At 46.4% G+C, this 72,089-nt stretch overlaps 1 protein-coding gene across 1 annotated transcript; it reads left to right on the top strand.

The window, feature by feature from the left end:
* Positions 1-39,641: 39,641 nt before the first annotated feature.
* Positions 39,642-40,605, top strand: LOC109758284 (heavy metal-associated isoprenylated plant protein 23). Its single transcript, XM_020317136.4, has 2 exons — positions 39,642-40,034; positions 40,115-40,605. Exons 1-2 carry the CDS (start codon positions 39,872-39,874, stop codon positions 40,396-40,398), a joined length of 447 nt encoding a protein of 148 aa, XP_020172725.1. The 5' UTR covers positions 39,642-39,871; the 3' UTR covers positions 40,399-40,605.
* The last annotated feature ends 31,484 nt before the right edge of the window (positions 40,606-72,089 follow it).

Genomic DNA, 72,089 nt, shown 5'->3' with positions numbered 1-72,089 from the left:
ACGCCTGCTTATTCACATAGACATGTATGGTTAGTCTCCTACGGAAGTTATTTGCTCCTCTGTCCGGCTTTTCTTTCTGAACACCGGACAGAGTCTCAGGGGCTACTATCTATACCGTGAAATTCTTCTCAAATTGCATTGCTCACCTCAAAGGCTGTTAGAAGGCTGGTGCAGGCTTTGGTCAGTCCGCTCTTAACGGACTGAACCCTCTCAACCACCGTACCCAGAAGCATACGGTGTTCCTCAATAATGGAAGCGCCTCGTAGCGATTCCAGCAGATTATCCGGTGCCTCTGGATGGACAGAGGTCACCGGTGGAATAGGCGCACCTCCTCCTTTCGAACGAGGTTGCTTGCCTGATTCCGGAGCCATGTAGGTCTCTGGAACGGTATTCAGCTGGGGGCCGGATTGGATATGACCCCCATCGCCAGTCTCCATGGGGATTTTCTCCCCCCATGTGTCCGCCGGCCGAGGGATCACCCTCAGGCGCCACTCGGACGACCTCCTGAACCTCTCCCTGGCATGGGAAGGTCCTTTGGGACAGCACCTCGGTGTCGCCCTTGGCCTTGGGAGAGTAAGCCGCCGCCGGCGACTCGCTGGCCATCGCCTTTGAATCCAGTGAACCCCCCGATGAGGATCGCTCGGAGCCGTCATGGGCCGGGCTGCAGTGCATGATTTAACATGTTAAAACCATGGAATAAAGGAGTTTGATATATGTGTGCGTCTTTGAGTACTTATGATTCGGCCAGGGGCTTATCCCTGGGGCGCCACTCGAAGCTGCTATCACTGTCCCCCCTGGGGTTATCCGCGAGGGAAACTTTCCCCTTCTTGGACGCCTCTACCTCCAGCTACGAGGAGGCCATCCTTTTCTTCCTTCCCCCAAGGGGGAAGAGTTGCTTTCTTCCTCCTCCTCCTCCTTGTCGTCGGTGGCAGGTGGAGAGTGGGTTTCGGCGTCTTCGGATGTCATGCCCGAAGTGCCCTTATGGCGGAGGCCACCTCTGGTCCCCTTGGCCTTCTTCTTGGCCTTCTTCTCCGGCACCTGATAGGGCGCCGGAACCAGCATCTTTGTTAGAAGCGGGATGGCTGGGTTTTCAGGCAGTGGAGCCGGACACTGAATCCGCTCCGCCTTCCTTGTCCAGCCCTGAAAGAACAAATAGGGAGGCTTAGATATCTTCCTTGAGTATACCAGTAAAGGGGCCACCTTGAAATACGAAAAACTTACCGGACTGGCGGGATGGGCCAGGTTGTGCCCACGGTCCTCGGTCGTCTTCGGCCACGACTCATTGGACTTGAAAAGCACCTTCCAGATGTCTTCGTGCGTAGTGCCGAAGAACTGTAGCAAGATCTGGTGCTTAGCCGGATCGAACTCCCACAAATGGGAAGTCCGTCTTTGGCATGGAAGGATCCGGCGAACTAGAATCACCTGGATCACATGGACAAGCTTGATGTTCTTGTCTACCATGCTCCAGATGCGCGTCTGGAGCGCTGTCAGCTCGTCCCACGAAGACCAGTCCAGGCCCTTCTCTAGCCAGGAGGTCAGCCGCATCGGAGCTCCGGAGTAGAATTCGGGAGTCACGGCCCAGGTGGCTTTGCGAGGCTCTGTGACGTAGAACCACTGTTGTTGCCACCCTTTGACGGTCTCCACGAAGGTACCTTTGGGCCATGTGACGTTGGGCATCTTGCTCACCATGGCGCCTCCGCACTCTGCATGCTGGCCACCCACCACCTTCGGCTTCACATTGAAGATCTTTAGCCACAATCCGAAGTGGGGTGGGATGCTGAGGAAGGCCTCGCACACGACAATGAATGTCGAGATGTTGAGGAAGGAGTTGGGGGCCAGATCGTGGAAATCCACCCCGTAGTAGAACATGAGTCCGCGGACAAATGGGTGAAGAGGGAATCCCAATCCGCGGACGAAGTGGGGGATGAGTACCACCCTCTCATGGGGCTCCGGGGTGGGGATGATCTGCCCCTGGGCTGGAAGCCGGTGGGCGATTTTCGGGGCTATGTACCCGACCTCCCGGAGCTTGGTGATGTCCTTCTCCTTGACGGAGGACACCATCCACTTGCCCTGCGATCCAGATCTGGACATGGCTGGAGTGCTTTCTTGAGGCGGAAAGGATGAGAACTTGGGCGCTGGAGCTCGAGAATGGGTAGGCAGAGAGAGAAGGCGTGGGTGGAAAAGGGTGAACCCTTATCTCCTTATAAAGGCAGCAAAAATCAAGCGCCTCCCCACTCGCCTTAAAACTCGTTTATTCCCCAAGGGCTGTATAGAGGGCACGGTTGGATTACCCACCCCCGTATTGATGAGAATCCCGCAATTAGGGGACACGATCTCTGCTTTGACAAGACATGCCAATAAAACCGCATCTTGAAATATGGAGCGGGAGGCTAAAAACGGTTCGAAATAATGACTGGGCAGGGACGTGATGTCACGCTATGAAAAGTTGTCAGCAGATTGGACTTGTGAAATATTATACTCTCTGCGGTTGTGTGTGGTACTTGTTTTGCAGAGCCGGACACGTTTTCGGTGTATTCGGAAAAGGAACCCGCCTTGCAATGCCGAAGACAATCTGCGCGCCGGACACCTCATCATTGAAGCCTGGTTCGGGGGCTACTGAGGGACTCCTGGATTAAGGGGTCCTCGGGCGTCCGACCTATTGGACATGGGCCGGACTGATGGGCCATGAAGATACAAGACAGAAGACTCTCTCTCGTGTCCAGATAAGACTCTCCTTGCGCGGATGGCAAGCTTGGTGTTCGGATATGAAGATTCTTTGTCTATAACCGACTTTGCACAACCCTATTCCCCTCCGGTGTCTATATAAACCGGAGGGGTTAGTCCATAGATGCACTGATAATCACAATCATACATGCTAGACTTTTGGGGTTTTAGCCATTACGATCTCGTGGTAGATCAACTCTTGTAATACTCATATTCATCAAGATCAATCAAGCAGGAAGTAGGGTATTACCTCCATAGAGAGGGCCCGAACCTAGGTAAACATCGTGTCCCTTGTCTCCTGTTACCATCGACCTTAGACGCACAGCTCGGGACCCCCAACCCGAGATGCGCCGGTTTTGACACCGACACCCATACCTGCAGGAAGCCCGTTCGTCTACAAATCTTTTCCTCTCCATGTGTGAAAACAATATGCCTGCTTTACTCTCCTTCTCCCTCCGACGGTCCCACCACTCCACCCCGTGTGGAAAAAATCTGCATGCATGACTCTCCTCCCCCCGCTCTCGTCCAATATGTTGTGACCAGCAATAATTCCACCCCTTCCCTCCCCCGTAATTTACTCCAACAAATATTCCCACGTAGCTGTTATGTTAATCACGCAACATATCTTACGGGACGCTGCTTCAGTTACTTAACTGCGCGTGCATTGGGTCGCTGACATATGGGCCCAACAGGGGTCTAGCCCACATGTCAGTGATGCAACTGGACCTGCAGTTATGTCAGTGCAGTTCAGTCCATATCTTACGAACGTGTGCCATTGCTCGCTATAAATACTGCCCCTCCCACGACATTCAGAAGAACGCTCACATTCATCGCTATCTCCTCCCCCTCCCTCTCACGTCGACCACCATGGCATCGCCCCTCCCAAGCCCTAGGCGCAGCTCGCTGCACCGCGCGGACGGTCACGTGTCGCCGTTCCATTCCTCGCTGCCACTAGTCGAGGAGGACGCGTCGGCATTCCGCTCCTCGCCGCGATGCGTCGAGGTGGACGCGTCGGTGTTCCCAATCTCGCCAGCACGCGCGTCGGAGGACGCGTCGGCTCCCCGCTACGAGGAGAACGCCGCGCTGCCCGCCGAGCCCCCCAGCCTTGAGGAGCTTTGGAAAGAAATGGATGTCGCCTTGTGGGAGGCTTTGCCTCCGGCAGAGCGCGCCAAAATAGAGGCGGAGAAAAAGGTTGGGGAAGAGAAGCGCGCCGCAGGACAAGCTGCCTGGCAGGCCTATGTCGCGTTCGAGAGAGTTAGGCAATTGGCTCTTTGGAAGAAGGCGCGTGCGAGGGCCGTGAGGGTGGCGGAGGACGCCCGTGCCAAAGCGTTGAGTGCAATCGGGCCCAAGCGCCTCATCTACGCTTGGCGGTACGTGGACCGGGTGCACGCTTCCAGCGAGCAGGAGTACCTGTTGGCGCCGGATCACCACACCGGTGAGATCGCGCTCGCTCGCCAGAAGCCGCCAATCAGCACCTCACGAGTTGCAAGGCTGATGAAGAGGCGTTGTGTCGGCGCGCTGGGAAACGGCCGCGCACCAGGGCACTCGTGGCACGCCGCAAGCGCTCCTGGGAGCGACGTGGCTTTTAGTACGAGTATAATTTAGTTTCGTAAGGTGATCTCATTAGTTTTGGGACGCAAATGATAAATCCCGAACGTTTAGGAATTATTAGCGTCCTTAATTAAGTATGTAAAAGGGAAAGTTTGGAAACCTTGTGTATCCCTATGCATTTTGTAAGTATGTGCATATAGCACAAACTTTACTACTCCTATATACTTCGCACTACACGTCTCTCTCTATATATTCTTGCAGACAATGCTACTCCCTCCGTCCAGGTGAATAAGTCATCTTTGGTTGTGCACTGTGACCAAGAAGGAGGGAAGACTTATACACCTAGGCGGAGGGAGTACTACTATTACTTATGTACGTGCAAATGCACATTTAAACATTACGATGCGGTTTTTGTAAAAGTAGAAAAACAACACTAGTCAAGCTTGTGAAACGATTCAATGCAAAACAAATGCAAAAATGCTCGTTTGATTGTTTACTTTTAGCTTCCTTCTCTGTGGTATTTCTTTGTCGTACTTTGTACGGAGTATCTCACTGGTCGGAAAGGCATGCAAATTCCCAAACCGCTTCCTGCACCCTGTATCGAATTTTTTGCCTAACAAGTTGTGTCGTGCAATTGGAATTCCAACTTGAGTACTACTACTAGTAGGAGTACCAGGGGCCATCTCTTTTAGGCTTCTAGATTAGAAATCCCATAACTACTACCTCCGTCCTGGTTTATTAGTCCCCATTGTAATCTGTGTCAAATTCTGATCATAAATTTAACTAATGAAATGTTAGTGCATGTCACATGCACTAACATTTTATCAGTTAAATCTTTTGTCAAAATTCAGCACAAATTACAATGGTGACGAATAAATCAGGACGGAGGTACTAGTAGTAGTTTAGAGGCCCAAATAAATGAGTGAGGTGCCTTAGGGGGTGTTTGTTTCCAGGGACTTTTTGGTGTAGGGACTAGAAAAGTCCCTCTTAGAGACTTTTTAACCAAACAGGAGGGACTACTAGGGACTAAAAGTTGATTTTTGGTACTAAATGAAGAAGGCTCTCAAGGAGAGACTTTTTTGGTACTTTTTGAGACTTTTCTAACAATGCCCCTCCCTGCACCCATTGCCCCGCCGGCCCATGGTGTTGTTTGGTTGTTATTTTTCTGTATACTAGGGGTAGCATGGTCATTTAATAACCTCCAGGGAGGGACTAGGGACTTTTTAGTCCCTGGAAACAAAAAGGGAGGGACTTTTTAGGGACTAGGGACTTTTTAGTTGGGACTATAAAAAGTCCTAGGACTTATGAACCAAACAGGGCCTTAATGTTACTCTCCACTATGACTAGTCTTATGGGGAAAGCCGGGGAAGAGACGACTTATTTTTTAAGCCGCCAAAAGAACTGGCCCTAGGAGTAGTAGCTAGGGATACTAGGAGTAGTAGCTAGGGATCGAGTGTGCGAGATGAACCGGAGAAAGTAAATGCAGAGAGATGAAATGCAAAAAAGACGGAGGGATGTGATGGTTGCTTGTCCGTTTATTTTACCAGGCCACTTATTACTGGGAGTGGATAGGTTTTGTGATATGACGGCTTTACTGCTGTGCCACGAGCGGGGTGAGACTCGCGTGCAGCACCGCCCTCTACACTAGTACTACATCGGTCGTGGTTTATTAGTCGCCCATTGAATTTGACTGAAGATTTAACTAACAAAATGTTAGTGCATGTCAACAAAAACTATACGGTTGGATTCGTATTTGAACATAGTTTTCAATGATATAATTTTAGGTGACATGCATCAGCATTTATCGTACTATATATAATGTTAGTTCAATTTTTGGTCGTATTAATCTATAGTAAGGTGCCCGTGCGTTGCACGGAACAGTGAAATGCATTGATCGGGGACTTGTTTATTATGACAAAGGATGTGGGGGTCCTCGCATGTGTAACGGGTATCAATAGGTTTCTTCGGATATTATTTCATCTCTAGAGCTCACAAACATCCGGGTGAAATAGATAAAAAAAAGTATCTTTTGCAAACAAAAGCGTTCAACTGTTCAACCTGCATCCAAAACTTGTGAAGAAATAACACTTATTGTGCTTTGCAAGAAATGATCTTTAAGAATTAGTTTTTGAGTATCGATTGTTATACATGTTGGCTACAGATGACATGGCACTTTCTTAAGGCAATAGTTGCCTATACTATTAAGTATTAACCATGCCCTTATACACCTAGACTGAGGGATTAAATCAGGATTACTTGGAAGGGAGCAGAGGAGATGTAAGAAATGGTTCATCATAAGTATTTCACCAGTATTGTAGTAAAAATTTCATACATGGAAGATTCTAGACTAAACCATAAATGGATACACTTTTATTCATGTGCGATACTCTAATAGAGCAAGATCATGCATGGAAGACTCCACATGCTTAGACAGCGGATTACATTGAGCAAAGACTAATGATCAACATTTAACTTGGTAATGCATATGTCGAGGTGAACCTCCTTGGAGTCCCCGTGCACCATGTTGGGGGCCAAATCATACCATGCGTCTTCCATGTCCACATCGGCGGGAAGGTCCCAGCTCGACACAGTCCTAGTCAGCTTGATGTAGCCAGTGTCGCCGCCCACGTAACTCTGAGGGGTAGTAACAGTGAGCATGCACCCATACATCGGCCTCGTGTCAGCGTCAGCGTCAGCGGCGTCGCCCCTGACACACACTACAGAGATGGGACGGCGGCCTGCGCGGGCCTCGCCGGTGCCCACGATCAAGAGGAAGATGCTGCCATCCTCCTCCGAGACTAGCAGGCGGCGGTGATCCTCCAGTGACTCCGGCACAGTGAACAGTTAGCATGTCTCGTACTTGATGTTCTCCGCCAAGGACCAGTAGTGATCACCGCACGCCTGCGTGAGGTGATGCACGATGTCCGCCGGCTAGCCCCAAAACGGCATCGGGCACTCATAGAAGTAGACGAAGGGCTCCTTGGAGGCATCGACCAGGCCGCCCATGAAATGGGAGTGGTTGTAGGGGATGCTCCGCCGGTTGAATATATGAGCAAGTTACTATGAGATTTAGTCCGAATAAGCACAAAATAAATCATGACGGCTATAACAAAGATTAAACTAATCATGTGGACTAGCATAGTAGATGAAATGATCGAATCTTGGACACAGACTAGAAACATGAATTCTACCACGATTTCGAACAAGAAGGACAGAAACACATACGATGCAACAGGAGCAGTACCGTTGGCGTTGAGGTTGTCGCCCATGTCGTTGAGGAAGAGGTTGCTGTAACGCCCCGGACGTAACTTTCCATATTTGTAACTCCAACTCTTGCCATTTTAGGCTATGTGTTATGATATTCCATTCGTGGTCGGGTTTTGTCTTTCGTTTTGCATTTTTTTCATGTCATGCATCTCATATCATGTCATCATGTGCATCTCATTTGCATACGAGTTCGTCTCACGCATCCGAGCATTTTCCCCGTTGTCCGTTTTGCAATCCGACACTCCCACACGCACCGGCGCACCCCTCTTGTCTCTTTTCGTGAGCGGGTGTTAAACGTTCTCGGAATGGACCGACTCTTGCCAAGTGGCCTTGGTACACCACCGGTAGACCACCTGTCAAGTTTCGTTCCATTTGGAGGTCGTTTGATGCTCCAACGGTTAACCGGGTAACCGCAAAGGCATTTGGTGTGTTGCAGCCCAACACCCCTCCAAAACAGCCCAATAACCCACCTAAGTCACTTTCATGCTCTCCGTCGTTCGATCCCGATCGTGTGGGTGAAAACCGCACTCCATTTGGAGCCTCCTAGCTCCCTCTACCTATAAATATGTGCACCCTTCTCCAAATCCGGGTCCCGAAACCCTAGCCCGCTCCCTCTCCGCCGCCGGACACGTCCGGTCCGGCCGGACAAATCGCTGCCGCCCAGAGCCAATCGGGACGCGCCACGTGGCTCCCTGCCGCACCCCGCCAACGAAGCCCGCCGGGCCCGAGGCCGGCCCCCGCGGCCCACGTCTCTGCCGCCCGCGCCCCGCCTCCGCTCCTCCACGCCCGCGACCGCCGCCGCCGCGCCCTTCGCGCCGGCCCGCGTCTCCGCCGCCCGACGTCCCGTCGCCGGCCACCGCCGCCTTCTCCCCACCGCGCCTCCACGTCGCGCCGCCAGGCCTCCCCCTCGCCGGATCCGGTTTCCCCCGACCCCGGCGACCTCCCCGAGCGCTTCTCCGGCCGCCGCGCGCTCCAACTCCGGTGAGCCGCCGCTGCCTCGGTTCGCGTGCAGAACCCTAGATCTGAGAGGTTGACCCCGAAAATTCCTCAGTCCCGTTTTGCTCATATTATGTGGCTCAGTTCATCGCATCATATCTCCTTGCATGCTGCTCCGTTTCATGCGTGTGATATATCGAAATGTTCATCATGAGATGCTCTTAATTTTGTTCCATTGTACCATGCTCGTTTGAGTTCATCTTGATGCCCAAATCTCTGATGCAAGAGTGCTATATGTTGTTTACTGCTGTTACTTATCAGAACTTGATGTTTTGTTATTTTTGTTGTATTTGATGTGTGCATCTTATGGGCATAAGCTCTACAGGTGTTTTGATCTATGCCATGCCATCTTTACAGAGGTGTATGCCATATATTTTTTGTGATCTATGTGGTGACTAGCACAAGCATGCAAACTAGGCTTCGTGATGTTTCTGTTTCCAGGGACAGGATTTTGCCGTCTTTTCCTGCTGTTACTTTGATGCCATGTATCCATGTGGCTACAGTGAGATCCATGATTATTTTGAAATATTTTAGTAAGGATGCTTTGAACATATGGTTATGCTCTATCCATCCATGCCTCTGTTTGAAATTATGAAGTGCCTAACATGTCTTAATCTTGCTCTACTTTTGCTATAAAATATTTCTAGCAGAACGTTAACATGATATTCAATATTGCCAAGGTTGTTGTAGTTGATCCATACATGCTATGAACTTGCTCTTGCCATGGTTAGCTTCTTGAACATGTCGTCTTGCTGTAGGTATGCTTGTTTTGTCATGCATTGCTTGGTGACGAGTGAATCGAGCTCGCAAAGATGCCTTCATAATTCTGTTAATGCGATGCTCTGTTTTCTGCTAAGTCTGAAACCTGTTAACGAAACTTGCTATACATGGGTGCCATCATATCTTCTGATCCTTTTTGGCTCATGGTCAGTAAGGGACTTTTGTTCTATGTTTAGTAGATTCAAGCCATGCCTTGTTTTGCTATGATAAGTTCGTGTAGCATGTGTTTTGCTTACTCTGAACATTGCTACATGATGTTGTTTATGCCATATCCAGTAGATTTTCACAAAGTCTGTGACGCTGATATCTTTTGCACTTTTGTCATGCTTGTTTGAACATGTTATTTTGTGATCTAGCCATAGCTCAGTGTTCATCTTTTGTCAAGCATCTCTTGTAGATCACTGCCATATGCTTTGTTGCTATTTTCGGGTGCTGTAGCATAGTTACTTGATGTATTCTAAATGCTATCATGCTGTTAATCGCAGATTTGTGTCATTCTTGTTTTGCTTGCCATTTGCAAACCGTGCATCCGTTTCCGGTGATCTTTATATCGATTTCGACCGAAATCATCTCATCTTTCCAGTGCCATACTTGGTTTGCCAAGTTGATGCCTTGTTCATCCTTTTTTTCCGGAGCACGCATATGCATCGCATATCACATCTCGCATATCATGCATATATTGCATCATGTTGCTTGTGCATTGCACCGTGATTGATTGTGGTTCCATTGCTTGTGTTCTTGCTTTGGGTACAGCCGGGGGACGAGTTCATGAACGAAGAACCTGTTGAGTACGCTTACGAGGATCAAGCTTTCGACAACTCTGAGAACCTTGCAGGCAAGATGACCATACCCTCGAAATCACTTCTATCTTTCCTTTGCTAGTTGTTCTCTCTATTGCTATGCTGCGCTACCTACCATTTGCTATATCATGCCTCCCATATTGCCATGTCAAGCCTCTAACCATCCTTTCCTAGCAAACCGTTGTTTGGCTAAGTTACCGCTTTTGCTCAGCCCTTCTTATAGCATTGCTAGTTGCAGGTAAAGTTGAAGTTGGTTCCATGTTGGAACATGAATATTTTTGGCATATCACAATATCTCTTATTTAATTAATGCATCTATATATTTGGTAAAGGGTGGAAGGCTCGGCCTTATGCCTGGTGTTTTGTTCCACTCTTGCCGCCCTAGTTTCCGTCATACCGGTGTTATGTTCCTTGATTTTGCGTTCCTTACGCGATTGGATGATTTATGGGACCCCCTTGACAGTTCGCCTTGAATAAAACTCCTCCAGCAAGGCCCAACCTTGGTTTTACATTTGCCTACCTAAGTCTTTTTCCCTTGGGTTTTCGCGAGCCCGAGGGTCATCTTTATTTAACCCCCCCCCCCCCGGGCTAGTGCTCCTTCGAGTGTTGGTCCGAACCGAGCATCCTGTGGAGCCACCTCGGGGAAACTCGAGGCCTGGTTTTACTCGTAGCTTGACTTATCCGGTGTGCCCTGAGAACGAGATATGTGCAGCTCCTATCAGGATTTGTCGGCACATCGGGTGGCTTTGCTGGTCTTGTTTTACCATTGTCGAAATGTCTTGTAAACTGGGATTCCGAGGCTGATCGGGGCTTCCCGGGAGAAGGTTTATCCTTCATGGACCGTGAGAGCTTATAATGGGCTAAGTTGGGACACCCCTGCAAGGTATTATCTTTTGAAAGCCGTGCCCGCGATTACGAGGCAGATGGGAATTCGTTAATGTCCGATTGTAGAGAACTTGACACTTGACTTAATTAAAATACATCAACCGTGTGTGTAACCGTGATGGTCTCTTTTCGGCGGAGTCCGGGAAGTGAACACGGTTTGAGTTATGCATGAACGTAAGTAGTTTCAGGATCACTTCTTGATCATTTCTAGCTTCGCGACCGTTGCGTTGCTTCTCTTCTCGCTCTCTTTTGCGTATGTTAGCCACCATATATGCTTAGTGCTTGCTGCAGCTCCACCTCATTACCCCATCCTTTCCTATAAGCTTAAATAGTCTTGATCTCGCGGGTGTGAGATTGCTGAGTCCTCGTGACTCACAGATTCTACCAAAACAGTTGCAGGTGCCGACGATACCAGTGCAGGTGACGCAACCAAGTTCAAGTGGGAGTTCGACAAGGAACGTGGTCGTTACTATGTTTCGTTTCCTGATGATCAGTAGTGGAGCCCAGTTGGGACGATCGGGGATCTAGCATTTGGGGTTATCTTATTTTCATTTGGATTTGACCGTAGTCGGTCTATGTGTGGATTTTGGATGATGTATTAATTAATTTATGTATTGTGTGAAGTGGCGATTGTAAGCCAACTCTCGTTATCCCATTCTTGTTTATTACATGGGATTGTGTGAAGATGACCCTTCTTGCGACAATACCTACAATGCGGTTATGCCTCTAAGTCGTGCCTCGACACGTGGGAGATATAGCCGCATCGTGGGCGTTACAAGTTGGTAATCAGAGCCATCCCCGACTTAGGAGCCCCCTGCTTGAACGAATCGCTGGCGTTGTTGAGTCTAGAACAAAAATGTTTTGAGTCTTAGGATTATATATATCGGAGAGTAGGATCCTTTTACTCCTCAGTCCTTTCGTCGCTCTGGTGAGGCCTCCTGACGTAGAAGTTTTGACTCTTCTCTCCTCAAATTTCACTAAAAAAAATTAGGATCACACGGGTATCATGGAATCGTTCCGATGGTTTTGTGACAAGAACATTGTTCTTGGTGCCTCCTGACATTTTGGGGTTGTGGCAGTGTCTCGGGGAGTTGAGCTCCGAGGTGTTGTCGTCACAATTTTATCGTTGCAGTTCTGGAATACCTGAGTTTCGCCGACATCGAAAATCTCTTTTATGCAGTTATTGGTGAGATCACCTCGACGCCACCCAGTACTGGGGCGGGAGTTCGGGAGTATTGCCATAACTTGTATAACGGATGCTTTTCGAAGGTTGAGGTACACGATTTTCGAAGGTTTCATGGTTATGTGTTGACGGATGGATACAGATGGATCTAGGGATTGCTAGTTTGGGTGATATATTTTGTGTCCCCTGTATCCCCAACACCAGATTGCATAACCAAAAAGTTTCGGGAGTTTATAGGTGGGATTCAAGTAGCTCTTAGCATTTCTCCCCGCAGATATTTTGTTTGTCATTGGGTAATCCTTACCACTTATTTGTTCCAGTCGTACCTTGTTATTTTATTCATCAACCCTTTTTCAAGTGGCTTCTCACCTTATGGAAGTGTGATGATTTACTATGGAATTCATTCGTTCATCCTCGTTCGAATGTTTATTGTGAAGACTATATGTTGCAATTTCTATCCGTTGATTCAACTTGTCTATCTGTCTATCAAGATGCTAACGGATGTCACCCTCTTCAGGATGGCTCCGCCAACGCGTCAGAATCCGGAACGCAATGATGGGAGTCAGGCGAACCCTCCGCCACCACCTCCGCCTCCGGAGGCATCGCAAGCTATCATGGCAGCCACAAATGCCAATGCTCAGATGATTTTTCAACTCTTGCAAGAGCGCACCCAAGGGCAAGGAAACCAAGGAAATCAAGGCCAAGGCAATAATCAGCCTTACTTTGCTACCCTCAACCAGTTCCTCGCAAATCAGCCGAAGTCTTTCAGCTACTGTGCCGAGGCCACAGACGCCGATGATTGGCTCGTGGACATCAACAAGCATTTTGAATGTAGCAATGTCAGGCCTGAGGACTTTGTCAAGTTCGCTTCTTTTCAACTCAAGGATCAAGCTGCCGAGTGGTATCAACAATACAAAGATTCCAGAGGAGGTCGTGTGATTACCTAGGATGATTTCCGCCGAGACTTCAAAGCTCACCACATTCCACAAAGTGTTGTTGAGAGCAAGCGTGAGGAGTTCCGCAATCTCAAGCAAGGCAGCATGTCCGTGTATCAATACAATACCCAGTTTCAGAAACTCGCTCGCTTCGCTAAGCAAGACGTTCCTGATGAAAAGAGCACGATCTATCAATTCAGAGGTGGCCTTAGAGAAGATCTGCAATTACCTCTCGTGCTTTTTGAGCCGACCAAGTACGATGATTTCTACAACATGGCACTGAAGCAAGAGGCTGCTCAGCTCAAGTGTGAGTCTTCTAAGAAGAGAGTCAGGGACGCAGTTCAGTCTTTTTCTTCCTCACTAGTGGCTGCTAAGCACCAGAAGTTCTGGTTGCCTCCTCCTCCTCCGTTTCGTCAGCCTTTCCAGCAGAAGAACAAAGGTGGCCATGGATCTTCCCACCCACCCAACCCTAGCTATCAGAACAAGTCTCAGAATCAAGCTCCAAAGTCGGATGCTCCTTATCATCGTCCACTCTCAGAGGTGACTTGCAACAAGTGTCAGCAGAAAGGTCACTATGCTAACAAGTGTTTCAACCAAAGGCGTCTTCTGCCTCCTCCTCCTATGAGATCTTCCAGCAATGCAGTGGTCAAGCATAATCCCTAGTCTGCAAAGGTGAACATGATGAATGCAGCTCAAGCGGAGGAATCTACTGATGTGATAATGGGTAATCTCTCAGTTAATGATATTCCTGCAAAAGTCTTATTTGATACTGGTGCTTCGCTTTGTTTCATGTCAAGATCGTTTTTTGCCAAGCATGAATTCACTTGTTCACATTTGGGTAAACCCATGGATGTCGTTTCTCCGGCTAAACGTTTGAGCTCTAGTTTGGTGGTTCCAGATGTTTCCATCAAGATGGGAAACTATAAATTTCTGTCTTCTCCAATTGTTCTTGGTGACTCGGATATTGATCTAATTATCGGGATGGACTGGCTTTCTAAGCACAAGGCTCAACTTGATTGTGCTGCCAGGGAAATTCAATTGACACACTCTTCTGAGGATGTGATCATCTATGCCGCTCGTGATGAGACCATTCGGTTATTTTCTCTCAATAAGAAGGGCGAGCTAGACGCAATCTCTCAGATTCCAGTCGTTTGTGAGTACCAAGATGTCTTTCCAGAAGAGCTTCCGGGTATGCCTCCTCATCGGCCAGTCGAGTTCGTTATCGATCTTGAGCCTGGCACGGAACCCGTTTGCAAGCGTCCTTACAAGCTTGGACCCAAGGAGCTGAAAGAATTGAAGAAACAACTCGATGAACAAGAGTGTCTGGGTTTGATCAGACCGAGTTCATCTCCGTGGGGTTGTGGTGTTCTTTTTGTCCAGAAGAAGGATGGCATGGACCGACTTTGTGTCGACTACCGTCCATTGAACAAGAAGACAATAAAGAACAAGTATCCACTTCCCAACATCAATGAGCTATTCGAGCAACTTAAAGGTGCTAAAGTATTCTCCAAGCTGGACCTTCGAATGGGTTATCATCAGATTCCCATTCGTGAAGAAGATATTCCCAAGACAGCATTCAGAACAAGCTTTGGTTCTTATGGATATACTGTCATGTCTTTCGGCCTTGTCAATGCTCCTCCAACATTCTCTCGAATGATGAACTTCATCTTCAACCCCTATACCAATGAATTCGTCCTGGTGTATCTCGATGATATCTTGGTCTTCTCCAAGAATAAGAAGGATCATGCCAAACATTTGCGATTGGTGCTCGACAAGCTCAGAGAGTATCAATTCTATGCGAAGTTTTCCAAATGTGAGTTTTGGCTTGATGAAGTTCTTTACCTTGGTCATATCATCTCTGCCAAGGGCATCTCTGTTAATCCCGAGAAGGTGTCTGCAATTGTGAATTGGGAACCTCCTCAGAATGTCAAGCAGCTTCGCAGTTTTCTTGGGCTTGCAAGCTATTGCCGAAGATTCATTGAGAATTTCTCTAAGATTGCAAGCCTCTTTCCAACCTCCTCCAGAAGCATGTGAAGTATGTCTGGACTCCTGAATGTGACGTTGCTTTCAACACTCTCAAAGAGAAACTCGTCACAGCTCCTGTCTTAACTCCTCCTGACGAATCCAAGCCATTCGAAGTTTTCTGTGATGCTTCTCTTCAAGGTCTCGGTGCTGTGTTAATGCAAGCGAAGAAAGTTGTGGCCTATACTTCTGGTCAGTTGAAGCCCAACGAAAAGAACTACCCCACTCATGATCTTGAGTTGGTGGCAGTTGTTCATGCATTAATAACATGGAGACATCTCTTGTTGGGAAGGAAAGTGGACATATTCACCGATCACAAGAGTCTCAAGTACATCTTCACTCAGCCCAACCTCAACCTCAGGCAAACTCGATGGGTGGAAATGATTCAAGAGTACAATCCGATTATTGAATATACTCCAGGCAAGGCCAATGTCATTGCAGATGCTTTGAGCAGGAAGGATTATTGCAACAGCTTAATTCTCAAGCCATTCCAACCGGACCTTTGTGAAGATTTCCGCAAACTCAATCTCCAAGTTGTTCCTCAAGGCTTTCTTGCCAACCTCCTAGTCTCTCCTACTTTGGAAGATCAAATTCGTGAGGCAAAACTCCTGGATACCATGGTGAAGAAGGTGAAACGTGGTATTGACAAGGGTCTTTCCAAATGCAAGTGCTATCACATTGATGACAGAGACACTTTATTCTTCGAGGACCGGATTGTGGTTCCTAAAGGTGATCTAAGGAAAGTCATTATGAACGAGGCGCACAATTCTCTTCTTTCCATTCATCCTGGAAGTACGAAGATGTACCATGACCTCAAGCAATCGTATTGGTGGACTCGAATGAAGCGAGAAATCACTCAATTCGTGAACGAATGTGATGTCTGTCGAAGGGTGAAAGCAGAACACCAACGACCAGCTGGTCTCCTCCAAGCTCTTGCTATTCCAGAATGGAAGTTTGATCATATCGAAATGGACTTCGTGAATGGATTTCCTAAGTCCAAGCGCGGAAATGATGCTATCTTCGTTGCCATCGACAAGCTTACTAAAGTGGCTCATTTCCTTCCAATCAAAGAATATATCACAGCAGCTCAGTTGGCAGAGCTATACACCTCCAGGATTGTCTCCTTGCACGGCATTCCACAATTGATATCTTCAGATCGTGGAAGCATTTTCACTTCTAAGTTATGGGACTCCTTTCAGAAGGCCATGGGCACCAACATTCGCTTCAGCACAGCTTTCCATCCTCAAACTAGTGGCCAAGTCGAGCGAGTCAATCAAATCCTTGAAGATATGCTTAGGGCTTGTGTCATTTCCTTTGGAATGAAGTGGGAAGATTGTCTTCCATATGCCGAGTTCTCCTACAACAACAGCTTCCAAGCGAGTTCGGTAAGGCCCCATTCGAGATTCTCTGTGGCAGAAAGTGCCGTACTCCTCTCAATTGGCTAGAGACTGGTGAACGCCAACTTCTTGGCAATGACTTAATCACAGAGGCTGATGAAATGTGTAAAGTCATCCGTGAAAATCTCAAAGCCGCGCAATCGCGCGAGAAGAGTTACTATGATAGCAAGCACCGTGACTTGGCTTTCGAGATCGGAGACCATGTCTACCTCCGCGTCTCTCCAATGAAAGGCACTCGTCGCTTTGGTATCAAAGGGAAGCTTGCCCCTAGATACGTGGGTCCTTTCAAGATCATTGGCAAAAGAGGCGACCTCGCCTATCAACTTGAGCTTCCCTCCAACTTCGCGAACGTGCACGATGTGTTCCACGTGTCACAGCTTCGCAAGTGCTTCAAGACTCCTGAGCGCACCATCAACTTCGAAGAGATTGACCTCCAAGAAGATCTGTCTTACCATGAGCACCCCGTTGCTATTCTTGAAGAAACTGAGCGCAAGCATGCAAACTAGGCTTCGTGATCTAGGGTTCCCGTTTTGCTCATATTATGTGGCTCAGTTCATCGCATCATATCTCCTTGCATACTGCTCCGTTTCATGCGTGTGATATATCGAAATGTTCACAAGATGCTCTTAATTTTGTTCCATTGTGCCATGCTCGTTTGAGTTCATCTTGATGCCCAAATCTCTGATGCAGGAGTGCTATATGTTGTTTACTACTATGACTTAACAGAACTTGATGTTTTGTTATTTTTGTTGTATTTGATGTGTGCATCTTATGGGCATGAGCTCTACAGGTGTTTTAATCTATGCCATGCCATCTTTACAGAGGTGTATGCCATGTATTTTTTGTGACCTATGTGGTGACTAGCACAAGCATGCAAACTAGGCTTCGTGATGTTTTTGTTTCCAGGGACTAAGGATTTTGCTGTCTTTTCCTGCTGTTACTTTCATGCCATGTATCCATGTAGCTACAGTGAGATCCATGATTAGTTTGAAATACTATAGTAAGGATGTTTTCAACATATGGTTATGCTCTATCCATCCATGCCTCTGTTTGAAATTATGTAGTGCCTAATATGTCTTAATCTTGCCCTACTTTTGCTATAAAATGTTTCTGGCAGAATGTTAACATGATATTCAATATTGCCAAGGTTGTTGTAGTTGATCCATACATGCTATGAACTTGCTCTTGCCATGGTTAGCTTCTTGAACATGTCGTCTTGCTGTAGGTATGCTTGTTTTGTCATGCATTGCTTGGTGACGAGTGAATCGAGCTCGCAAAGATGCCTTCATAATTCTGTTAATGCGATGCTCTGTTTTCTGCTAAGTCTGAAACCTGTTAACGAAACTTGCTAGGTTTACATGGGTGCCATCATATCTTCTGATCCTTTTTGGCTCATGGTCAGTAAGGGACTTTTGTTCTATGTTTTTAGTAGATTCAAGCCATGCCTTGTTTTGCTATGATAAGTTCGTGTAGCATGTGTTTTGCTTGCTCTGAACATTGGGACATGATGCTGTTTATGCCATGTCCAGTAGATTATCACAAAGTCTGTGACGCTGATATCTTTTGCACTTTTGTCATGCTTGTTTGAACATGTTATTTTGTGATCTAGCCATAGCTCAGTGTTCATCTTTTGTCAAGCATCTCTTGTAGATCACTGCCATATGCTTTGTTGCTATTTTGGGGTGCTGTAGCATAGTTACTTGATGTATTCTAAATGCTATCATGCTGTTAATCGCAGATTTGTGTCATTCTTGTTTTGCTTGCCATTTGCAAACCGTGCATCCGTTTCCGGTGATCTTTATATCGATTTCGACCGAAATCATCTCATCTTTCCAGTGGCATACTTGGTTTGCCAAGTTGATGCCTTGTTCATCCTTTTTTACTTCCGGAGCACGCATATGCATCGCATATCACATCTCGCATATCATGCATGTATTGCATCATGTTGCTTGTGCATTGCACCGTGATTGATTGTGGTTCCATTGCTTGTGTTCTTGCTTTGGGTACAGCCGGGGGACGAGTTCATAAACGAGGAACCTGTTGAGTACGCTTACGAGGATCAAGCTTTCGACAACTCTGAGAACCTTGCAGGCAAGATGACCATACCCTCGAAATCACTTCTATCTTTCCTTTGCTAGTTGTTCGCTCTATTGCTATGCTGCGCTACCTACCATTTGCTATATCATGCCTCCCATATTGCCATGTCAAGCCTCTAACCATCCTTTCCTAGCAAACCGTTGTTTGGCTAAGTTACCGCTTTTGCTCAGCCCTTCTTATAGCATTGCTAGTTGCAGGTAAAGTTGAAGTTGGTTCCATGTTGGAACATGAATATTTTTGGCATATCACAATATCTCTTATTTAATTAATGCATCTATATATTTGGTAAAGGGTGGAAGGCTCGGCCTTATGCCTGGTGTTTTGTTCCACTCTTGCCGCCCTAGTTTCCGTCATACCGGTGTTATGTTCCTTGATTTTGCGTTCCTTACGCGATTGGATGATTTATGGGACCCCCTTGACAGTTCGCCTTGAATAAAACTCCTCCAGCAAGGCCCAACCATGGTTTTACATTTGCCTACCTAAGTCTTTTTCCCTTGGGTTTTCGCGATCCCGAGGGTCATCTCTATTTAACCTCCCCCCTCCCGGGCCAGTGCTCCTTCAAGTGTTGGTCCGAACCGAGCAGCCTGCGGGGCCACCTCGGGGAAACTCGAGGCCTGGTTTTACTCATAGCTTGACTTATCTGGTGTGCCCTGAGAACGAGATATGTGCAGCTCCTATCGGGATTTGTCGGCACATCGGGCGGCTTTGCTGGTCTTGTTTTACCATTGTCGAAATGTCTTGTAAACCGGGATTCTGAGGCTGATCGGGTCTTCCCGGGAGAAGGTTTATCCTTCGTGGACCGTGAGAGCTTATAATGGGCTAAGTTGGGACACCCCTGCAGGGTATTATCTTTCGAAAGCCATGCCCACGGTTATGAGGCAGATGGGAATTTGTTAATGTCCGGTTGTAGAGAACTTGACACTTGACTTAATTAAAATACATCAACCGTGTGTGTAACCATGACGGTCTCTTTTCGGCGGAGTCCGGGAAGTGAACACGGTTTGAGTTATGCAGGAACGTAAGTAGTTTCAGGATCACTTCTTGGTCATTTCTAGCTTCGCGACCGTCGCGTTGCTTCTCTTCTCGCTCTCTTTTGCGTATGTTAGCCACCATATATGCTTAGTGCTTGCTGCAGCTCCACCTCATTACCCCATCCTTTCCTATAAGCTTAAATAGTCTTGATCTCGCGGGTGTGAGATTGCTGAGTCCTCTTGACTCACAGATTCTACCAAAACAGTTGCAGGTGCCGACGATACCAGTGCAGGTGACGCAACCGAGTTCAAGTGGGAGTTCGACGAGGAACGTGGTCGTTACTATGTTTCGTTTCCTGATGATCAGTAGTGGAGCCCAGTTGGGACGATCGGGGATCTAGCATTTGGGGTTATCTTATTTTCATTTGGATTTGACCGTAGTCGGTCTATGTGTGGATTTTGGATGATGTATTAATTAATTTATGTATTGTGTGAAGTGGCGATTGTAAGCCAACTCTCGTTATCCCATTCTTGTTTATTACATGGGATTGTGTGAAGATGACCCTTCTTGCGACAATACCTACAATGCGGTTATGCCTCTAAGTCGTGCCTCGACACGTGGGAGATATAGCCGCATCGTGGGCGTTACACTTGCCAAGGTCGGGGAAGAAGTCGTCGTCGGTGAAGTCGTCACTGCCAGCAGTCGCGAGAGTGCGCTCCCCAAATTTCAATAGCACCCGCCGAATGATGCGCAGGCGGGAGTGGCTGTAGGGGATGTTGCGGCCGCCGAATGGAGCGCAGGGGTAGTCGATGAAGCAGTAGATGGTGCTCCTCCCTAGTCTCTACTCTTATCTCTATCTCTACTACTCTTCTTTGTTTCTATAATATGCTAGTTGTAGCTGTCAAATCGAATAGTACTGCGCTGTCCGCTGCACGCCCGGCTGAACACGCCTCCTCGCCTCCATCAAACCCCTCCGTTAAACCCGCATGCAAACCGAGAAACCTACTCCGGCCCGCGGGAGGAAATTTGTCGGTTGCCGTTGGAGAATAATAGAGCCACTTCCAACCCATTTGAGTTAATTGCGTGTATGATTCTCCCTCTATAAAAAGTTAATCCATCCTTAATCTTGTATTCTAAGTACTCTATGGGTTCCACTGTCAGTACAGTGTACATGACTTGCAGGCTGCTACAGATTCATACAGAAAGTTAAAATGAAACAAATCCATACTTAATCTTGTATTCTAAGTACTCTATGGGTTCCATTGCCAGTACAGTAGCAAAAGAAAATATATAAAAAGCTAAAGTTTAGGACAGAATTCGAACTCAGGTCATCGCGCTGCGAGCATCCGGCCCGGACCAGTACACTAGGTGTTCATTGCGGACAATGCAAGAGATAAACCCTTATAACAATGAGCCCGTCCGTTGCAACAGATCCAAAGTAGAATAATACACATTCACAAATTTGAAAGAAAACAGTTTAGTTTTGATATACATATCACTAAAAATATCTTATGTTTCACTCCAAATATATTCTTTGGGCTGTTTTGATGAAGTAAGGGAGGAATGTGGTTGGTTCCAAGATACTAAGGGGTTTTGTGTAAACTGGAGCAGAGAAGTGGGAATTGTTGCAAAAGGACACAACTTACATCACAGCCGTTAGATGCAGATCTAATGGTCAGAAATGGCGGATGGCAAGCACACCATCATCACCAACTGAGTCTTTTATAGGAGTAGGAGTAGAGAAAAAACCGAGTTGGTGATGATGGTGTGCCTGCCATCTTATAATGTAGACTGTTCAATCTATATCTGACGGATAGAAAGCAAACAATGACAATTTTACAAAAGATACCCGCACCTCTCTCCACATTTACAGATAAGGCCTTGGCTCGTTCATCCTTATCTCCTACAACCTCATTGCTGAGCAATTAAAAAAGGGAGTCTCTGGAACAATCTGGCATGGTGGCCGCTGCCGGCGCCGTCCATGCCCATGCCTCCGCCCAGTCCGACCACCAGTCACCACCACGCCCCACTCCTCCTCACCTTATCTATCATCTTTCTCGAGATATCATTTTTCGATGAAATGGTCGACATACCATTTTCCGATAAAATTCTCAAGATATCATTAGTTTTTACACATGGGATTACTCCTGCATGGGTCAATCCCAACAGGTGTTTTGTAAAAAAATGCATCTTGATGTTCCGTGCAATGCATGGCCATCTTGCTAATTTTTCTGCATATAATTCCAAACACCACGTAGACACGGTCTTTGACCATTTTACAACTATGTTAGTATCATTGTTAGTGGTCAGCCGGTGCAAGTTATTGCCCCGGGTGTTTTAACCTTTTTTCAGTAATGATATCTGGCGATTGTTCGCCACGAGCTCAGTCGTGGCAAATCCCACGTAACCGTCAGATTTCCATCCAACGGTGGCCTGTTTTTAAGCCATAGTATTTGACAAAATCGCCACCCTTACAAACGTACTGTAACTGCGTCACGGGCGTTTGCAACTGCCGTGTCTCCCAGCGAACGTTTGCTGGGGATTGGAGTTAGCACCGATGGCGGTTCGTAGTCGTTCCACGCTCAGGCATTGAACTTTGTAACTATTTTAGTTTAGAATATACTACTCCTCCAGTCCTACTCCACTACTACTCTACTCAAGCAAGTTAGGGCATAGTAGTAGGTACTGTAGGGAGTACCAGTACTGTGATCACTCAAGCAAGTTGTCTGGCATCGATATGACCCTACGCTGCTGGTATGTGTCTCGTAAGTCAAGCGGTGTGCTGTAGTCATCATCATCTGTCCACTTCCCGTAGCACATATTCGCTTCTCCATCTTTGTCCGCACATAATCTCATCCAATCTTCCATCCCCGCTAAGGCGCCTCCCCCCTCGTCCGAAACCCAAGCACTAACAATGGCAGAACCGAGCAGTGTCCGCCAAAAGAGTGGCTGGAATTTGCTCCCCACAGAGGTAATCAAGCTCATTGTTTCGCGTGTGGACAATCTCAGTACCATGCCGCTCGCCGTGTGCTCGTCGGGGTTGTACCGTTTACTCAAAGCCCTCAGGGCGGAGCTTTTTAAGCTAGCTCCTTGCTTGCTGATGCCGTCTGATCTTCAGAAATGGCATGTCACGCAACATAACGATCGTAGGGTGGCGAGCATCAATCCCCTTGCACTACTAGGGAAAAGCTTATAGACAGACACTTACTAGTAGCGTGGGTTTATACCCCTCGCTACTGCTATTTACTAGTAGCGTGGGTTTACACACCCCCCCCCCCCCCGCTACTACTAAGTTGATAGTAGTAGCGCAGGTTTATAACCCTCGCTGCTACTAAGTGATTTCCACCGTGCCCTTCGGGACCAGCCATAGTAGTAGCGCGGGTTATAAACCCACGCTACTACTAAGTTGATAGTAATAGCGCAGGTTATAAACCCCACGCTACTACTAAATGGTCTCCACCGTGCACCCATGACATGCCATAGTAGTAGCGTTGGATTAGCGTGGGGTATAAACCCAATGCTACTGCTAAGTTATCTCCTTGCCGCAGCCTCTCACCCCTCCTCTGCCTTTCTCTCCCCCGACGCCTCTCCTCATCCTCCACTCCCCACGTTTCCCCCAACCAACCCCGTTGCTGCTGCCGACGCCGATGACCTCCTCTCCCCCAACCCCACCGTCGGCGCCCCCCACCTCACCAGTAGCCACTGCCATGGATAGAGCCGCTGCCTCTCTCAGCACCCGAAGCCCTAGCTCAGGCCGCCGCGACCCACCCGCTGCATCCCGCGTTCACGCGCGAGATCCGTCCTGCATTCTTGGCCAAGCGGGCGTCCACGCGCGGATCCTCCTCCTCGCTATGCCCTTGTGCTGGCCCTGAACCCTAGCTAGGGGCCCCCTTCTCCGGGTGCGGCGCGGCGCGGGGAGGGCTCCCTCTTGCCCGCCGCCGATGCAGACGGCTCGCCGGAGGTCCTGCTACTTGCTGCTCCGACCCTCCTGCTACTGCTGCTAGTGCGGACCAACGCCATGGAGGTGAGGTTCCCCTTTATCCTCTCTTTCTCTTCACCGCAGGCAGCCCCTGACCCCCCTTGGATTCGATTTGGCAGGTCGTGTGCAGGCGGGGAAGGACAGGGTGGCACGCCTCGTGCGCGAGCTCGAGGGCGTCGGCCTGCTCGTCGAGCGTGTCCGCGACGTCCCCGCCGAGTTCATCAAGGTCAGTGCGGCCGCCTTTTTCCCTTTTCAGTTCGTTTTTCCATGGTATCCTAATTCCAACTAATGAGGCGGTTTCCGCGAGAAAGCCCGGAGATTAAAGTCCCGCTTACCTGTCACGCGCGACTTTCCAACTCCTCAAATTGATTTATAGTGCATGTGGTTTTGCTGTTCCAATTTAGCTGTCCGCGCCCATGGGGATTCTGGGTAGAGCCGCTTCTGAGATGCAGATGAAGAAGCTTACCTACATCAGTAACTTGACTAATGCACCAAGTGTTTGAGATGTGGCGTCAGACCGTCAGTAATGTGTTCGTGTGCTCATTGTTTAGGATGGTGGTGGTAGACTGGTAGCTTTCCATATCGCATATACCACTTGTCCTCGCTTGGCGTCTTTTTATTTTGAGAATCAGTACTACTTGCCCAATGTCCAGTAGCTTGTTTTAGATGTTCGAGAGCTAAATCAGTGATTCTCTAAGTATATTGAACTGAATCTCGCAAATGCTTTTGGCCTTCATATGCCTCTATCTAGAAAATTCAAGTCCCTTTCCATTATGCTATTATGCCTCCCCAAAAAATTCTTGGATCCCTCTCTCTTGCTACTTAACATGATGTGCAAGTGTACGACTTATACGTGAATACACTAGAAAAACATGATATGCTTTATTTGTTCTCGTATAAATCCAACAAAGTAGTAAATGTACTTGTCTTACATATATCAGACAGAGTGGGGTAACCTCTGCAAATAAACAGCAGGCAATTTGCCTTCAGTAGCAATGGTTCTGCATATAGATACAAAAAATATCCGATTGCTTACATATTAAAGCGTTGCTGCAGGGAGAATGCTTCAACTGCCATTGCAATAACCTTTTCTGGGCACCACTAGTGACCAAGTCGTCTCTCTCTACGAGTGGCTGCTCCGACCCTGCTACTGCCCACACGATAGAAGGTCCTCTCTCTCTCATTTTTTATTCCTCACTCCGATGATAGTTTGGTGTAACCTACCTCATAGTTGTACCCTTGGTAGAGTGATTTGTTTGACATGTTGTTGATCTGAATTAAACCACTTAATCATCCTCTTCCTTTTTTTAAACAATTCGGTCTTATCATTGTTTCCCCGTGTATGGTAATTTGAAGAAAGAACAACCCTATTCCTGTCTGGGATTGTGGTCTGTTAGGGACTTGAACACTGCCATGTTCTTCAAAATTACAGCGTGTTTGCTCCTAGTGCTCAATCATATTCTGTCCTAGATCGTTATACCACTTAGGCCGTTGATCTGCATAATGTACACTTTCATTGTAATATGTAAGATGCGTATGATATGTTTCGAATATGATCGATGGTAAACTTACTGACTTACTGATTCCTCAGTTCTATCTTGATGCTTTTTGTTCCAAGTGTTAAGTAGGAATTGATATGGTTGTCGTATGATTTTGTTTAATCTTTGCTAATGTGAATTGTGAAATGTTGGTTAAACTTAATCTGATCATCGCCAAACTCTCTACCTCACTTCTGTTTTAGTAGTGACGCAAACTGCTTACAGCATATAGGCTGCATTATGTGGAGTCCTAAGTCCAAAAAAGAGGTCTGGACACGTTTAGTATTATAGTTATTACTCCTCAATACACTTTAGGACCCATTTAACCTTTCTAACGGTTCATACAACAACATCATAAATCGTATTTTATCGTCAACCAAGCATTTACATCAAAAAGAGAATTTCCCTTGAAAGCTTGCCATTTTTTTCTTTGATGTCAGATGTTTTTGATCTCTCTAGTAGAATCAATGACTTCTGTGCTTTTTAGCTTGACAGACAGTATTAGTAGTTCAATACCCATATAGATTACTCCTTGCTCATGCTAATGTTAGTTATTATGTCCTTCTAGCCAATTGCGTCTGCCATCCCATCACGAGACACAAACTTTGCCATGCCAAATATTACTCTTATGATTGCAACTTTGCAAGTGTATGGATATGTATAGCATAAATCATTTATTTTCCTTAGTCCTCTGCATTCATGTTTCTGAGAGCTATGATATTGGTTAATTTTTCAGGTTATCAGTCTTAGTCTGGACCTCTTTAAAAAAACTTAAAAAAACACTGTTCAGGAATATAAGTGTTTATGAAACTACTGTTATTGGTTTAGGCAAACACCTCACAGTATTCAAAAGTACAGTTTTATAGAAACCATAGTATTCTAATTGAGCTAGTAAGATTCAGTTTATGTAAATTTAGTAGTATGAACTAGTAAGATCCTTCTGCTAAACTGAAGATGCTATTTGCTTCTGTATATGCCTTGTACACTCTTATATTCTCCCATGATTGAAGTCTGCAATGCTTATGGGACAATCTTTGTTTGTATGTTAAGACCTCAGTGTCTGCTCAATGAAGAGATTTGAAGAGTTGCAGAAGGTAATTTTGGGACAAATTTCCATTGCTGCAATATAATGAGATGTTGAAGCGGCAGACTGAATCCATGACACCGAAGTGCAATTGCGGCAGATTATCTCTATTTTTCCTTTTCATTTTTCTTATTATTGGAGTGAGAACAGGTAGAATGAGGAACTGTGTGACAGTAGATACAACAACTGTAGTAAAAACACTTATGTTTGCAATTGTTAATGACATACATACTTGCATGTTCTTTGAAGTGGTCAATCGTGAATACCAATGCATAATGATGGGGTTTTGGCTCATTTATTGGCTTCGGTGTCCATGTCAATTATGTATGCTCTTACTGGATGTGTTCTAATGCTGGTTTACTATAAATCTTGTATTTGTAATGATGTGTACTGATTTATTTATTTTAATTCCTAATAAGTTAGTAGTAGCATGGGGAGCAAATTGAGCGCTACTAGTATATAGGATACTAGGAGCGTTAGTTGTTTACCCACGCTGCTACTATTTCATTAGTAGTAGCGCGTGTATGTGATAGCAGTAGCGTGGGTGGCACACGCTACTACTAGCAAAGTTAGTAGTAGCGCGGGTTTAACCCACGCTACTACTAACTATTAGTTGTAGCGAGATACTAGTAGCGCGGGCACCCGCGCTGCTAGTAGCCATTTTACCCGCGCTGCTAGTAGCCTTTTTCCTAGTAGTGTTGACTGCGATCCGATCCCCGTCACGCTCAACTACATTAACGGTATGTACTGGGTCGGCATGAACACGTCTTGGATGGTGCTCGTCGACGGTCGCGGCATCTGGATGCTCATAGTACTAATTTATTTTTAAATTTGTTTTAGTATGGCTACTAATTTTTGGATTTCATTGGATTTAACATGACATAGTACTAATTTATTTTTAATTTGTTTTAGTATGGCTACTAATTTTTGGATTAAGAATATTTTGTTCCCCAGCAAAAATTTGCGAATTTTCAAAATTCCGCACATATTTAGTTCAATTTTTTAACCCTGGTACTGACCAGAAAATGGGCAGCAATTCTAAAAATGAAAAATGGGCTGCAATAAATTCCATATGAATTAGAAAATGAGTAAAAATTATAAAAATAATAGCAAATGGGTTGTACATGCCACAGATTTCGAGGCTGGCTTGTTTACGCAAGGCTTTGTCAGTTAACACACGATTCTAGTAGCAGTGACTGTTAGATGTCTATCCAATGGCCGACGTGCTTCTTCAATCTCTGATCTTCCTGCTCCAGCCGCCTAAACTAGCGCCGGCGGGACTGCCTGCTCCCACCTCTTGTGGCCCGCTGTGATGCCACGCAGGCTTCACCGACCCACCCTACTCCCTCTGCTGGCCTGGCCGCACGCAATCAACTGCCTCCTTATTACGCGAAAAAAATGATTCCTCCCACTGACATCTGGGGTGCACCGGTTGGGAGGCTGACCTATGGGCCTACTAAGTTGACGCGTACGAAGGGCTTGTCAACTTAGTCAACAAATGATTCTAGCAGCAGTGACCGTTGGATTTGAATCGAACGGTCCTGCTGCTTCTTCAATCGCTGCTCTTCTTGCACCAGCCACCCAAACCAGCGCCGGCGAGACCGCCTGCTCCTGCCTCCCGTGGCCGGCTGTGCTGCCGCGGAAGCCTCACTGCCCCCTACTACTCCCACCGCTGGCCAGGCCCTGCGGCAACAGCAGCCTCACACCGCAGCCGAACTAGTGAACCCTCGTACTCCTCTCCACATGGGCATCCACTGCCGCGTCTTCCCCGGCTCTGCGTCGTCCCCTTCCTAGGCCTCACCGTCGTCCACCGCCCTGGTGCTCTCGGCGCGGTGTGGTCAACGTGGTCAAGGAGCGACTTCCATCGGGAGAGTACTGTACGTGGAGAGGCTGACAGCTGGGCCCACGTCCGCAGCAAGGAAGTGCCTCCTTATTACGCGGAAAATAATGATTCCTCTACCTGACATCCGGGACCCACCGTACGGGCCACCGTATTCATGAAAAAATTGTTTCCCCCTGACTGCTGGGACCCACCAGCTACATCTTCGCACGCAAGGAGGTGCGTCCATATTACGGGCAAAAAAGATTCACCCCCTGACTGCTGGGACCCACCAGCTACATCTTCGCACGCAAGGAAGTGCCTGACAGTCGGGACCCACCCGGTCGAAGCGTACGTAGCGTTGTCATTCTGGTCGCAAACGTGTACGTACATACTGGTCGATCGGTCTGTCTGTAGGCTGCAGCGATGAACCGTGGCCATGCAAGGAAGGGCACGTGCGGTAGTAGAGGCGCGCACATGTGGTAGTAGAGGCGCGCATGTAGCATGTACACGTACGTACAGCGGACAGTGTGCAAGAAAGTAAATCCGGCCACGTACGTACATACAGGCGGGGTCTCGAACGCCTACTCGCGCATACGTACGGCCAGGGCTTGTGTACATGGCTGGGTCGGAGCGGAGAAATTGTGTCATCGTCGTGTTCATGGGGAGCCAACCGGCTGGGTCGGAACGGAATGCGTCGTCGTCTTCATCGGGAGCCAACCGGCTTGGACGGAACAGCCGATGGAAACGAGGCCTGGCGTACCGCAGAACGGAGGAAACGGCCTTGTGTTCGACCGGCCACAGTCGAAACGGGATCCTGTTCATCGGGAGGGGTCTGGCGTACCGCAAAACGGACGAAACGGACTTTTGTTGGACTTCCTATGGTCGAAACGGGGTCCTATTGACCGGGAGGGGTGTGGCGTACCGCAAAACGGAGGAAACGGATTTATGTTGGAGCGCTACGGTCGAAACGGGGGTCCTGTTCATCGGGAGGGGTGTGGTGTACCGCAAAATGGGACTCCACGGGATACTGTTCATCTCCACCGTCGACCTCCTCCAGCCTCCACGGGCTATTGTTCATCCACCGTTGACCTCCTCCAGCCTCCACCTACGACTGTTCATCCACGGGCTCCTATTCATCCAGCCTCCACCGCGCGCTCCTCCACCGGCTACTGTTCAACCAGCCATCTCCACGGGGGTCCTGTTCAACCACCCCTCCACAGGCTACTGTTCATCCAGCCCTCCACCGGCTACTGTTCAACCAGCCCTCCACTGGGTCATGTTCATCCAGCCCTCCACGGGGTCATGTTCATCCACCGGCTCGATCGATCGGGGTACTGTTCATCCAGCGGCAACGGCCTCTACTACCACGGGTTCCTGTTCATCCAACCCGCACCGGGAACTGTTCATCAAAACCCCCCAACAACGCTCAATGTTCATCCAGAGGCAGCATCGATCGGCTTCAGTTAGCAGCAGTAGTGAAGGAATCACTCGGCTTCAGTTAACAGCAAGGGATCGATCGATCGCTCGGGTTCATTGTAACCGTAGCCTGCAGTGCAATCGCTCGGGTTTAGTTAGAGCCCAACGCCTCGCTCGGGTTCAGTTAGAGCCCAACGCCTCGCACCCACGCGCGTACGTGTACGAGAGAAACGCGCATCGCTCGGCCCCGACCACCCACCGTAACCGGGAACTCCCCGATATTTTCCGCGCCCTCGCTTCTACCATGGTTTTTTCCATCATGGACGGCCCAAAGAATGTCATGCAGCTGCGTCTCCGGCCCGCCCAGGACGAAAATCCCATTTTATGTCATGATTTTTTGTCATAGAAGTAGGACCCCACCACACCTATGATGATACCGGGTTTTGTCACAATTATCGTCATAGAAGTGTCATAAGTATGACAGGAAAAAAATTCGTTCGGCCCCAAATGTCACGGATGTGTCTTTTTTTTGTAGTGAATAAACGATTACCATGAGAAGGGAAATATGATAATAACTAATTTATTATGGCCTCCAGGGCATATTTCCAACAAAGATATGGGTAAGTTCCATCATAAAAAAATGTATGGGTAATGTTTTTTTAGGAGAAATTTGCCGCTTTATTCAATCATATGTGTTCGCAATCTCATCCGAGATTACATCCAGCACACAGTCTGGGGTAAGCCCCAACCAAACTTTGCAAAGTTCATTACCGACACTGACTCTAGCTAACTTATGCCCAGCAACATTACCAGAACGACGAACACAGGACACTATAATCAGAAAAAGATGCGAGCATCGACTTGATTTCTTGTATCCACGGACCAGCACTCGACAACTCCTTGTGTGGGTCATTTAGCATCCGGATGATTCCTTGAGAGTCAAGCTCCGCATGGATCTTCTCGGCGTTGATCTCCCGCTCCACCTGAATAACTCGTTTGCAGGCCAAGATCTCCACCAATTCAGGGTCCACAACACCACGGAAGAAGTGACAAAGACCCGCCCTGAACGCTCCTTCATGGTCTCGAATGATAGCTCTAGCTCTCCCTCGTCGGCAACCTTAGACACCGCCCCATCGAAGTTAACCTTCGGCCAACCATCCTCGGAAGGTCGCAATTTTTGCTTGGGCTGATGTACCGCCAAGCGTGCCTCACCCGCATGTGCAGCCTTCCACTCATTGTGTGAATTACCACTGTTTCTATGATTTCATGTGGTGGACATATCTTCTTTATGTCTCTTGCTTCATTATGCGCCAACCAAAGCCCATACAGTGCTTGAATCATGGTCGCTTTCTCATCATCAGACGCCTCTGCGAGCCACCCGAGAAGCCAGGTAGCTAGAGCACTCTAAGAGTTAATCGGACTTGGTGGGATTGCCACCAAAACTCATTTTTTCGAGTGAAGAAGCTGCCAGAACCACGCAGAGTGTTGGCAAGACCAAAACCGGTGCAGCACCGTCTCCTCCTGCCCGCACCCTATGCAAAAAACACCGGGTTTAATCCTCTGACAATGAGGCATGGCCCCCACTGCTAGGTCGTCACGAATCATTCTCCACAAGTGAATCTTGGCCTTGGTTGGCGCACTCGTATCCCACAGAGTCGTATAGCCCTGTGCTTCGCCGTCGAGCTTGAGGTTTCCGGCTGTCCAATCCTCACTTTGTTCATGGACATCCGCAGGTGGTACGCGGATCTTATAGTAAAGTGGCCATTCTTTGTATAGTTCCAACCGGGATAATCTTCAATGCCCAGGCTCCCAATGGCTATTTGCTTTATGTCATCCGCATCATCATCAGAGAACATTGCATGCAGCTTGTCCATGTCCTAGTTCCTCCCATCCTGTGTGAGTAAGTGATCTCCTTTGGTCAGTCCCGCCACAAAAAACTGCCCCAATGGCCTCATACTTCGAGTTCGTGGGATCCAATTAGCATGATGTATGTTCACGCTACTGTCGTTAGCTATGCGCCATATGAGACCCTCACGTAGCAGGTCCCTCCCATGGAGGATGCTCCAAAAAGTGTACGAGGCGGATGGAGGGGCTATTGCAGTCAGGATCAAGTCCTCTCTGAAGTAACGTGCCTTGAGCACCCTTGCGCACAGGGAGGTTGGGACCTGCAATATTCGCCATGCTTGCTTCACAAGTAGAGCTTGGTTAAAGGCCTCGGGATCCCTAAAACCCAATCCTCCATCCCGTTTTGCTACACACATTTTCTGCCAAGATATCCAATGTACCTTACGTTCACCATTCGCCGTCACCCACCAGAATTTCGAAGAGACTGGGATCAGGTTTCGGCACATCTTCTTCGTGAGCTGAAGACAACTCATGGTGTGGTTAGGTATAGCTTGTAGCCCAGACTTTATCAATACCTCCCTTGCTGCTTTTGACAGGCCTTGCCTCTTCCATCAACTAACCTTGCCTTTTGAGCTTTCTGTCACATATTTGAAAGTACCCTCTCTTTGAACTTCCCAAGCAGTGTTAGTAATCCTAAATATCACTCACTAAGAGCCTCGGACTGAACGCCCAGTGTGTTCTTAAGTTCCACCTTGTCTGCCTCCTGATAGACCTTCTCGAAGAAAATAGAGGATTTTTGTAAGTTAACTCGTTGGCCAGAGGCTTCCTCATACTTCACCAGAATGTCCTTCAACATAACCATGTTATTGTGCGTCCCCTCAAGGAAGACAATACTATCATCCGCAAACAGAAGATGTGTAACTTGATGTCTAGAGCTCCCAAATGACACACCTTTCACACTTCCTTCTTCTTGCATTTTTTTAGCAAAGCAGAGAAACCCTCAACGCAAAAAAGAAATAGGTATGGCGATAAGGGGTCACCCTGCCTGACGCCTCATGATGGAAAAAAATCTCTCGACAAGCCACCATTAAGTTTTAAAGAAAAATTTGTCCACCTGACACACCTCATAATCATAAAGATCCACCCCTGAGAAAATCCAAATTGTTCCATCATCTGCTGTAGGAAGGCCCATTCCACTCTGTCATATGCTTTCATCATGTCTAACTTGACAGCACAAAACGGCTTCTTTCTCTTCCTCTTACGTATAGCATGGACACACTCATACGCCACAAGAACATTGTCAGTGATCATCCGTCCGGGAACGAAAGCCCCTGCTCCTCAAAGATGAGAACAGGTAGAAACACTTTCGGTCGATTCGCTAGGACCTTTGTCGCGATCTTGTAGAGGACATTGCAGAGACTGATAGGCCTGAACTGTGAGAGCAGCTCTGGTGATCTGCACTTTGGGATCATGACAATAATTGTTGCATTGAAAGTATCTGGAGCCCCAACACCATTCAAAAAATCCCTGACCGCCCGACAAACGTCATCGCGAACCAACGACCAGTGTCGTTGATAGAATAGAGTCGTTAACCCATTCGGCCCGACGCCTTCGTCGGACCCATCTGGAAGAGCGCCTTCTCGATCTTGTCATATGATATAGGCACCATAAGGGACTCGTTCATCTCAGTTGTGACAAGATTTTCAATCTCACCCGATTTTTAGAGATAGAGGAGCGTTTTCGGTGGGTCCACCTCGTGAGGAAAACATGGAGAGGCGATTGAGGCGACCGCGTGGCGATTGTTCTCGAGAGCTAGGGTTAGAGTTTTCGCACGGTGGTGGTGAGGCTTAGGTGGTGCATGAAGGGGCGACGGCGCCCCCCTAGCATGTAGATCAACGTGCATCTCCTTCTCTTGGGGAGGGCCATGGTAGAGAGAATGAAGAATGGAGCAATGGCGTCGTAGAGCTCGGCGGCTACCCCTAAGGCAGCGGCGACGCCGAGATCAACGACACAACCGACGACCGAGGCTATAACAAAGAAGATGCCAGTGAGCACATAGAGCAGGAACTCGTCGCAGTCCCCTGCAGATGGCAAGGTGTCGGCGGAGGCGGCAGGTCTAACGGAGAAGGAGGTCACATGTTTTGTGTTTAAGGAATCAGGACAAGAGCAGCCTAGGGTGGCGAAGTGGTCTAAGATTGGGAAAGCATTTACTCCAAGACTAATGAACACCCGTGCGTTGGAGAAGTCGATGCCTAGGGCTTAGGGTCTTCATCGAGAAGCCAAATTCAATATTATTGTGAGGAACATGTTTGTGGTGAATTTTTGTAGTGAAGGTGACTGGATACACGCTTTAAACAATGGCCCATGGCAATTTGATTTCAATATCCTGGTGCTCAAAGAATATGATGGTGCAACTAGGCCATCAGAGACGACGTTTGACAAAGTGGATGTTTGGGCTAGGGTAGCAGATTTGCCACTGGATAAACGCTCGTAGGCGTTCGGTGAAGCGCTTGGGGATTGGTTGGGAGAATTGGTTCGGGTGGATGTTCAGAAAGATGGCTTTGCAAAGGGCTTGAATCTGCGTTTCAGAGTCAAACTTTCAGTTTTTGATCTGCTGGTAAGAGGTTTTTATCTAAAAAAGGATGAGGACGATCTGGAACAAACTTGGTTTGACATCACTTATGAAAAGATCCCACACTTCTGTTTTGAGTGTGGTCGGCTGGTGCATGGCGAAGGAGGGTGTGTCCCTCCGGTGGATTCTGACCAACAGTGGGGTGAATGGCTCTGGGCCTCACCGGGCTGTTCTGCGGCGATGAAAGAAGGGTCTTACCGAGGAGCATCTAGCAGCGCAAACAACTTTGGGAGTGGTAGATCAACTAACGGGGACGTGAGCAGAAGGAGGTCGGAATCAGTTCGTAATCTTCCAACAAAATGAAACCTTAAGAGGGAATTTAATACGCCAGATGACTCCTGCACTAGCGGGGGTGTCAATGGTGACCAGGGGGAAGTTTCTAGCGCCAATAAAGAGCGGCATGTGCTGGCTGAGCCACGGGACAAGGACCTTAGGGATGCACCGGAACATAAAAGGGAACGGGACATGCGCTATGAACTGAGGCAACAACAATTGCATAAACAAGCTGAGCTACGGTCAAAGCACAAACAACATATTTCCAGAGATTATGAGGGAGGGGGTAGCTCGAGCCAGGCTACAAAAAGGGAGCACAAGAGGGGTTACTATGTGAGGAAGCCGAGGCCGGGCTACGATGAACACCGCTCTTCAAGGAGTCCAAGACATGTTATTATAGAGGAGAGGGAGAGAAGGCCAAGGCAGCACTGGTTGGCAAAGGGGGATCCTGACAGGCAGGTTGGGGTGATACTTTCATTCGCGACATGAGGCAGAAAACATCTACCGTGTTTGATTGTATCTCAGAGCATCATGACACATCGGCGGACCCTGCGAGGCAGGGCCGTCGGTCACAATGAATATTTTTGCCTGGAACTGTCGAGGATTGGGGTTGGACTCGACAATGGGCAAATTACAAGACCTAATACGGTCCCACAACCTAGCGTGGTATTCTTATTTAAAACAAAAAAGAAGGCGAGGGCTATGGATAGGCTCAAATGGAGTTTGGGATTCACAAACGGAGTGGCGGTGAACTGCGAGCGACGGAGTGGTGGTCTGGCAATCTGGTGGCGAGATCATGTCCAAGTTAAGGTGAGGCCGTGGTGCCAATATTTTATTGATGCAGAGGTTGCATGTGATGGGAAGCTCTGTAGAATCACTGGATTCTATGGAGAACCACAGACGGAACTCCAGAAGAAATCGTGGGATGCGATCCGTTATCTGACGAAAGATGATCTCCCATGGATTTGTTTAGGTGATTTCAATGAGGCTCTGTTCCAGACGGACCAGCGAGGTGGTAACCTAAGGAGTTCTGCGCAAATGGAAGACTTCCGGGACTGTCTTGCCGACTACGGCTTGGCAGATCTGGGCTTCTCGGGCTACCCCTACACTTGGGATGATAAACGGGATGGACAAGAGAATATCTAGGTTTGACTTGGTCGGGCTACATGTAATGATGGTTTCTTATCCATGTATTCGGAGACGACAGTCGAACATATTCTGACTAAGGAGTCGGATCACCAAGCTCTCCTAGTGCGTGCGGCAGTGGCGAAGCCACGTATAGGTTGTCTAGTCACTTGACTACACAGCTCTTTGGCAAAAAGGTGATTCATCAAGTATAAATCATGCAGAAAAACATAAAAATATGTATATTTGACTACACAACTTTGAAGTGACTACACATGGTTTTATTCCTGGCACCACCACTAGGGTGCGGTGGAGATTGCACCACACCGCGATCGGGGGCGCGATAGACCGTTTCGGTATGAGGATGCATGGGCCCGGCATGAAAAGTGCGACGAGATGATTGCACAAGCCTGGGAGGCTGCCGGTACATGTGAACAAGGGCTCGATGATGTATGGAACAGGCTGGGCTCCATGACGGGTTCAATGAAACGATGGGCTGGGGAAGTTTTCGGCTCAATCCGGAGACAAATAGCGAAGCTCAAAGCGCAGCTGCTTGATGCAAAAACTAGAGCCCTTGCGACTGGATCCTCACTGGAGGTCCGGGAGTTAGAGGAGCAGCTAAGGGAAATATACGCGAGGGAGGAAATCATGTATAGACAAAGATCAATAGTGGATTGGCTGTGTGCGGGGGTCAGAACACACAATATTTTTAAAATAGAGCGTCTCATAGAAAGAGAAAGAACATGGTGAAGGCGTTAAAACGGAAAGACGGTTCCATATGCAGAGGAGATGCGTAACAAGGGCGCCACTTTTTATGAAAATCCCTTCACCTCTGATATATGGGTAATGTTATTGAAGATGCCCAGAAATGATTTGGAGGAAAGATTTGGGAAGATGGCACGGTGGGAAAAGGAGCGAGAGGATTGCAATTCGTGTGGTGGCGATTGTGGACGGTTGGGTTGTCTCTCGGTGGGCCCCATCCTATGGCCACACATGATTGCAGCACACAATTTAGGGTTGTGGTATGAACGTGCACCCCAGCTTGTGGTCGATTTAAGAAATAAGCATTGGAGAATGTAGTATATTTTTTGCCATGATTTGGAGAATGTTGTTACAGTACTTGTCTTCCGGATCTCAGCCACTGGGACCTTATATTGGACGGTGAGGAGCGGCGTGAACTTATGCCAGTCTATGTCATATCTTTCCGAAAGCACAGTATCCAATTCCTCGATCAGAAAGTCGCTGACTCTTTTTAGGATAGCAGGGATTCCAATAATGCCGTGTTTAAACAACATGTTCTAAGGAAAATGCTTTTAAACAGAGTTTACAACTTTTAAAAAGCATAGCTGGACGGTACATGTTCCAAGTTAGGTAGTAGGTCCTTCTTCGGACAGGGTTCCAGTGAGCACTTTTAAGTTTCAAAAAAATATTACTTGGTAATGTGGATCTATACTACAAGTGTAAAGTTTGATGATGAAAATAAATTAACATGTGAGCTACATAAAAATATTAAAAAATCATTATTTTGAAAACGTAAATAGTACACTCACTGTTCACCACTACAAATCCAAGCATATCTGTTTTGTATAGCTCACACCCTAACTTATTTCGTCATCAAACTTTCCATGCGTGTATTATACACACATATCATGTATAGATTTGTTTTAGCATTTTTCTGAACTTGAAAATATAATTCTAAAACCATTCACACTAAAGTGCTCACTGACATCCATGTTCCAAAGTGGCATTTTTTCAAAAACTAGCTAGCAAGTTTGCTCCAGGAATGCAAATACTATATTATAGTACTAAAAGAGCAGGTCAAGCTAAAAAAAGCTATCACGTTTTCGGTCCTCCCAACCAAAGCGCTCTCCTTTCATTTGCAAAAAAAGAAAAAGAAAATACAACAAAGAAAAAAAATGCTCTCCTTTCCTTTCTCATGTTCCCTTTTTGCTTGAAATGCTCTCTCTCGTCTTCCTCCATTTCTCTTGAATCTTTTGAAACATTTTAGAAGTTTTCTTTTGAAAAGGAGGTTAAAGCCTTCAGCCTTCGCATCATTCTGATGCATACAGTTGCGTAGCCAGCCAAAAGTCACGTGCCGAGCCAACTATAGTGCTACAGTCCTGAACAGTTAAGGAAAGATTTTACTAGCACGCGGCAGGCCAACACCCCTGTTGCCTGGGGCCTTGCTATGTCGTTGGATGCATACAGTCATCTGTATTAAAGTTGATGCAAGCCAACAAGTCTAAAAACATTAGCAAGCAGAGTACATAATTTAGACAACTACAACAAACTATTACAAGATATGAAACTAACACCTACGACTACGTGGACTTTTTTCGCAACAACACTTTCAAGAAGGGTTACAGGACCTCATGCCACCGCCGTCACGTCAGGTCAAAGACGACTAGGACAAGGATTTTCATCAAGATTGCTGGGACCAACCAATAAAAATCGCCAATTCATCAAGGTAACGATGTACGTTCATCGCTGCTGAGTCCGACCAATAACAACGTAAGTTCATCGCTACTGAGTCCGACCAATAAAAAGTTTTCACCCCTGAAATCGAAGTGGTGCTCCATTCACCATCTTGCTGATCTTCTGATAGTCGCATCAGTTACATGCCATGCCGTAATGGTGCCAGCGGATGGGTGAGATGTCCCACCTTAGACACCCGCCCTGGCCATCGGGACGCCGCCCATGTCGCGACACAGATCTAGCCGCTGCCAGTCCACACCGATAGAAATTCACCTGCAACAACCACCATGACACAAGGGTGTCTGCCCCCGACATCCTTGGTGTGAACTAGCTTGACGAACACCGACGTGTCTGAAGCCGGCGGGAAACCGCGACTACGCCCTGGCCCCATCAATGTTGGACGTTGACACCTGCAACCTCCCCATGCATCGGCCGTTGCCCGTGCATTGGACTACTGTAGCCCGTCCTCGGCCAACCGACGGCCATCTAGGATACGCGTTCACACCGTAGTCCAACACCCACCGTCTTGATGTGCTGCAAGCACATAGTGTTGTAGCACTTTCGTCATAAGTAGAGTGTCGAACCCACAAAGAGCGAAAAAAGAAGGCAATACTAACCACATAACTTCCTTATCACTTAAGTACTCCATCCGTCCCAAAATAAGTGTCTCAACTTTGTACTAGCTTTAGTACAAATTTGCACTAAGCTCAAGACACTTATTTTGGGGCGGAGGGAGTATTTCGTATGCATCCAAACCAGAGTTTGGAAATAGCCCACTCCATAATTTTCTAAGGCAATGGAATAAAAAGGCTTTTATATAGACAACCAACGGAAAGATAAAAACAGGAACTAAAATGTACTAAGTTAGTATGGATGATACTTGAGCAGTAAAGTGTTCTTTGGGATTCCAGAGTCCTCACTACTCATATGATCTACGTGACAAGTGTGGAACATAGCTCTTTGTCGGATCCCTAAGCTACTCTTCATGTGCATAAGTGGGTGGATCTATGTATATAGAATATGTTCTACTCCGCTGAGGCATCCTCCATGCCGACGGTGGGGGGCGGGGTTCTCGCCGACGACATCTACAATGGCGCACGAGGATGGCGGCGAGGATGGGAGGCAAGGGTGGAGGACGGCGGCGTCTCAAAGCGGGAAATGGAGAACTAACGCGACATGAGGACTGTCGATTTGGTGGACCTGGTTAATTTGGTGAAATTTGGGGTGATCCAATCTTTTTTTTTCGAAAATGGGGGTCACCCCGGCCTCTGCATCAGAACGATGCATACAGCCAACTTAATTAAATAGCAAATATGTTCAACAAAGGTCTTAAAGTCTCAACGAAAGAAAAGAAAAGCTCACAGAGAGCCAAAATAAAGTAGACATAAAGCCACAACCGGCTGGTATAAGAAAGATAGAAAAACTGGGGTGATCCAATCTATCCAATCCGACTAGTGGACATGTCTAGGCTTCCTTATATCAGCCATATATGATATATGTGAGCTTGATATCAGAGGTGTCAGTTAGCCCGAACAAATAGACCGATTTAAGGGGGCTGTCTAGGTCGTGATTTTGTGACCGACTGATTCGGGTGGTTGTATAGGTGACATTTGAGAAGCCCAGCTGTAGACGCTCTAAAAGACCCATAGATTGATTTGATCCGAGCTGGAAAAAAAGGGCGGTCGAGTGTGTAAAAGAGGAGTGAGCTGTCTCAGCGGGTGGAAAGCCAAATTAAAAGCTTGAAGGAATAGCCGAATAAGGCATCTTTGGAAAGGAAGCTTCTTCTCAACAACCCAATATAGCTGCACACATCCCCATCTTCGCTGCAACGTATCTATAAATGTACAACCATTAGCCAGTTAAGCAAGCCGATTAAGCAAGCATCTGCCTTCAATATCTCCTGTATTTTCTCATCTAATTAGCCACGCTTGAAGTTCATACTTGAACCATATTTCCTGCTCTTCTTCGTGCTAATCGGCTGGCCACTTCCAGAAACCAATTTCTGTCCTCAGTTTTAGTATTGTGATTCTAGATTAGAAAAAAGAGAACCAGGTGATCGAGCGAGGTGAGGCAATGGGAGGCACCCTGCGGTTCCTGTCGGATGTGCTGCTAGGTAGCAGCAGCCAGAGGCAGCACAGCAAGAAGCGGAGGCAGTTCAACACGGTGGAGCTCAAGGTGAAGATGGACTGCGACGGCTGCGAGCTCAAGATCCGGAACACCCTCGCCAACATGAGAGGTATGCGTGTTGCTATGCATACTTGTTTGGTTAATGAACTTATGGTTGGGATGGTGTTAATTGGTCGCAAGTGCATGCAGGAGCTCAGTCGGTGGAGATCAACCGGAAGCAGCACAAGGTGACGGTGAAGGGGTTCGTGGAGCCGCAGCGTGTGCTGAGGAGAGTCCAGTCGACGGGGAAGCGGGCCGAGCTCTGGCCGTACGTGCCTTACACAAACCCCTACATGGCGCCGGTGTACGACAAGCGGGCTCCCGCCGGCCACGTGCGCAAGGTGGAAGGTGTCATGCCGGTCTCCGCCGGGCAGGAGGAGCGCCTCGCCACGATCTTCAGCGACGACAACCCAAACGCCTGCTCCGTCATGTAGTCATGCTCATGCAAGTCACTGCGCCAAAAGACCCTTTGCTTCTTCTTCCTTTTTCGGGGGTGATTCCTACCAAACGACCCTCTGCTGAACTTTCTCCACCGACAGACTATAAAATAGCCCATTAGTAGAACTACTATTACAAAACTCGTCAACGATGCTTGTAACAAAAGACTCATATTTTTAATAATTTAACAAAGTACTGTAATATATGGTGAACGCTATGGTGAAGCTGATGCTAGCAAGATTTCATCGTATTTCAGAAATTTAAAATTATTTGAAGCTAGCCCAAATCGTTCGTCTGATTCGCAATCTGTTTTCACTATGAAATCCATCGCACCAAGAAATTCGACACTAGATCTTTGTTTATTTTAAACTTCTTCTTGTTCCCGACTCATCTCCTCTCTATCTCGTGTGTCTGATGTTTCGGCATCAGAATCAGTTTCTTCGATGTCTTTAGTGTTTTATCTTGATCTTGTATTTCTCGTTCAGGAGAGTTCCTTTCCGCATCGCCTTGCGGACTTTCAGATTTTCTTCCACTTAACTTTACTTTTGGCTTCCTTTCCTGTTCTAAGCTTGTTCTTCTTCATACCAAGTTGCACCTCCTCGGTCATGAGCTGGTTTTTTATGGAATTGTTTTCGATCAGTGCAATTTATTCACTGCCGAGATGTATAACCAGTAGCTCTCAAGGTGTGTGTTGGTTTAAAACCCGAGATGCACCCGAAAGAAAACATGAAATCGCTGATCCCAGTGGCCCCTGAGACTCAGGTCGATTCGCGAAATCAGCCTGAGGATCGATTCCTAGCTCATCAGCATATGTAAGAATGGAAACGCGGTGTGCATAGTCCTCGAGACTCAGGTAGGGTGCAGCCGACCAACCTGAGGATCGTCATCTCCTCATAAACTGTTTTGCACTTTGTAAATTATCTGCATTGAATCGTCAATGCAGTAACCCCCGAGCCACTGGTTGGGTGGCAACACCAGATCAGGGGATCGATATAACCTGTTGATGGCTTTTAAGTGAGAAGCGCCAAACCCAGTAGCCCCCGAGCCTTAAAGTAGGCACGGGTGGCCGAATTAAGGATCGATATCCGCTTGACAAGAAATTTTGTTCTCTTTAACACAGACTTCTCGGAAAGAGAATAAAGATCTCTTAAAGGAGCTACAGCTAGCGAAAGCCGAGCTCGCCAAGGTCGGCTCCAAGGGGCTTAATAGATAGGAAATCAATGCCAATAGGGAATTATGAGAGCGTTATGTCAGCTGCTCGGTTGTCTCAGTGAGATTGTGCCCTTGACTCTTTAAAAGATGGGCCGCAGTAAATTGACTTTACTCGCAATTTATGTGTAATGATTCTGTGTATCCAAGTATTTTACATCATTAATGCTCGGATCCGCATTGTACAAAACTTTGTCGATCGACCATCGGCTTCAACCTCCTCGGCCAATAGCCGGGGAGTGTTTGTCCTACTTTATAAAGCCTTTATGAGGACAAAGATTTACAGAAAATAAGGCAATCCGGCCATACGGTTTTATAAACAATGATACACGGAGAGATATGTTATATTACTTTTTAACGTAAGAAACATCTTCTGGGAAAATAGTTTCTTTATAAGTTCCTTTTCCTAGGCTATCATGTTGACCATGATCATGAAACCTCAACTCTGATCAATGTGGGAGAAAAACATTGTGGATTTAGTTTGGGTAAAGTTCATGAACTCTGTGGTTTTTAGTAAACCTAAATTTTCACTTCCGTTGTTGCCGACCAATTATATTCTAAAGATGGCTAGCTTTCGGCTTCACCCAGTCTGAGGTACTAATCCGGATGACCCGGAAGTAACAATCACATAGGTGCTCCCTTTACCCCCTAGCCGAACTATCGGGAATGTAGGGGGTAAGCACAAGAGCCAGGCAACCCAGCTTGGCCAAAATCTTAAGTCAAATTTGATGCATATTTACGGCGTTATAATGATGATTATGAAAGACAGCGCTTGTATACTGAATACAAACGTTGATGATATATATTTATTTTGACTCCGTTGCGACCGTTTATCATTTGAAAGTGGCCCATCATCGGCTTATATCCCTTTGTAGATGCTATGCAGGGTGTTTCCGCGGTAACAAGACAACCCTTAATTAGCTGACGTCTCGGTGCCCGGAGGCAGTTGCGTTAGCGGAAATGAGGCAATTAGATATCCAGGCTTTACAACTTTCACTTAGTCATGGGAGCTTAAAGTTGGGAGGCCAGTTACTAGCCTCCGGTTAGTGTTCGGCGTTGGCCGAGGTCAAGCCATTAACACTTCCGCCAATTTTATGAAAGGCCCACAGGGTAACCTCTATTGACATATAGTTTGACCAAGTCATCGGATAGCTGACCGGTTTGCGATCATTCTGATAGTGAGTTTTCGGCTTTCTCCACTTAGGTACTTGACTAAGTAAATCGAAAGTACAATCGCGGTGGTTCTTCCTTTGCACATCTAGCCGAACAAAGCGGAACGTAGGATGCAATCACAGGAGCCGGGCAACCCAACTATTGACCGAAGACACAATTCAAAACTGATGCATATAAAGCAATATCCGAGAACGTTTTGCCAAGGAATCGTCAGAGTTCCTTGGCTTTTGGTGGGTTCGGCTCTAGTCGCAGCCCCCCGTTGATATTATCGATGCTTAAAGGCATTAGACATTGTACTGCGAGAGTTATGCTGAAGACACACAGTATCCCCTAAGACTCAGGTTGGGTGCGGCCAATCAACCTAAGGATCAAATCTCCTCGGGAACTAGTCCAGATGTCATGTGCATTTCGCCAACGCCGAGGTATAGGTCGGCAGGAAAGATGCCGAGCTGCGGGTTAGAAAAGATCTCCCGAGCTGAATTATTACGCAGGGCACCTCGGTCATGAGGATGTCCCGCTTCCTGAAAGAAAAGGATACAAATAGCTTAAAAGTGCCATAAGCTCGAAAAGCTAAAAAAAACTTATGTAAAAACTTGACATCCGAACTAAATCAAGTTTTTTAGTGCCAATCCAAAAATTGGTCTTAAAATAAATTTCTCTGTCCGCTGTACTTTAACATGATACATCCGATCTCTAAACTGCAAGGAGGTCAGCCTGCGGCTTCAACCTCCATATCCCGAAGGCGGAGTGCTTCTCATAGGCCAATTTAGCGAACTAAATCGAGCGGCTTTAGAGAGAAACTAGGCTATCCAGCTATTGATTGTACACTCGAGTCAAAAAAAGAGTGGTAGAAAAATACTTTGCAACGACTAAGAAGAAAAACATTATAAAATGGCTCGTATGAATTTAAGATCCCCCAATTAACTTGGGTAAAGGAATTTGTTTTAAACAAACATTATTTTTATCAAACTATGTTTTTAACAAAAAACTTTTTTGTTTGACAAAAATATAATGCTTGGTCGAACCGAACGAAAATTGAAAATTGAAAAAAAATGAGCATAAAAGCGACTTAGCTGGTTAATGTGCTCGGTATAGATGATGTGGGCCGAGCTTGCGGCGGGTCGAGGTCCCATCCCCCAAGCTGGTCCCGAGGTGTCCGAACAAAGAGCTCAACTTGATGAAGTGGCGACGCAACATGGTCAATGTAGTGAGGCGAAGCCCCCAGTCCAGCTAACGTGGCGAAACTGGTCAACTAGTGACGCCGAAGTCCCCGGAGTAGGTTGATGAAGAGATGGCGAAGCCCCCGGTCCAGCCAAGGTGACGGAGCAGGTCGGTAAGGTGACGTTGCAGCCGCCATGCCAGCCGAGATGTCGAATTAGGTCGACATGGTAGACATCAGCTTGAAGAAGTAATGGCGAGGCAATGCCGACGCAGATCGAAACTTGTGACGCGGTCAATGCCGGCTTGAGAAGTGATTGCATGACGATGCTGGCGCGCCTGACCCGTGCAATCTGTGGGGCGATAATGTTGGTGATGATTTAGCCTTCGCGATGCCGAACTCTTGTCGGCCCGTTGAGATGATGATCCTATGAGGTTGACCTCGGCTCGATGAAGCGACGGCCTGTCTAGCGCAGGTCGGCAGTCATGGAGCAACATAGCCGGGCTAGTTTGACACGGCGTGATGGTGAAGACCGTCTCCAAAAAAGGCTCAGAAATTTGTAGGCATGTGTTGGAGAACAACACACAATACCCTAGAAAGAAATTCCTCAAAAAAGGTTGCCCAATATCCTGTTCATAAAGAAAGATGAACTCGGGTCGGATTTGTATTCGCGCAGAAAACAAATCCAAAAATTGATCCACTCATCGGAAGTTTCCTGGAGTTTGAACGGTTGGATCGAGCTAAAATTTTGAGGGGTGGTAGATATAGGAATTCCGCAGTCGATAAATGGTTGGATCTTCCAAAGGATGTCCGAGCTAGGCACTGGACTCCTCGCCCCAAACTCTTCTAGATTCCGTCCAGATTCGACCGGGCTCAAGTATATCGGAGATCGCCGGAGATTCCTCCATCGGAACGCGATGAAATTTTATAGGGTTGTTGTAGACTCTATTCCGCACAATTCCACTGAAGTAATCGTCAAAGAGACGCTCGAGGAGGTGGGAACGGCGGATACAACTCCGTTGTCCAGAAAACAGCACGCTCGCCCGAGGGCAATGTTGATGTTGAGCCCCCGAGCTCCATGGATGATTCCTCCATGATCTTGATAGAGATCGGACTTGATGTTCATGAAGGCCCCCGTCTGATCATGATGATCCGACAAGGAGCATAGTCCTCAGACCAGCCGAGGTGACCAGTCTAGCCGGCGACGAAGATGACGACATCGACAATAAAGCTCGGTTCTGATGCGTAGATCGTGCCGGAGACGATCCGAATTCCCATCGCACCATGGCGACTGCCAGCAAGCTCTCAATGAAAGCACCAATGTTGGTCCTAAATCTGGCATATCTCATAGTAGGGATCCTAAGCTAGGCGTCTTGGAGCGATGGTAAAATGGACACGGGATTTTACCTAGGTTCGGGCTCTCTTGAAGAGATAATACCCTTCGTCTTGCTTTTGATTGTATTCATATGGGCTGTAGTACAGAGTACGTATCTAGGACAAAATTGTTCTAATGAATATCCGATCATCTATTGACTAGCCTGGCCTCGGTTTATATAATGTACCGGAGACCTAGGATTTAGAGGAGTCCTCGTCTTGGGCGCCAAGTCTTGTGGAATCTCCCTTGTATGTGGCATGGGCTACCTGAAGTGGCCCATGAGAGAACCTCCATGGGGGTCCTCGGCCCGATCCACCTGGTCAGGAGACGACGTGATGAGTACCCCCTAGTCCAGGACACAATTATTCCTATGTTTTCTTACCACTTTTTGTGGAAATGGCATTAGAAGAACAAACAATTATCTTTATCAAACTGACCAAGAAAAAGATATTTTGTTTTAGGTATTTGTTCACACTGATTTTCAGTTATGCGAGAATGTTTATCAACATTTCACACGGCATCACTCTTATCTTTTGTAGAATATGCATGAGTGTGCGTATCATATACTATTAAAGGAGAAGGCGAGGAGAAGAGTCCCCTCCACGTTGCAGTATTACATCATTACATGCAAACACTGCTCCACATGTCCATGCACGCTCCAATACTAGCTCCTCGCACTACCCCACCTTGCCAAGCCACTGAAGAAAGCATCCATATCGCCCTTTAGAAGACCTACTTGGCTCAAGCTCCTACTTTCCCTCTTGATGTTGGTGACTACTTGCTGCAAGGATGGCATTTCCCCATCAAAAACAATTTGCATTCTGATGCTTCCACAATGCCCACAAAGAGTTAATAGGCTTTATCCTCCACTTTGGGGATAAAACCAGTGCCAATAGCAAATTTCACAGCATAGTTCGTAGGCATCACAATAGGATATTTAATTCTAGTAAATCTTGATGGAGCACAAAGCTATCTCAAAGCCTTCTCAACTTGTAGAGTTATTACCATCTATGTGAATAGATCGTTAATGTCAACAGTAGCTTCTTATTAAGATTTTCTATTAGTTTCGGAAGTACTTCCTATAGGAACCTCTCAAGGTTGCCTAGGAAATACTGTTTTCCAGAGCGCGTAGAACCTCTATGTGAAATGGTAAGCATCTATGACAAAAATACATGCAAATCAGTCAAGGAATTAACACTCGACACTTAGCTACCTACTTCATGATATCCCCAGCTAGGTATTATGCATGTTCGGTGAATATCACCTTGGGCCCTGATGCGCAAAGCTTTGTAGTATGAAGCAAGTTTTTCCCTTAGTTGAAACAATAAGGCATATTTCTTCCAAAATCCTATGATTTGATGGAAATATGCTCTAGAGGCAATAATAAATTTTTTATTATTTATATTTCCTTATTCATGATAAAGATTTATTATTCATGCTAGAATTGTATTGATCAGAAAATTAAATACATGTGTGGATACATAAACAAAATACCGTGTCCCTAGTGAGCCTCTACTAGACTAGCTCGTTGATCAAAGATGGTTAAGGTTTCCTAAGCATAGACATGTGTTGTCATTTGATAACTGGATCACATCATTAGGAGAATGATGTGATGGACAAGACCCATCCGTTAGCATATGATCGTTCAGTTTATTGGTATTGCTTTCTTAATGTCAAATACATATTCCTTCGACTATGAGATCATGCAACTCCCAGATACCGGAGGAATACCTTGTGTGCTATCAAATGTCACAACGTAACTGGGTGATCATAAAGATGTTCTGCAGGTATCTCCGAAGGTGTCAGTTGAGTTGGCATGGATGATCGAGATTAGGGTTTGTCACTCTGAGTATTGGAGAGGTATCTCTGGGCCCTCTCAGAAATACACATCACAAGAAACTTGCAAGCAAAGTGACTAAGGAGTTAGTTACGAGATGATGTAGTACGGAACAAGTAAAGAGACTTGCCAGTAACGAGATTGAACTAGGTATGAAGATACCGATGATCGAATCTCAGGCAAGTAACATACCGACAGACAAAGGCAATTACATATGTTGTCATAAGGTTCAACCGATAAAGATCTTCGTAGAATATGTAGGAACCAATATGGACATCCATGTTCCGCTATTGGTTATTGATCGGAGAGGCGTCTCGGTCATGTCTACATCATTCTTGAACCCGTAGGGTCCGCATGCTTAACGTTCATTGACGATATAGTTTTATATGAGTTATGTGATTTGGTGAATGAATGTTGTTCGAAGTCCCGGATGAGATCATGGACATGATGAGGAGCTCCGGAATGGTCCGGAGGTAAAGATTGATATATAGGACGATGCTATTTGGTCACCGAAAAGGTTTCGGAGTGTACGGGGTAATCATCGGATCATCGGAAGGGGTTCCCGGAAGCCCCGGGAGGTTAATGGCCCATATGGGCCAAAAGAGGGGAGCACACCAAGGGGCTGCCGCATCCCTCCCTGGCCGCAGGCCTTGGGGAGAAAAGGAAAGGGGGGAGTCGGCCTCCCCCTGCCTTCCTCTCCTCCCCCTTTCCTTCCCCTCTTGTGCAAACAAGGAAAGGGGGGCGCCAGAGGGCAGGACCCCAAGGGGGCGGGCTGGCACCCTTTGGGGCGCCTCCTAGCTGCCTCCCTCCCCCCACCTATATATATATATGAGGAAGGGGCGCCACAGAAACCCATGACAATCTCTTAGCCGTGTGCGGTGCCCCTCTCCACAGTTTAGTCCTCCGTCCAGTTTCTCCGCAGTGCACAGCGAAGCCCTGTGGAAACAAGTTCACTATCACCGTCACCACGCCGTCGTGCTGCTGGAAGTCATCTACTACTTCGCCCGTCTTGATGGATCAAGAAGGCGAGGATGTCATCGAGCTAAACGTGTGCTGAATGCGGAGGTGCCATACGTTCGGTACTTGATCGGTTGGATCATGAAGAAGTTCGACTGCATCAACCCCGTTAATAAACACTTCTGCTTTACGGTCTACGAGGGTACATAGACATACTCTCCCCTCTCGTTGTTATGCATCTCCATGGATAGATCTTGCGTGTGCGTAGAATTTTTTGTTTTCCATGCAACTTTCCCCAACATGATTAGTACATGCACACAACTAAGACACTTTTATTGGTCCCCACCACTTCTAGTGATGTGGTCAATCTCACTAGCTTTGCTAGTTACAAGTAGTATTGACAATGAAAGTAAATGTTCAGAATATAAAAAGAACTATAAATAAATGTTGGGGAACGTAGTATTTCAAAAAAATCCTATGATCACGCAAGATATATCTAGGAGAAGCATAGCAACGAGTGGGGAGAGTGTGTCCACATACCCTCGTAGACCGAAAGCTGAAGCGTTTAAGTAACGCGGTTGATGTAGTCGAACGTCTTCGCGATCCAACCGATCAAGTACCGAACGCACGGCACCTCTGCGATCTGCACACGTTCATCTCGGTGACGTCCCTCGTACTCTTGATCCAGCTGAGGCCGAGGGAGAGTTTCGTCAGCACGACGACGTGTTGATGGTGATGATGAAGTTACCGACGCAGGGCTTCGCCTAAGCACTACGACAATATGACCAAGGTGGAAATTTGTGGAAGGGGGCACCGCACACGGCTAAGAAATCAACTTGTGTGTTTATGGGGTGCCCCCCTCCCCCGTATATAAAGGAGGGGAGGAGGGGGCCGGCCGGCCGGCCTCATGGGTCGCGCCCCAAGGGGGGATCCTACTCCTACTAGGAGTAGGTCCCCCTTTTCCTAGTCCAACTAGGAGGGGAAGGAAAGAGGAAGAGGGAGAGAAGGAAAGGCCCCCACCCCCAATTCGGATTGGGCTTGGGGGAGCGCGCCTCCACCTGGCCGCCACCTCCTCTCTTCCACTAAGGCCGATGAAGGCCCAATAACCCTCGGGGGGTTCCGGTAACCCCCCAGTACTCCGAAAATGCCCGAACCTATCCGAAACCTTTCCGGTGTCCAAACATAACCTTCCAATATATCAATCTTTATGTCTTGGCCATTTCGAGACTCCTCGTCATGTCCGTGATCACATCCAGGAATCCGAACAACCTTCATCGAACCTAAACTCATAATACCAGAAAGGTTAAGCGTGCGGACCCTACGTGTTCGAGAACTATGTAGACATGACCGAGACTCATTTTCGGTCAAATAACCAATAGCGGAACCTGGATGCTCATATTCGTTCCTACATATTCTACGAAGAACTTTATCGGTCAAACCGCATAACAACATACGTTGTTCCCTTTGTCATCGGTATGTTACTTGCCCGAGATCCGATCGTCGGTATCATCATACCTAGTTCAATCTTGTTACCGGCAAGTCTCTTTACTCATTCTGTAATGCATCATCCCGTACTAACTCATTAGTCACATTTCTTGCAAGGCTTATAGTGATGATCATTACCGAGAGAGCCCAGAGATACCTCTCCGATACACGGAGTGACAAATCCTAATATCGATCTTTACCAACTCAACAAACACCATAGGAGACACCTGTAGAGCATATTTATAATCACCCAGTTGCGTTGTGATGTTTGATAGCACACAAGGTGTTCCTCCGGTATTCGGGAGTTGCATAATCTCATAGTCTGAGGAACATGTATAAGTCATGATGAAAGCAATAGCAATAAACTAAATGATCATAGTGCTAAGCTAATGGATGGGTCTTGTCCAGAATGATGTGATCACGTTCATCAAATGACAACACATGACTATGGCTAGGAAACTTAACCATCTTTGATTAACGAGCTAGTCAAGTAGAGGCATACTAGGGACACTCTGTTTGTCTATGTATTCACACATGTACTAAGTTTCCAATTAATACAATTCTAGCATGAATAATAAACATTTATGATGATATAAGGAAATATAAATAACAACTTTATTATTGCCTCTAGGCATATTTCCTTCAGTCTCCCACTTGCACTAGAGTCAATAATCTAGTTCACATCGTCATGTGATTTCACACCAATCATTCACATCTTTATGTGATTAGTTCACGTCTCCATGTGACTAATACCCAAAGGGTTTACTAGAGTCAATAATCTAGTTCACATCGCTATGTGATTAACACCCAAAGAGTGATCATGTTTTGCTTGTGAGAGAAGTTTAGTCAACGGTTCTGCCACATTCAGAGCCGTATGTATTTTGCAAATTTTCTATGTCTACAATGCTTTGCACGGAGCTACTCTAGCTAATCGCTCCCACTTTCAATATGTATCTAGATCGAGACTTATAGTCATCCAGATCAGTGTCAAAGATTGCATCGACGTAACTCTTTACGACAAACTCTTTGTCACCTCCATAACCGAGAAACATTTCTTTATTCCACTAAGGATAATTTTTGACTGTTGTTCGGTGATCTACTCCTAGATCACTATTGTACTCCCTTGCCAAACTCATAGCAAGGTATACAATAGGTCTGGCACACAGCATGGCATACTTTATAGAACCTATGGCTGAGGCATAGGGAATGACTTTCATTCTCTTTCTATTTCCTGTCGTGGTCGGGTTTTGAGTCTTACTCAACTTCACACCTTTGCAACACATGCAAGAACTCTTTCTTTGACTGTTCCATTTTGAACTACTTCAAGATCTTGTCAAGGTATGTAATCATTGAAAATCTTATCAAGCATCTTGATCTATCTCTATAGATCTTGATGCCCAATATGTAAGCAGCTTCACCGAGGTATTTGTTTTGAAAAAACTCCTTTCAAATACTCATTTATGCTTTCCAGAAAATTCTACATCATTTCCGATCAACAATATGTCATTCACATATACTTATCATAAAGGTTGTAGTGCTCCCACTCACTTTCTTGTAAATACAGGCTTTACCGCAAGTCTGTATAAAACTATATGCTTTGATCAACTCATCAAAGCATATATTCCAACTCCGAGATGCTTGCACCAGTCCATAAATGGATCGCTGGAGCTTGCACACTCTGTTAGCACCTTTTGGATCGACAAAACCTTCTGGTTGCATCATATACAACTCTTCTTTAAGATATCCATTAAGGAATGCAGTTTTGACATCCATTTGCCAAATTTCATAATCATAAAATGCGGCAATTACTAACATGATTCGGATGGACGTAAGCATCGATACGGTTGAGAAAATCAACTCCTTGAACTTGTCGAAAACCTTTTGCAACAAGTCGAGCTTTGTAGATAGTACCATTACCGTCAGCGTCAGTCTTCTTCTTGAAGATCCATTTATTTTTATAGCTTGCCGATCATCGGGCAAGTCAACCAAAGTCCACACTTTGTTCTCATACATGGATCCCATCTCAGGTTTCATGGCCTCAAGCCATTTCACAGAATCTGGGCTCATCATTGCTTCCTCATAGTTCGTAGGTTCATCATGGTCAAGTAACATGACCTCCAGAACAGGATTACCATACCACTCTCGTGCGGATCTTACTTTGGTTGACCTACGAGGTTCGGTAGTAACTTGATCAGAAGCTTCATGATCATCATCATTAGCTTCCTCACTAATTGGTGTAGGAATCATTGGAACTGATTTCTATGAAGAACTACTTTCCAATAAGGGAGTAGGTACAATTACCTCATCAACTTCTACTTTCCTCCCACTCACTTCTTTCGAGAGAAACTCCTTCTCTAGAAAGGATCCATTCTTAGCAATGAATATCTTGCCTTCAGATCTGTGATAGAATGACACATTTCTCCGATTTGGGTTCGAGCTTATCAGGTTGAAGCTTTTTCACATAAGCATCACAGCCCCAAACTTTAAGAAATGACAACTTGGGTTTCTTGCCAAACCACAGTTCATATGGTGTCTTCTCAACGGATTTAGATGGTGCCCTATTTAACGTGAATGCAGCTGTCTCTAATGCATAACCCCAAAATGATAGTGGTAAATCAGTAAGAGACATCATAGATTGCACTATATCCAATAAAGTATGGTTATGACGTTCGAACACACCATTATGATGTGGTGTTCCAGGTGGCATGAGTTTGTGAAACTATTCCAATTGTTTTAATTGAAGGCCAAACTCGTAACTCAAATATTTGCCTCTACGATCAAATCGTAGAAACTTTATTTTCTTGTTACGATGATTTTCCACTTCACTCTGAAATTCTTTGAACTTTTCAAATGTTTCAGACTTATGTTTCCTTAAGTATATATACCCATATGTGCTCAAATCATCTGTGAAGGTCAGAAAATAATGATACCTGTCGTGAGCCTCAACACTCATCGGACTGCATACATCGGTATGTATTATTTCCAATAAGTCAGTGGATCGCTCCATTGTTTCGGAGAACGGAGTCTTAGTCATCCTGCCCATGAGGCATGGTTCGCACGCATCAAGTGATTCATAATCATGTGATTCCATGTAGCGACCTGACCCGAATGGGTCAAGTCTCTGTGCTTAAGTGTCATCCCTGGATCGGTATGCTGACACACACAGTACTCGAGGATTTATAACAGAGGTAAATCACATGTATAAAGTAACGTAAACACTATTACCTCAATCCAAATAGCAGAAGTAACAACAAGGTTGTGGATTCCCATCAACACCAACGGCAAAGTTGAGTGTAGAAATCGTAACCCTAACGTATCACTTACTCGTCGTAAGGTTCCTGCAACATGAGACGTTGCAGCCATGTAGGTCAGTACATTGAATGTACTGGCAATTTCACACTGTAGAGCAATGCTGAATAATGGCTATCACTACATGCATATTTGGCTGGTGGAGGCTCTAAGTTTAATTTTTGCATAAAGCTAATTTTTCCCTACAACAAAGGAATATATTTTATTTAACTACACAGTTGTTTGAAAATATTGAGAAGGTTCCTCCAACTCAATCCCAAAAAAGTAAACATTAACCCAATCAAATTAATTAAATAAAGTGTTGAGCTCAAATCAATAATTCAAGAACCAGATACTCAAGATGTCCATAACCGGGGACACGGCTAACCATGATTAGTTTGTACACTCTGCAGAGGTTTGCGCACTTTTCCCCACAAGACTCGATCTCCTCCGTTGGATTTCTCGCACTACATGGTGTTTGAGAAACGGATGACCGAGACACAGTCTTTAAGAAGCACTAACTCTTTACTCTGGGTGGAGAGTTACACCTACTTTCCCCTACATCTGCTAGCCCACCACTGAAAGAGGTCATGCAACATACTCAACTATGCTAGAGCCCATAATAGCTTGAGGCTGCACACAAAAGTTTCTAGCATGAATAATCTTATGATCCCTTTGAGCCTGGGTGGCGAACCATAGGATGATCTCACGGGTACTCCGGGATATCCTAGGACAACACTGGATTCTCCAGGTTCCCACAACCAATCCACCCAGATGTGTATTTAAGTGGCCACCTTAAGTTAACCATTAATTAACAATCTCACATCTGTCATGGATACACTCAAACCCAATCCACGTCTACGAGCATAACATAGTAACATAAGCATGACGTAGAATGAACTCCCAATGGTTTGATAATAAAAGGGCAATAGGTTCTACCTCATCAACTACTTCCCAGTACCCACATGTTAATCACATCCTAATCCTGCAGTGTTTGAGGATTGCAACTAATGCATAAAACTGGGTGATAAAGGGGTATGATCAATGTGTTACTTGCCTTGTACTATTGATGAAGATGATTCGCACTCATAACTCCTAATATTTCTACTCATCTCACTCCAGTCAATCTATCGTAAGCAAGCAATAGTAACCACACATAAGCAATCACTCAAAAGAACCGAAGAAAAGATCTCGGAAAACTTTGAAAACAAGCAAATAACTCTTGCGATAGAAAACAATTTCTAACAGTACCAAAATTGGGTGAATTTGGCCTTATCAAAAATTTTAGGTCAAGAGCTTTGATTTGCAAAAAGAATCAACTCAAATGGAGTTATAAAACTCGAGTTATGAACAAAAGAAGTTTGAATTCAAATATGTCTGAAATCAAATTTTAAACTTTCAAAAATACATTTAAGTTGGTTATATGGATAGCGGAGATCATAACAAAGAAGTGGGCATTGGTTTCGCTGGATTTGGATAAACGTGTGAAAAGTAGCGAAGGTTTGAAGATTAGGGACTAATCTATAAATAAAATATTCACGGATGGGTCCCTGGCCGAAATTAAAAAGAAAAAGGAAAACCTACCGAACGAAAGTTCGCTACGAAACCCTAATGAACGAAAACGTTCACTGCAAAGACATAAACAGAGAGTGCTTGCTAAATAACTAAACCTAATAATAAACCGATCTAATAAAACTAAACCAAACTAAAAAACAGGACGAATCTAGCGGTTTTACCGGCTCGGGCGAATAAACCGGCGGCGGAGGCGGTTCCCGGCAAGTCGGGGCAGCGGCGGCGGACTGCGGCGCAGCGGCGAGCTTGGCGACGGCGACGGCGACGGCAACGCGGGCGACGGCGACTGCGGGGATGCGAGGGCAGCGTGATGCGCGGCAGCAGCGGCGAACGGCGGCGCCGACTAGCGGCGGGCGGCGGCGAGGCAGCAGCGGCGTTGGCGACGAGGAGCGGCGGCGGCGATCTGCAGCGGCGGCGGCGGCGGCTTGGAGGAGAGGGGGGAGAGGGGGCTGGCCTCGCCTTTTAAAGGCCAGGAGCCTCGGGAGGCGTGGGCGAGGGGCAAGGGAGGCGGCGGCAGGAGACCGGGTCGGTCACGGCGGCGAACGGCGACGGACTCCCGAGCGGAGTCCCGCTCGGGGACGGAGGCGATGGCGAGCTGGGCTGCTGGGCCGGCTGGGCTAGGCGCGGCCCGGTTCGGTCGGCCCGAAGAGAGTTTTGTTTTAACAAAATTTTACAGCCAGTAAAAATAAAATAAACCAAATAAAATTTAATTTTACTATAGGCGTATGATATATCAAGATTTTCAGAAAAAGATTTTCTACAACGTAAACATTTTTCTAACGTCAAATAAAATACACAAAATTTTAAATAAATCAAAGAGTGCTACTGGTGCAATAAAACCCAGTAAAAATCATTTTAAAAATACCAAAATAATTTCAAATTTATTTCTCTCCAATGTTCTACTGTAGGGAATCATTTTACCCTAATTTCCATATATTTTATTTTTGGAGAAAAATAATTTGAATAAAACCCAAATAACTCCGAATTGAAAATAATTTCAAAAGGACTTTAAATTTGATTCTTTTAAACTTCCAACTCATATTTCATATGTTTTGAAGAAGTCATTTTATCTTCTCTCATGAAAATCATTGAGTTGCTCAAAGTTTCTGAATTTGAAATATTTCCAAATGAAATTCAAATATTTTCATAACCCTTTTCATTTTAAATGGAAGAAGTCATGTCATCTTGTCTCTAGGGTTTTGTATCTGAAAAGAATTTGAATTCATGGAGATCATAAAGCAAAGTGAAAGTTTGGGGAAAGTCATGTCATTCCCTCTCATTTAACTTTCAAAAAGTTTCAAATTTCACTAAATTTCACACAAGCAACCACACCACAATCAAGCAATCAATCAAATCTATTTATTTAATATAACATTCCAAAATTTAGAATTTTGGGATGTTACAAACCTACCACCCTTAAAATGAATCTCGTCCTCGAGATTCGGAGAGGCTAGCAAGAAATAGGTTAGGTTCGGGGTCTTCTCAAAATCCATCGACCGTCTCAGGGGGTCTGGGGTGCTACCAACCTTAGAAGCATGGTTATGGTTCCATCAAAACTCATTACTCCATCCTTATTCTTGACAGTATCGGTCTTCTCAGATCCTCGAGAAAATTCCTCTGGGCTCTTCCGGTAGTGGCATAACCTTTGCCCTTTCATCTTGATAAGGTTCTTCTGTGACTGGGTCTTCTGAGCTGACGGGTCTGGCGCCAATACTAAACAACTATCGATATCTCACGGTGGTGAACAATTTATGGTTTCTCCTGGAGGAAATGGGTCTGGGTTTAACCTCACCATATATCCTACGATTGGCAACAGCTGCCTTGTACAAGGGAAAATTGTCATACCATTCTAAGGTTTAGACAAGGTTTTGATCGTCGTCGCTCTACTATGGGTAAGTCACTCAGATTTACCATCCCATATAGCAAGGCGAATAATAAGAGTAAGTCGGTATGGTGATCAATCCATCCCTCACCCAAATCATTACCCTGTATATGGTTTAGCGAATCTCGCATTCTAACATTCGGTCATCCTCACAAGCATTGCAGAATTTCTCTTGTCCATGAACTGGGTTCGGAAAAATCCATTGATTCTGCAAGCCAAACAAACATCTATCGTTCCTTCACAACTCTCAGGTTTTTCGTAACTCCTATAAGATCGTCTGTTGCTAAAGGCATATCCTCTTCCAGGGTTTTTCCTTCAGCAAGAGTGTGCTTGCTTCTTGGCAGGTCCTGGGGCCTGTGGGTTATGGCCCATCTCATCACTTGTAAACCTTGAACTCATCCTCGGGGGCAACTGATCATTATTCCAACATCCAACTTCTAGCATTCTTAATTCCATCCAATTGTACTGTCTCTCTTCCTTCTATTGGTACGAAACTCAGACGTGATTGCTCAGGCTCATCATGGAGTTGCAATTGCTCCATATTTGCAACAGCATACCTCCGTTATATTCAATAGTACTTCATCCCATCATATTCTTGGGATACCCCACATATCGAGACAAAACTGGTACTTATTTTCTCCAAAGTCCACTCCGTAGGATATCATAATCCTTTCCAGAGGTCAAGTGTCCTCACACGGTACTACCACCCTCAAAATGCACCAATTCATCCATAGACCATATTTCTCATATCCTCGAAAATGGTCAAAATCTTTCTTCATAGAGTAACAACTCATAAAATCCAAATCAGTACCCACGATGCTAACTTTATTGATTCTCAATGTATTACAATCTCCTGCACTTCCATTACATGCCTCAACTCATCGCCTCACTAATAAAAGAAATGTCCCCACTACTACTACTATATTATTCGTTGCAACTCAACTATTTAGCACAAGCCTCCTTCTCTTTGGGACAATCTCTGGCAAAGTGCCCTGCTTCATTACAATGAAAACATATTACTTCCGACAAGTCTCGTGGTTTCCTTATGACTACATAGCCTCATTGGGTCCTCGGCTTCCTTTTTGGGCAACTACTGGAGTAGTGCCTAACTCCTTGCACCTGAAACAGGTGATATGACTCGGGTCCTTCCTGGAATCCAATCTACTTCTCTTCCTGGACTTTTCCGTTCCAATCAGGGCTTCTATTTCCTGTGGGTCATACTCTACTTCCTCTGTCGGGAATTCTACTAGATCCCCATTCAAACAATTTTGGGAGATGTGTCCTTCTTCTCCACATGAATAGCATGACTTGGTGCAAGGTTTAATTGGTTCTTCTTTGGGTGTGTCCTCCACCTCTTCCTTCATCCGGGTTCTTCTAAAATTTCCATGAGGGCTCCTTTCATTGCTTCTTTCTTCTGCTGGATGGTTCTTTGAACCACGGGGTAAATGTGACACTGAGCAGGGTAGTGGGTAGTCCCTTCACACAAGAAACAAGTAATCTGCCTAGTTGGGCATTCTTTAGCTTAGTGACTTTCTTCACAATGAGGGCATTCATCCTTGTGTTCTTTATGGTTGTGTCCTATTTCTCCACAAAAATTGCATGCACAGGGTTTCTTCACATCACTTCCATAAGGCTTCAATTTCTGGGACACAAACCGAGACTTTGGCAAAGTCAACTTAAATTCTTTCCAAGTGGTTACTCCTTGCCATCCATTGATGGTTTGGTACATCCTCCACCATGTAGCAGCACCTCTTTCAAAGCACTAAAGAGTATGCTGGGCCATATCCTTTCCGGCTATAGTGTTATTCTCCATATGATCCTCCATGTTCTGAATCCAACGGTCCGTCTCCAATTGACTTATCGGTCCAGGAAACATGAGTTCATCTCCATTCATCCTCTATTGAGTCCATGGGTTTGGGGTGAGATAAGAGAGATAGAGAGGGATACACACAATGCAAACAATAGTTTTGAAGAGACATATTTTATTTGTGGCTGTCAGAAAAACATTAAACAAATGACAGCTCACAATCGTCGCATCTAACATAGGTATAAAACAGGGGTTTGGTCTTCTAAAGGTCAACAAATCTTCAACATCGCCAAACTCTTCAAGTCTTGTTCATGTCTCCGATGGCTTCTTCCAACCGTGCTTGTCCTTCTCAAGTTCTTTTGCCAGATCATCTCTGTTGACGCGAAGTCTCTCGTGACGTCCTTTAATGTTCTGGAGTTGTGTTCCAAACTTCTGGGTTTCAACATCCTTCGCATGAACCATGGACCTACTGCCCTTCAGTTCCTGATGAATCTCCGGTATCTTGAGGTTTTGCTCCTCCAGCTTGACTACTTTCAGCTTATGGGTCCTTAGTTCTTCACAAAATACTTCCTTGTCAAATATGGCTTCCTAAAGGTCCACCCAAAACTTCTTGATGTAATACTTCAGATCCTGGTGATACACCAGCTAAGGTTAAAACTTCATCTCTTGCTGATAGGTCCTCCATCAGCCTTTTGGCATCCAATCTTTCCAGAAAAACAATGCATGCTTAACTTAGCACGGTGACAATAGCATAAGCGGCGATAACATCAAGGTTAGCCGTGTTTATGCCCATGTCTCAGCCATGAGCTATCGTTCCATAGTTGATATCTCCTGCCTTAGGGTTTTCTTGACAAAATCTTTGAGTTTTTAACTCTCCATGTTCCAGTCTTTCTATGGTACACCTTGATCTCGGGTATTGGAAGCTTCCATAGTCTACCAAGTTCCATAAGGGTAGCCTTCCTAGGTCATACAAATCTGGCAATTCTTCAGAGCCTTCAGATTCTCCTAGTCTTCGGAGTCTTCAATCGTTGTAGTTTCCATTATTATAATGCACGGTAAAATCCTATTCATTCCGAAGTGGTCTTAGTTGTCCGATATCTTGTACTTCTTGGAGTGGTCTCATAAGTCGAATCTTCGCGTGGTCAAAAGGGGAATGGGTATAGTCTAACTAAAAGGGAATATTTGATAAAGCTCAGAAAAGAAGAGAGGTAAAAGATCTTTTTGGAAATAAAGTTTTTAGAGAAAATCTTTCCTATGGGCCTGCCAGTTTCTAGGGGTCACGTCCTACAGTCAACATGTGCTCTGATACCATCTTGTAGCGACCCGACCCGAATTGGTCAAGTCTCTGTGCTTAAGTGTCATCCCTGGATCGGTATGCTGACACATACAGTACTCGAGGATTTATAACAGAGGTAAATCACACGTATAAAGTAATGTAAACACTATTACCTCAATCCAAATAGCGGAAGTAACAACAAGGTTGTGGATTCCCATCAACACCAACAGCAAAGTTGAGTGTAGAAATCGTAACCCTAACGTATCACTTACTCGTCGTAAGGTTCCTGCAACATGAGTTGTTGCAGCCATGTAGGTCAGTACATTGAATGTACTGGCAATTTCACACTGTAGAGCAATGTTGAATAATGGCTATCACTACATGCATATTTGGCTGGTGGAGGCACTAAGTTTAATTTTTGCATAAAGCTAATTTTTCCCTACAACAAAGGAATATATTTTATTTAACTACACAGTTGTTTGAAAATATTGAGAAGGTTCCTCCAACTCAATCCCAAAATAGTAAACATTAATCCAATCAAATTAATTAAATAAAGTGTTCAGATCAAATCAATAATTCAAGAACCAGATACTCAAGATGTCCATAACCGGGGACACGGCTAGCCATGATTAGTTTGTACACTCTGCAGAGGTTTGCGCACTTTTCCCCACAAGACTTGATCTCCTCCATTGGATTTCTCGAACTACATGGTGTTTGAGAAACGGATGACCAAGACACAGCCTTTCAGAAGCACTAACTCTTTACTCTGGGTGGACAGTTACACCTACTTTCACCTACATCTGCTAGCCCACCACTGAAAGAGGTCATGCAACATACTCAACTATGCTAGAGCCCATAATAGCTTGTGGCTGCACACAGAAGTTTCTAGCATGAATAATCTTATGATTCCTTTGAGCCTGGGTGGCGAACCATAGGATGATCTCACGGGTACTCCGGGATATCCTAGGACAACACTGGATTCTCCAGGTGCCCGCAACCAATCCACCCAGATGTTTATTTAAGTGGCCACCTGAAAGGATCGATATAGTTGACTAGAGGGGGGGTGAATAGGCAACTAACAATTTTTAGCTTTTCTTTACCAAATTAAACTTTGCATCAAAATAGGTTGTCTAGATATGCAACTAAGTGAGCAACCTATATGATGCAATGACAACAAGCACACAAGCAAATAAGAGATATAACACGAGTAAGCTTGTGAAAGTAAAGGGACGAGATAACCAAGAGTGGAGCCGGTGAAGACGAGGATGTGTTACCGAAGTTCCTTCCTTTTGAGGGGAAGTACGTCTCCGTTGGAGCGGTGTGGAGGCACAATGCTCCCCAAGAAGCCACTAGGGCCACCGTATTCTCCTCACTAGGGCCACCGTGATTCTACTATTGGTGCCCTTGAAGGCGGCGACCGGACCTTTACAAACAAGGTTGGGGCAATCTCCACAACTTAATTGGAGGCTCCCAACGACACCACAAAGCTTCACCACAATGGACTATGGCTCCGCGGTGACCTCAACCGTCTAGGGTGCTCAAACACCCAAGAGTAACAAGATCCGCTAGGGATAAGTGGGGGGAATCAAATTTCTCTTGGTGGAAGTGTAGATCGGGGCCTTCTCAACCAATCCCGAGCAAATCAGCAAGTTTGATTGGCTAGGGAGAGAGAGATCGGGCGAAAATGGAGCTTGGAGCAACAATGGAGCTTTTGGGGGAAGAGGTAAGTCAACTTTGGGGAAGAAGACCCCCTTTTATAGTGGGGGAAGCAATCCAACCGTTACCCCCCACTCCAGCCCCACAGAGAGCGGTACCACCGCTTGGCCAGCGGTACTACCGCTTAGCCAGCGGTACTACCGTTCCCTCCCGCGGTACTGCCGCTGGGCCCAGAGCAGTACTACCGCGGTGGTCAGGGCGGTACTACCGCACACGAGCGGTACTACCCCCCCACTGCAGCGGCAAGTACCGTAAAACCCGACACGGAAAAAGACCCCTCGAATCGAGGCGGTACTAGCACGAAGCCGCAGCGGTACTACGGCTGGGAGCTACAGCGGTACTACCGCTGTAGAGCGGTACTGGTGCTTGTAGCACCCGAGCGGTACTACCGCTCCGGCCCGCGGTACTACCGCTGGGACCAGAGAGGGCACACTGAGAGAGGGGAACGAGCTCATCAACGAAGCGGAAAGGCTCGGAGGGTGTGCAAAGGAAGTGTACGTGATGATTCCACCCTAGCCTTTCCAAAGCGGACCTCCTCTTGATAGTACGGTGATCCCTACGAAACTAGTCCACCAAACTAATTCGAAAGTACTACACCGTCTTCGCTTCAAACTCCGAGGGGAGGGAATCGTCTCGTGCCAAAGGATGAATCTCTGAAAAACTCTATGCACACGATTAGTCCGCAAAAGCATTGTCATCAATCACCAAAATATCTTAGGGATAAATATGCCCTTACAATCTCCCCCTTTTTGGTGGATTGATGACAATACGGGATTTGCACAAACGGGAAAAGACAAAGGACATAATCAAACCCCCAAGTCTCTAAAATATAGACGGGCTCCCCCTAGATGTGTGCCATCAAGATAAGTGCTTTGGACTGCATGACATACATACTAGGATCAACACTCCCCCTGTATTTTAGAGACCAACAACCTAAGCGTGATTCAAGAGAGCGGGATATACAACATAATAAGCATGCAACTCATGAGATACCAAAATACTAGAGACATAGATAACGATATGATAAGGATAAGGTAGCATATGTCTCACACCATATGACTGGAACTTAGGTCTCACGGAACACAAAACCAAACAAAGCACAAGGTAGCAAACACAACGAAAGCACAAAGACAAGGACACACTCGCAACACAACGACGCAAATCCCTAAACTCTCTCTCCCCTTGTGGCATCGAGACACCAAAAGGGGCAAAGAGCTAACCTACGGCTCCAGGTGAGAGCATGCTGAGGATCTCGAACATCAGGACTCTGCGTGATCATCTGCACCACCATCCTCGGCCGGAAACTGCTCGGCATCCGAATCGGTCCACGGACAGTGCTGCTGGATCCACTCCTCCTCCTCAGTGATTTGACCCTCAGAGCCGCTGGTGACTGTCGCACCCAACTGACGCATAAGCTCCTTGTGACGTCCCCTTGCCTTCTTCTCAGCCACATGAGTCATGTACTGACCGTGAGACTCCATGCAGAACAGCTTCTGCATTTTGTGTTTGAGCTTCTTTGCCCAAGAGGGCTCTGCCGCAACAGGCTCTGTCCCAGAAGGCACATAATCCTCATCGTCATCATCGGCCTCATCCTCGCCCTCGGTCTCCATGGCAGCAGCAGAAGACGGAACCCTAGATGTAGGAACGGAGGTACCCCAATTATCCTTCTTCCTCAGATGCTTGATCTCATGAGAAACCAACTCTCCAGTTTCCAGCTGCTCCGCGGGAAAGGAACGTCTCCAGGCCTTCTCAATGAGCAACATGATGAATGGACCATAGATCGGGCACTTGTGCTCAGAAATGGCAGTGAGAAGTTCAGACCACATAACATGAGAGATGTCCAGGGACTCGCTAGTGTTTGCTTCCTTCTCACGCTGGCAGAAGAGAAGCATATCCACGAGATAGGAGTGAACCATATCCAGATTCCCGATGCGAGGAAAGAGGGTCTCTTGAAAGATACGATGAAGGATGTCCAGGTAGGCGGACAACTTATAGGTCTCCTTCTTAGTCACAGGGTGAACCTTCACAGTGCAGTAGGGCCAGACGGCTTGCTTGTGAGTGGAGTTGACGTTGTGGTGAGGGCGAAAGCCAACAGGAGTCTCAAGCCTGCGATCTTCCACATGAAGTAACTCCATGAAGGCCTTCCACTTGACAGACAGTAACTTGCCATTTGTCATCCAGGTCAGAGTCCTTTCTTCATCAGTTCCAAGATGGACAGTAGCAAAGAACTGAGCCACCAACTCTGCATCAAAGTCCTTGTTGAACTGCATGGTTCTGAGAATGTTGAGCTGAGTACACATCTGAAGAGCTTCACCAAAGTATTCGGGATCCTTCTCCATGGCATCTATGTCGATGGAGCGAACATTAACAAAGAGATTCTTCTTGGCCTTGATCACATCAAAGAAGATGGCAAACTGAAAGCGGTTCCAGAACGGGTGGTTGACCAAACTGGGTTCTTTGTCTTCCGCATAGGGGTTGCGGAGACGCTTTGCCCAGAAATCCTTTGCAGACATCTCAGTCATAGTCTTGGCCCTTGGCTTCGGCCTGTTGGCAAGTTTCTTTTGACGTTGAGGATTAGCACTTGAGGAAGCACCCACAGGTGGCGGTGGAGCACTGGAGGAACCACCAGCAGACTCAGATGTGCGGTACCGCTTTGACGTTGAACGCTCGGGGTTGACACGGCGGACTTGCTGCTCAGGATGTTCATCACCTGGAACCAAACACACGAACAGAAAACCAACACGAAAAGGAAAAAAAAGCGTAAGCCTCCAAACAAAACAACATGGATCAAACAAAGGTAGGGAATGATGGAATCTGGCAGACAGCGGTAGTACCGCTGGCCATAGGCGGCAGTGTCGCCCAAGCGGTAGTACCGCCCCAGCGGGAGCGGTAGTACCGCGCAAGACGGGGAACCGGCGGTTCCTACTGCCATGGTCAGATCCGGCACTACCGGACTGCCAAATTCAAAAATATACCTACCAAAACTTAATCCACATAGTCTAGACGCCTTCTCCAAACTACTCAAACCGAGATTTAGCCAAAAATCTAGAGATGCAACCACTATTGCCCCAAAAGCACTAGATCTGAGAACTAGACAAAAAGAGAGAAAGAACGAGGGCAATACCGGCATCCATGGCAAGAGGACGAGGTGGGGATCGACTCCACCGAAGGGAATGGAGAGGGATGGCCCGGAGACGGCGGCCCGCCGGAGCCCTCCCGCGGTGAGGAGTCGCTGGAGAGAGCGAGAGGGACGAAGGGGTGGTGCGAATGGGTATGGGGGAGGAGAAACCTCCCCCTGCCCCGATATAACCCCCTGATCCCGCCCCCCAGCGGTAGTACCGCTCGGGTGGGCGGTAGTACCGCTTGTCCATATAAGCGGTAGTACCGCGCACCACCAGCGGTAGTACCGCCCAGCCAATACTCCACAGACTGGACACAGAGGCTTAGCTCAAAAGAAGAGAGAAACAAACGGCAAGAAAAGAGAGCAAAACACACAGCAACAAAAGCATCAGCACGACATAACACATAAGAAGGATTAAAGTCGCCGGCTTTGTTGGATGGGGTGGTATTGCCCTTCTTGACACCGTCACCCTTCGCATTGTTCTTCTTCTCCTTGGAAGCACCCTCTCCCTCCTTCACAAAAGTTTGCTTGAGAGGAGGAGGTCGTTTGGTCTTGTCATTCTTCTTCTTGTTCTTGGGCTTGGGTGCGAGCCCAATCCCCTCCTTGGCCACAACTTCCTTTTGGTTTCTCAAAAGATTGTTGAGGTTCTTCTCACCTTGTATGCATGACACAAGGCCTTTCTCAAGTTGCTCCTTCAACTTAGCATTCTCCTCAACAAGGTGCACATGCTCACAACAAGGGTTCGTAGCATTTGCATTATCAATTTACACCATATGAGGAAAGGTGGCTTTCTCCTTAGTTAGCTTTACTTGGAGTTGATCATGAGACTCCTTGAGGCTAGCATGAACACCCTTCAAGACTTTGTGAGCCTTGTCGAGAATGTCAAACTCCTCTTTAAGTCTAGCAAGATCAACCCCAAGTTTTGCCTTCTCGGAATTTAGCACACGAGACACAACAAGAGCATGATCAAGATCTTTCTTTAACTTAGCATGATCATCGTTGTATGACTCCTCAAGAGCCAAACAAAGACCACGCTCTTCATCAAGAGCATTGGAAAGATCCAAAATCTCATCGGCATAGTCACGACTATGCCCCTCCATCTTAGAGATGGTATCTTCGTGAGCCTCGATCATGTCATTGGCTTCACCAAGTTATTCCAAGAGAGCAACGAAGTGCTTCTTGGATTTACCCTTGAGTTTACCCATAAAGGTCTCAAACTCATTTTCCTCCACATTTGTCCCCTCATGTCCATCAATGCTATCCATCGAAGAAGGATGATTAATGATGGTAGTTTTGATGTTGGGGGTTACCTTGTTGGTGGCTTTAGCCATGAGGCACTTGGCGGTGATGTTCTCATTGGGTGAGTCGAAGAGAGACACCCGTGGAGTCTTCGCAATGGCAACGGAGGCCATGGCAACCGACTCACCATCTTCATCATCATCCTCATTGTACTCTTCTTGTACCACCAATGCCTTGGGAGGAGTCTTCTTGGTGAAGTTGCTCTTGTTGGGGAACGACTTGGCCTTGTCCTTTCTAAAGAGCTTGCCACCATTGTCTTCCCTCTTCTCGTAAGGGCACTCCGCAACAAAGTGGCTCACATTGCCACAATTGAAGCAAGTCCTCACTCGTTGCTTGCCCTTTGCGCCACTTGAATTGCTCTTGTTGAAGTTTGGCCTTGTGTTCTTCTTGCTCCAAAATTGCCTTGAAGCAAGAGCCATGTGTTCATGATAGGCATACTTCGTATCTTCGAGGTTGCCCTCCTCTTCTTCCTCTTCATCCTCTTCCTCCATACTAACCTTGGCCTTTAGAGCAAGGTTGGGCTTCTTTACTCTTTGAGAGCGAAGAACCGCATTGTCGACGGTCTTATCCAAGATGCTCATAGCAACAAACTCATCCAACACCTCACTTGATGACAAGGTGTGGAAGTCCGGCCTTTGACGAATTACAGAGGACATGGCTTTGTGGTAGGGCATCATTGCCTTGAGGAATTTGCGCTTGATCCAATTGTCATCCGTGTCCTTACTTCCATGATCTCGGAGAGAGACCGCGAGTTTGGTTACTCTCCGAAAAAGCTCACGAGGTTCTTCATCTTCTTTCATTGCAAACTCGTCGGCTTCATCTTGCACCACTTCATAGTTGGAGCGTTGAATGCTTGCGCTTCCCCGATAGAGGGAAACAACTTGGAGCCAAGCATCTTTGGCCACGGTGTAGGTCCGGAGATGAGGAAGATCTTCGGGTGGGATTGCTTCTTGGATGATGAAGAGAGCATTCTCATTGAATTGATGATCCACAACTTCTCTAGGAGTGAAGTTACTTCGGTCATGCGGATAAAAACCTTCTTCAATGATTCTCCAAAGGTTAGTGTTCACATGATTTGAATGACGCTTAAAACGATAGACCCAAGAATCAAAATCTACATTCTTCTCAATCTTAGGGGCCAGGCCGGCATGATTCAAATGAGTGGAAGGGAGCGGTCCACCATAGACAGGTGGAGGTTCCACATGGGCAAAGATGACGGTCCCATTTTTACCACTAGAAGAAGGAGCTTTCTCGCTAGTAGCTTCCCCCTTGTCGGAGGTAGCATCCGTCACCTTGTTAGTGGGATCACCCACTTTCAACGGTGCGGTGGAAAGTTTAAGCCCTTCTAAGAATTTATTAAACATGCTTTCGACCTCGGTCGTCATGGAGGTTTTCAATGTGTCCAACGCCACATTGAATTCCTCACGAGAGACCGCGGTTCCCCCATCTCCCGTAGACGAGACCGAATTCACACCGGAGTGCTCCTCCACACCGTCTACGACGTCAACCATACTCTTTGGACGGTAAACTCCTTAATAAAGAGACGAGGCTCTGATACCAATTGAAAGGATCGGTATAGTTGACTAGAGGGGGGTGAATAAGCAACTAACAATTTTTAGCTTTTCTTTACCAAATTAAACTTTGCATCAAAATAGGTTGTCTAGATATGCAACTAAGTGAGCAACCTATATGATGCAATGACAACAAGCACGCAAGCAAATAAGAGATATAACACGAGTAAGCTTGTCAAAGTAAAGGGACAAGATAACCAAGAGTGGAGCCGGTGAAGACGAGGATGTGTTACCAAAGTTCCTTCCTTTTGAGGGGAAGTACGTCTCCGTTGGAGCGGTGTGGAGGCACAATGCTCCCCAAGAAGCCACTAGGGCCACCGTATTCTCCTCGCGCCCTCACACAATGCGAGATGCCGTGATTCCACCATTGGTGCCCTTGAAGGCGGCGACCGGACCTTTACAAACAAGGTTGGGGCAATCTCCACAACTTAATTGGAGGCTCCCAACGACACCACAAAGCTTCACCACAATGGACTATGGCTCCGCGGTGACCTCAACCGTCTAGGGTGATCAAACACCCAAGAGTAACAAGATCCGCTATGGATAAGTGGGGGGAATCAAATTTCTCTTGGTGGAAGTGTAGGTCGGGGCCTTCTCAACCAATCCCGAGCAAATCAACAAGTTTGATTGGCTAGGGAGAGAGATCGGGAGAAAATGGAGCTTGGAGCAACAATGGAGCTTTTGGGGGAAGAGGTAAGTCAACTTTGGGGAAGAAGACCCCCTTTTATAGTGGGGGAAGCAATCCAACCGTTACCCCCCACTCCAGTCCCGCAGAGAGCGATACTACCGCTTGGCCAGCGGTACTACCGCTTAGCCCGCGGTACTACCGTTCCCTCCCGCGGTACTGCCGCTGGGCCCAGAGCGGTACTACCGCAGTGGTCAGGGCGGTACTACCGCACACGAGCGGTACTACCCCCCACTGCCGCGGCAAGTATCGTAAAACCCGACACGGAAAAAGACCCCTCGAATCGAGGCGGTACTAGCACGAAGCCGCAGCGGTACTACGGCTGGGAGCTACAACGGTACTACCGCTGTGGAGCGGTACTGCCGCTTGTAGCACCCAAGCGGTACTACCGCTCCGGCCCGCGGTACTACCGCTGGGACCAGAGAGGGCACACTAAGAGAGGGGAACGAGCTCATCAACGAAGCGGAAAGGCTCGGAGGGTGTGCAAAGGAAGTGTACGTGATGATTCCACCCTAGCCTTTCCAAAGCGGACCTCCTCTTGATAGTACGATGATCCCTATGAAACTAGTCCACCAAACTAATTCGAAAGTACTACACCGTCTTTGCTTCAAACTCCGAGGGGAGGGAATCGTCTCGTGCCAAAGGATGAATCTCTGAAAAACTCAATGCACAGGATTAGTCCGCAAAAGCATTGTCATCAATCACCAAAATATCTTAGGGATAAATATGCCCTTACACCACCTTAAGTTAACCATTAATTAACAATCTCACATCTGTCATGGATACACTCAAACCCAATCCACGTCTACGAGCATAGCATAGCAACATAAGCATAACGTGGAAGAAACTCCCAAGGGTTTGATAATAAAAGGGCAATAGGTTCTACTCATCAACTACTTCCCAGTACCCACATGTTAATCACATCCTAATCATGCAGTGTTTGAGGATTGCAACTAATGCATAAAAACTGGGTGATAAAGGGGTATGATCAATGTGTTACTTGCCTTGTACTGTTGATGAAGATGATCCGCACTCATAACTCCTGATAGTTCTACTCGTCTCACTCCGGTCAATCTATCGTAAGCAAGCAATAGTAACCACACATAAGCAATCACTCAAAAGAACCGAAGAAAAGATCTTGGAAAACTTCAAAAACAAGCAAATAACTCTTGTGATATAAAACAATTTCTAACAGTACCAAAATTGGGTGAATTTGGCCTTATCAGAAAGTTTAGGTCAAGAGCTTCGATTTGCAAAAAGAATCAACTCAAACGGAGTTATAAAACTCGAGTTATGAACAAAAGAAGTTTGAATTCAAATTTGTTTGAAATCAAATTTTAAACATTCAAAAATACATTTAAGCTGGTAATCTGGATAAGGAGATCATAACAAAGAAGTGGGCGTTGGTTTCGCTAGATTTGGATAAACGAGCGAAAAGTAGCGAGGGTTTGAAGATTATGGACTAATCTATAAATAAAATATTCACGGATGGGTCCCTGGCCAAAATTAAAAAGAAAAAGGAAAAACCTACCGAAAGAACGTGCGCTACAAAACCCTAACGAACGAAAACGTTCGCTGCAAAGAGATAAACAGCGAGTGCTCGCTAAATAACAAAACCTAATAAAACCCGATCTAATAAAACTAAACCCAACTAAAACAATCGGACGGATCTAGCGGTTTTACCGGCTCGGGCGAATAAACCGGCGGCGGCGGCGGTTCCCGGCGAGTCCGGGCGGCGGCGGTGGACTCCGGCGCAGCGGCGGGCTTGGCGACGGCGACGGCAACGCGGGCGACGGCGACTGCGGGGATGCGAGGGCAGCGCGGCAGCGGCGGCGAACGGCGGCGCGGACTAGTGGCGGGCGGCGGCGAGGCAGCAGCGGCGCTGGCGACGAGGAGTGGCGGCGGCGATCTGCAGCGGCGGCGGCGGCTTGGAGGAGAGGGGAGAGAGGGGGCCGCCCTCGCCTTTTAAAGGACAGGAGCCTCGGGAGGCGTGGGCGAGGGGCAAGGGAGGCGGCGGCGGGAGACCGGGTCGGTCACGGCGACGGACTCCCGAGCGGAGTCCCGCTTAGGGACGGAGGCGACGGCGAGCTGGGCTGCTGGGCTGGCTGGGCTGGGCGCGGCCCGGTTCGGTCGGGCTGAAGAGAGTTTTGTTTTAACAAAAATTTACAGCCAGTAAAAATAAAATAAACCAAATAAAATAAAATTTTACTATAGGCGTATAATATATCAAGATTTTCAGAAAAAGATTTTCTACAACGTAAACATTTTTCTAACGTCAAATAAAATACACAAAATTTTAAATAAATCAAAGGGTGCTACTAGTGCAATAAAACCCAGTAAAAATTATTTTAAAAATACCAAAATAATTTCAAATTTATTTCTCTGCAATCTTCTACTGTAGGGAATCATTTTACCCTAATTTCCATATATTTTATTTTTGGAGAAAAATAATTTGGATAAAACCCAAATAACTCCGAATTGAAAATAATTTCAAAAGGACTTTAAATTTGATTCTTTTAAACTTCCAACTCATATTTCATATGTTTTGAAGAAGTCATTTTATCTTCTCTCATTAAAATCATCGAGTTGCTTAAAGTTTCTGAATTTGAAATATTTCCAAATGAAATTCAAATATTTCAGAACCCTTTTCATTTTAAATGGAAGAAGTCATATCATCTTCTCTCTAGGGTTTTGTATCTGAAAAGAATTTGAATTCATGGATATCATAAAGCAAAGTGAAAGTTTTGGGAAAGTCATGTCATTCCCTCTCATTTAACTTTCAAAAAGTTTCAAATTTCATTGAATTTCACACAAGCAACCTGCAACATCCCAAATTTTCAATTTGGAATGTTATACATTAAATCATCATTGCATATCATATTTTATTGCATTTTTGGTTTGATCCTAGAAATTCTACGCAACTCAAGGACCCACGGAGAGAGTTGGGGATTTCGTTATTTTCATACTTGGCAAATTTTGAAAATAGGATAATTTGATTTTATTTATTTTATCTTCAATTATTTCATTTATAAAAATAAGAGAGAGGGAATAAAATGACTTTCCCAAAAATAAGAAATATTGAGGATTTAATAAAAAATCAAATCTTATTTTATTTGGAGTTTAGCTATTTTATTTGAATTTTGGAAAATTGCACGTTTTTCAAAATTGCATTTTAGTTCCAAGAAAATGTTCATCTTGTTCTAAATATTTTATTTAGACAGTGAAAAATTTATTTTGGCATTTTTAGAATTTTATTTTATTTTCTAGAATTTAAAAAAACAGTTTCGGCGGAATTGTTTTTTTTAACTCCAGCGCGCTCGACTGGGCCAAAGCCCAGTCGAACCAGGCCGGCCCGCCCGCGCCACCGCCTCCCGCCGCCGTCTCCGGATCGGAGACCGCCGCCGCCGCCCGAGTCCGGGAGGAGCACGCCTCCGAGGCGCCTCCTTCCCCAAGCCGCGCCCCCCCTCCTTAAATAGTCGCCGCCGCCGCCGCCCCTCACCCCGCCACCGAACCCGCAGCCCCGTCGCCGGAACCCGCCCCACCGCCGAGCCGCCCCGCCCCCCAAGGTCGCCGCCGCCGCCGAGAAAGCCGCCGCCACCGACGCCCGCAGCCCCACCGCCCCACGCCGCCTCCCGTCGCCCCGCCGGAGCCGCCGGACTTCGCCGGAGCCCCGAGCCGAGGTAGCCGCCCGCCGCCCGGTTTTCTGAAGAAAACCGATTCGGTAAAGAAAACCCTAGGTTTTTTTAGATCGGTTTTGTTTTGTTTTGTTTTCTTATTAAGCGAGCGTTCGCTTGTTCATTCGTTTTAACGAACGCGTTCATCGTTTAGTTACAGTTAACGAACGTCCGTTCGTTAAACTGTTCGTCAGTTTTTCTTTTTCTCGGATTTTCCGCGATTATTTCTGATCACGATTTCCGATCTGTTTTTCGTTTTGGTTTAACTTTTCGCTCGTTTGTCGGAATCAGGCGATTCAAGCGCCTAGAGTTTCGTCTCGAAACCCCTCTTTCTATTTAACCAACTCAAACAAGTTTTTGCTACTGTAAAATTTGACTTAGGTCCAGATTAGTAAACAAAGCTTGTTTCTTTCGCCGTTTGACTTTCGTTGCTTCATTTGATTTGATTCTTTTTGCAAACCGGAGTTCTTAAGTTGAACTTTCTGGTTAGCTCTCTTATTTGAGTTTTACCTGTGCATTAGACGAGTACTTATTGTATGCTTGTTTGTTTGCGATAGAGTACCCGGAGTGCGCCGCTTTCTACTTCGAATCCCTAGGTTTC

The sequence above is a fragment of the Aegilops tauschii genome, chromosome 4, assembly GCF_002575655.3.
Source record: "Aegilops tauschii subsp. strangulata cultivar AL8/78 chromosome 4, Aet v6.0, whole genome shotgun sequence".
Taxonomy (NCBI): Eukaryota; Viridiplantae; Streptophyta; class Magnoliopsida; order Poales; family Poaceae; genus Aegilops; species Aegilops tauschii.
Note: the sequence above shows the minus strand (reverse complement) of the source record. Positions and strands in the feature narration are given on the sequence as shown.

Excerpts from the sequence above, each read along its gene's own strand:
- LOC109758284 (XM_020317136.4), top strand. The coding sequence starts at position 39,872 with ATGGGAGGCACCCTGCGGTTCCTGTCGGATGTGCTGCTAGGTAGCAGC. Across the intron at positions 40,035-40,114 it reads CACCCTCGCCAACATGAGAG|GAGCTCAGTCGGTGGAGATC; the intron begins GTATGCGTGTTG and ends AAGTGCATGCAG.